Genomic DNA, 71,718 nt, shown 5'->3' with positions numbered 1-71,718 from the left:
AAGCCCCCAAATTTCCTTCAGCTACTTGATAGATCTTTAATAAGCCTCATCTCACTTCAATTGCGCACATGCTGGTTGGCCTGTAGTCAAATAATGCCATACTCAACAAATCAACAATAAAAAGGAGTACAAAGAAAAAAACCAAGGATCCATCCAAATATGCTTCTGTAAGTTTGTGCCCTATCTTTCCTTACGAAAACCCAACCTATGATATCATTTCAGATAACACGGATTATAATTAAAGAACTAGATTACCCGTCTGAACCGCCTCTGGAGGCAGAGCCAGCAGTCTCAGGCATCCCAATTTCTCCAACACAACGGCCTGCCTTAATTTCTTCCAGAATCTGAAAGAGGGGAGAAAAAACCAGTATCAAAGAACAGTATGACATCTACCTTCAGCCCTTCACTCTTTTTTACCAAAGTCCACTATTGTTATGAACAAAGCCACAATACCTTCGGCCACTTTCTGTAAAAGAACCAAACCCAACCGAGCACTATTGAGCAGAGGCCCATGATTCCGATGAGCCATAAAACCAAGTCGGAGGCATTTGCAAAAGCCCGCAGTAGGATACAAAATAGTGCATAAAGGAATGCCAGCACTAAAAGCATCAGCCATTTAAGGATTCCAGGCTCACAGCCGTCAATGGACCCCCTCTCTTTCAAGTATGAAGCATGGATTAACAGAATGAAATTGCTTAGTGATGCTATGAAGATTCCTATGAATATGGCCATCCATATTCCATCGACGCTCCCTTGTGGCTTTTGGGCGAGCAAGTATGCATACGAGAGAAAGATACCACCACTTACTACAAATAGCTTTTCCACAATAGTGTAGTAAGAACCCAGTAAACCCTGTAGTAAGATAAACAAGATTTAACTAATTGGACATAAAGTCAGCATAAATGAATTCCAAAAACATCTACATGAACATTACTGTTGCCAAGATATCTAAATAACCCAGATATGAGTAACTGGCTGGACTCCTTTGAGTAGGCTTTTTTTTTTGCTATTATGTTTCCGTTCTCTTTTTCTTTTTCTTTTTCTTTTCAAATAACTTTTTTTATTATTAATATACGACGAGTAGGGGCTTGTCACATCTGTTCTTTGAGAAAACAAATGTATCTAAATAGATTTTGACGGATTGGTGTGTTCGAATGGTAGCCAGAGCGGTAAAAAGAGAATGGGTTAAATCACCTTCATTGTCTTCTCGTTTTCTGCAGTATTGGCTGCCAACTGTCAGGCATGAACAAGGTGAAATAACCATTAGAAAAGAAAATAGAAGGAGAAGGTACAGAAGGAAATCGATATAATAAATCTGTATCACCATATATATGGCACCTGGGTACTGACCTTGCAGTTCTCCATCTGAGGAATGATATTCTCTAACACATCAAGCATTGAGGCAAGTGTCTTCAGGTGAAGTACCCAGAATTTCTCAATTTCATTACTATCATTTTCATGGGAATGGCTTCCCTCAGCTCTCATTAAATTGGTAGGCTCCTGCTATTCTCCAAAGAGGCAAGAAGCCACATTATCATTATGTTCAGTGTCCTATACAGTTCATGGGCATGCACCTAAAACAACTATACAAGCAGGAAACATTATGTGGCCAGTAACGAAGTCCAGCAGTCTTTAATTTGACATGGAACTATAAAAATTTTATTTGTTAAGGTAAATAAATGTATACAAGAATGGGACAAATTACCTCATCATATTTTTCACTGTCCTATCAAGGGTTTGGATTCAATTGCTTTTCGGGGTTAGCTGAGAAGAGGAGCGAATAGATTCGTTTTTTTCCCTATAATTTTGAGTTGCAGTTTTTTCAACTCAGATTTGAGCTCAGATCTGAAATTTCTAATATTTTGGGACCCAGTTTGATGCACCAATGGCTTGCTCATCTTCAATCTTGACAACTATGAGAACTTGGATGATTTTGGAATCATATGGGGAAAAGGGAAGCAGCGATGCTCAGCTCTGGTCTGATGTCTTTCAGCGTTCTGACGAGCTTCTCAAAGTAGCAGGTGGCGCAAGCACCCTCCGAATCCCCTTTCTCTGCGTGTTTTGATTCTTTTGAAATAGCTGTAAGATTTGAGATCATTGTTTCTATTTGATAGGTTATGTGTTCACTGATGACTCAATTATAAGGTGGTTTTGCTCGTGGAATGTTTCCAATGGTTTTGTGGTGAATACAATTACGGAGCTAGCCTCCAGGTCCAACAAGATGAATAGCGCTCTAGCAGTAGCTAGTTTTTCTTCCCCTTCTTGCTCCGCTATTTTTTTTCTCTCCCAAAAATAGACCACTCGATTAACTAGTTGACTCCGGGTATGTCCAGCGTCCAAATAATGTTGCTTCTTTCTTTTTTTTCTTTTGATACGGACGTTGCTTCCTCCTAACACGAAACGGCATAACACCTGCCCTGCCCCAAAGATTCCTCAAAACGAATTGGGAAAAGAAATCTAAGAATGAACACGACGGTGCTCGAAGATTACTTCGATGCATGAAGCGATGCGAAGACTCTCCTGGCACTAAGGGAAAAATACTGTACAACAGATTTACGTAAAAGGGATGTAGCTTCAGCTCTGCGAAGAAGTGCTCATACCATGCTCGGCGGTGTCACGGCACTTCTCTGAAGCAGCCCGCGTCCGGAGGCACAATATGCCGAGCCGTGAGCAGGGAGACAACCGCACCTGCGCCCAATGCTCTGCTCCGCTGCTTTTATAGAGTTTGGTAGTGCAGACTTTGGTATACTAGCGCGGGTGGGCGCGGCCCGCGCCGAGTGTAGACAGTTGGTAAAGCGTTCAATATATATTTTTATAGAGCTACTACTGCTACTCCTAGCCTAGGGGGGGTCCAAGGAGGACAAAGACAGTTTTTTGCTTGTTTCGCAACTCTTCTCCTCTTCTGCCTTCGGCTTCGGCTGGATGCTGGATTGCCCAACCTGTCTGTCTCTGTCGCGGGCGTCGCCGTCGCCGTGGCCGCCACGGTGGACCTGGACCGTTTGTTTCCTGGACGCGGCTGGCAGAACGTGTCCATGCCCGCTTAAGAGGCTGTTTGGTTGCCCCTCCTAAATTTTAGTCGTTGTCTTATTGGATGTTTGGACATATGCATGGAGTATTAAATATAGATTAATTATGAAACTAATTATATAGTTTGCGACTAATTTACGAGACGAATCTTTTGAGCCTAATTAGTCCATGATTTGATAATGTTTTGCTACCGTAAATATGTGCTAATGACGGATTAATTGGGCTTAAAAAATTCGTCTCGTGGAGTACTGACGGTTTATGTAATTTATTTTTTTATTAGTATTCAAACACCCCATGCAACATCCTCCCGACATACCTCCTAAATTTTAGTAGCTGGATCCAAACACCCTCTAAGTTTGTTTCGTAAAGTTCTCTTTTCAGCGGGTCGAGTCGAGGCTCGCGCGCGCAGGGGGCGATGGCGACGTCCCCGTCCGGCGTCTGCCACACCACTCCGGCTCCCGTCGCGAGCGGCGGTGGCGAGAAAAGGTTGTGTGCCATTATAAAAAGTTTGTAATTACCCATAAGCTATTAAAAAATTTGAGCGGTCACATGTGCCACTGGTAGGAACTTCTCTGCCCTCTACGTCATTCCGTCCAATTTTGTCTCTAACGGTGTTAAACTGCAGTGAAAAAAGTCTAAAATGTCCTTAAGCCTGAACACCATGCAAAAATTCGACATTCCTCTGATGCCACCGACCTCCGCCACAGAAAAAATATGTAAAGGAAGAAAGTTTCACATAGAGCAACACTGTATTTTTTTCTTACAAAAATATACTAGCAAGTGTTTTTCTAAAAAAACATAAAACAGTTTAAATAGCACGCAATCGCGGATTTTGTGTTGTGTTGTTAGCAGCAGGACATAAGATATAAATTCTTATATCATTCTAACACGAGAACCATGAGAGAATTATTTATGGACAGTGAAGTAACTTATATTTGATTATTACTGTTTTTTTAGTGTTCACACATGATTTTTCAGAATAATTAACCTTGCCGAAGAAAGAAAAAGCGAAAAACTTCACCCATGAACACTTCACTTGGCCAAAACTCTGCCCCACTATCATATTATTGCTGACTGTAGAGTTTACTAAAATAGTATAAATTCTCTCATTGACCATCTCAAAACCAATTTCGAACCCACAAGAAGAAAGCACGTCCCTCAGTGGACCACCGTGGTCGTTGCAGTGCTCTGGCCAACTGTCTATTGAACGACATGCGCTCATCAGACTCAGGCACGACATGCGTGGCGACCAACTGTCTATTGAACGATCTACACTCGCCCGGACAGTAGTGAGGGGCCCATATTGGAGCACCGGGTCAAAGCAGGATGTATGGATATATACCGGTGCTCCGAAGGCGGCTGGCTGAGGAAAACTCGCAGCCTCGTTACAAATTGCAAATCAGGAATCCGCCATTTTGTTGCTGCCTGCTTCGTTCGCCATGGCCGCATGCACCGAGCTTGCTTTCGAAAACACAAAAGCTTGAAATGTGATGGAACGTTACCACGATAGGACGGAGAAGAATAGACAGCAGGCGTTGCAGATCTGGCATTGTTGTAGTTCATTCCTCTCCGACAAGCCGGAGGGCCGGCCTACAACTACAAGCATCGTTATTGCTCCAGCTCCAGAGGCGTTGACCTGCGAGCGTCCAACGATGCAAGGCCAAGAGGCAGACGTTGGCTATTTAAGCCAGGCTGCACAGAATCACAAAGTGAGCAACTTGGTGACTCATCACGCCTTTACAGCATGAGCCACTCGTCAGTATTTATTTGGAAACAAATATATAATTCAAATGGACCTGGCCTGGCTTATCTTGGTAGTTGCGTACCAAACCAAACGCGGCCCACTGGGCTTTGGTTGATCTAGAGGTTAGAGCAAGTATAGTAACTCCCAGTTTGGTTAGATGAGACTAGACACTAGTGAGCTCTTTTTAGTCCCAATCCGCGCACCCCGCCCCCATCCCCATCTTTTCGCCCGCCCCTGCAGGCGCACCCCCGACCGCTAGCCCCCAGCACGCCGCACGCCATGTCCGTCGGCCACCGACTCGCCGCGCCCCATTCCCTGGTGCCCCCCTGACTCTCTGAACAACATGAAACACGTGCAACATGAAACACTTGAATACAACATACGTATGAAACTGATGAAACATCTAGAATACACACTAGTGTGAAAAACATATTCAACATTCAGATAGAACATTTGCAACTTGCAACATGAAAACACCTGCTGCACCTAACAAAAGACTGAAACAGATGAAACATTTTGGAACAAACTGTTGCAACATATGTGTGAAAACATATGCAACATCCAGATCAAAACGCTTGCAACATATGTCTGGAAACAGATGAAACTGTTTGAACAAACGCTTTCAACATGCCTCCGAAACACTTACAACATGTGCAACATCCATTGATCTATTTTCACAACATCCATATGAAACAATTGCAACATGCCTCTAAAACGTCTAAAACATTTGCAACATAGGGGGAGAGAGGCCTGGGCCGGTCGATTCTGGCCGATGGGGTGGGAGCCAGCGCCGAGCGGCTGCGCATGAGCACCACCCAGCACCAGCACTAGCGGCGCTCACGAGCACCACGACCACCAGCGCCACCGGCACCGGGCTTGGCTCGGCGGCGACGGTGGGGGATGGGGGCGGAAAGCGCCATGGCTACCGGGGTGGGAGGAGCTCGGTTGCTGGGGTTAGAGAGGGCGCCGCCGAGGTAGGGAGGGCGCTGCGCCGAGGTGGGGGTGAGCTGCCCACTCACCTGCAACACCGTCGCGCCACCTCTATGGATCTCACTCGTGCTCCATGGATCTCGCTGGGGTGGGGGAGAGGGACGCTAGATCTGCGGGCATTGGGGGCTCCCGATGAGGACGCCGGGGTAGGGGAGGACGCCGAGCGTTGGTGCGCTACGACAGTGGATGAGGAGCGCGGAAGGGGTAAGGATGGGGATGAGGAATCGAAGGGATTAGTTTTTTTTAATATACACGTAGGCGGGAGCAAGCGGCGGAGGTGAAAAATCCGTCCAACGTTTGTGCGGTCCACCGGAAGCACGACATGTAGCATTTCCAATCAACAAAAGAGGCGGAGGAACGATGCGTCTCTTTCTCATTCTCGATGACTCGATCTCTTACCTTGATGGACACGGGCATGGCCTAAGCTTCGGCATCTTCCCAGCAGCGCCTCCACTTCCTCCTCCGGCACCGCCATCAGGGGGCTAGGAGAAGAAAGGGTGAAGGCAGGCCCAGCAGCTAAGGAAAGCGATGATCCCGTGGAAGGAGATGGGGCGGGGGCGGGCTGAGCGGGAGCGGCAGGAGAGGACAAAGGAGAACCCGAGGGCCTCCAAAGCCATGGCGCGGCCGCAAAGGGTTGAGCGGGAGCGCGTCGATGGGATGGGACAAGTTGGAGGAGTGGTTGGTCGCCTGTGCAGGGACAGCCAGATGGGAACGGGAGGCAGTCGCTCTCGCCGCCTGTTGCTCTCCGTCGAGACTCGAGAGATGGACTGTACTGCTGAGGTGGACAGACGAAGCTCTGTCATAGAGCTTGGAGCAGCAAGTGGATGGTATGGGACAGGGCTGACGCCCGGCAGCAGAGCGTGTGCCCAAACGCCGGCTTTATTGTCATGCTGTGGTTCCAGCTGCCGACATACAACATCGATCTTTTTCTTACTTTTTTCACATTAATATTGAACCGTGACCATAGTTACTTTTAATATTGCGTATTTGTTTAATATAAAAACCACAAGGGATAATCTACATAGCAAGAGTAGGGAGCACTTTTGGTAGAGACCCAAATGACAACCATGTGTAATGTGCCACATTTAACTAATGTCTGACAACAAATTACCAAACATATATATTTCGCAACAAATTATCAAACATATATAAAATCTTAGCCTAGCTTGTTGAATATGAATCAACGAGCTAGGCTATGCAGCTATTATGTCAATTATTAGCACAAAAAAGGAAGATATAGATGTCTACGACTGAACAAAAGATGCAGTAGCTCCCTGCAAGAACTTGAGCATCGCCACTAGCCTAGTGCTACCATGCTACGCTGAGTCGCCGCCGCAGAAGTACCTGAAGACATCAACAATCGTCGGCCTCTTTGCGGCTTCGTCACGGAGGTACTGTCGGTAGCGCTCCACATCGTCCGCGACCCATTTCGCTGCGTCCTCATCTATAGGGTAGACATCCGCGGTGAGGATTTCGCGTGCACGTCTGACGATGTGGCGCGCGCGGCCGTCGTATCCCAGGCGCAGCTCCAGCTTGGCGTACAAGACGATCAGCACGGGGTTGCGCGGGCAGGCCGCCATGGCGACCTCCGCGACGGCCCGCGAGCGCGCGGCCGTCCCGTGCACAATCTCGAACCTGATGTAGCCGCACCAGAAGTCGGTGTCGCCTCGGCAGCCGCCGGCGCGCGACCGCCACTCCTCGTAGCACGCCCGGGCGGCGGCGATGTCTCCGTGACCTAGCTCCAGGACGATCCACGCGTGGAAGATGGTCTGCTGGTCGGCGCCGCTGGAGAGCGCGCCGAGGAAGAGGTCGCGCGCCTGCTTTATCGGCGTTCTGTCGCCGTCTTCCTCGTAGATTTCCAGCGCCGCCTCGTAACAGGCCAACGCCCAGCTGCGCGTGGGTTTGTCCTTGTCCCACTCCGGCTGCGCTAAGACTCGCGGCATCCGCTTGGTCGCTGACCTCGCCATCTCTCCTCAAAGCAAGAAGCCGCGTACAGGGAGAAGATGTGTTCAACTTCAGCCACCAAAGAACTGGAACTGGATCTAGGCGGTATAGGATAGGGCTGAAAGAATTGAGATGTAATAGGGTTTTATACATGTGATAGCTGCAACCACCAGCACGGCGAGAAATAGTCAGATCGCTGGAGAGCGTGAGAAATAGTCAGATCGCAGCGGACGTCGAGCGGGGCTTGCGCTAGCTCTAACTGAACACGAGTGCATGCGACGCTGGAGGATAACGATGCGGAGGACTCGGTGGCGGCTCACGTCGAACAATATTGCTTATTAACTAAACACTGAGTGCATGCAACCACCAGCCGTCAGTTACGTAGATCCGGATTTTTTTTTTCATTTTTAATCATTTTTAACTTAAATTTATTTTAAAAATAGCCCCTTTTTTTTAAACTCTTTTGGTCATGCCAACACGTCTCGCACGACAAAATCACGTTCTCACGTCACATGTGTTGGCGCGGCAAATCAGACACGCACAGCCATGTCATGTGCTCATGCGCTGGGTGTTATTAAGCTTATCTTCACTTTTGAGCATATCTGGAGGTTCCAAATTTGGACCAGCTACGTAAGCTGATTTTGTCTGAAAATTTGGACTTAACTTTGATTTTCCAGGGCTTAGGATTCTGTCCTATACCTTAACTCATCTATTAACATTTCAATGCATATTTAAATAATTTAACTTAAAACACTCTTAAAACTGCTTAAATGAACATACATTCTGTGTTTCTTGCATTAGATGCATCACTTTGAGCTTGTTTTGAACTGTTTTAAGTCTGTTTGCATTAAAACCTAATTTTGATTATGTGTTTTAATTTGTTAAGGAACTTTAGATTTCACTTGAGCATGTATGACCGGAAATACATTATAAAATTCTACTTTCCAAACCAAGAATCTAGATTTTTTTTAGATTTTTGGAAAGAATTTTTTGCTAAATAGCTTAACCGAAAACTTAAACATAGCATTAAGGAAAGAGTTTAAATTTAAAAATGTCAGTTTCACAAAAAATAGGTCGTGCTTGGTTTTTAGCATATTTAAAAATTTACAAGATTTTCAAATACCCTAATTAGGTTGAGGGGCGAGGGGGCTACAACCTCGACCGTGTGCCAAAACTTTTGGGAGCACGTATTTAGACCTAGCCCAATAGCCCCCGTAAGTAGCCCAACTCGCAGCCCCTCCCCAATAATAGCTACCAGTCACACCCCTCCCACTCGCCACGTCCTCATCCGACGTCCGGCGTCTACCCTTCCCAATTATTGTTGCTTGTTTGCAGCCTATCCCTTGTCCTTCTCCTCCACAACTTGTCCCATCTCCTTCTCCTCGACAAGTTAGCAAGCCGCCTCTTGCGGTCCTACCTACAGCCCGCCACCCCTGCCTTTGTCGGCTAGCAGCTGTCATTCTTCATGGCCTGGCCATGGCCAAACATGCACCTAGGCCAGCACTAGGGCCAGGTCACCGCCGCGGCCCTTCCTTGCCACCTAGCTAGCTGGCTGCAGAACAAGGGGCAAGGGATTGGAATCCTTGTGAGCAAGATTCCAAAGGAGATCCGCACATCCTACTCCCTATATGAACCTTCTGAGGTAGCAATACTATCCACAGCTACTAGTTAGGCCATTCTCAGTAAGGAGTTTCATGGTGTTGTTTCCAAGACTATCATGTCATATAGAATAAAATGGAACATGAATGAAACACCATTATCAATGGAAAGTTTCATTTTATGGTTTCATAGACATTTAATTTAATGACTCATAGAGAGTTGGTAATCGTGACAAGAGAGTTTCATCCCATGAAACTCAATTCTTCTATCTCTTCTTAGAAACATTGCCATGTCATAAAAAATGCCTATGTGGGAGCTTACTAAATACAAATAAAACTACCATACAAGGTTGGCCATTTGGACTAATAAAGTTTACTAGTATACAAGGTATAGTTCAAATGGATACAAGGTTTGCTTGGACTTAGGCAATGTGAAGATCAAAGTAATCAACACCCAAAGCAAGACACTTGAGCTGCTATAGAAGACACTAGAAGTCCAAGTCACAAGATGGAAAAAGCACAGATGTGTGAAAACATAAAGAAAAGAAGCCAAGCTCATGTAGATTGCATGCACCGGAAAAGTTCGGTATGACCTCAAATAGGGCACCAGAGAAAATGGTCCCCAACAATACTTCTATAGAGAAGAAATCAAAGCACCGGAAAACTCTGGCTTAACAAAGCTAGGCAACACCAGAAAATAAGTTTGCATCCAGAGAGGTTGTGGGGAAAATAGAGCATGTGAAATCTCTATTGTACATCACCAGAGAAAGGGTCTTATCTGGTGAAGATCCAAAGGAGAACCCAAGGGCACAAACAAGCCACTAGAATCTTCCGGTGAGGTCACCGAAGAAAGCATCGGAGAAACGGCAACCGTTAGTCGGTAGATCCAATGGTTGAATTCAAACAGCTAGTACATGTGGCACCACTAGAATTTTCTGGTCGTAGGCACCGGAATTTCTAGTGGGCCAGCAGAAAGTGCAGCATGCCACCGACGGGTAGTTTTTTGTTGTTTGGGGCTATATATACCCCCTTGGTTGGCTCTTTTGTAGAAGTTAGGGCTCAAGGAAGGTGCTAGTGAGTTGAGGCTCATCTCTAGTTGCTCTAGCCACCATAGTGCTTAAGGAATCACTCGGTGATTAGTGTTGGTGCTTTGTGCAATGCTTAGGCTAGTTAGATCACCGATAAATGCATTTGCTCTAGGTTTAGGCCTAGTGTTCAGTGAGGTTTTGCACAAACTCTTACTACTCGATGTTTGTGCGCACTATTATTGTACTCGGGTGGCTTGTAGTCTTGTTGAGATCACACCAACTGCGTTTGTTGTGTGGTCGCCACCAGTGTACTTGAGGGAATGAGGCCCACGACATTTCGGCCGAAAGCTCAATAGTGAAGACGGCGGGGAGAGGTCTCGGAGAAGGCAAAGCGGAGATTCATTTGCTTGTGGGGAAGCCCCGCTGGCTCTAAGGAAAATTGCGTTTGAATTTCCCACATTTGAAATTCAAAATTTTTAAAGACCTCGGATGGAGAAACAATCAAAAGAACTCGACGATATCTGCAACTTTGCAATTGAAAACTTTTTCGTTTGAATTCATTTATGGTGCCAAATACTCATTTTAAAAATAGATGAAGATAATATGAGGTGAAAGAATAACTCATATGGTCACAAGTAATTTATGGGTGGAATGGTTAGAGGAGATAATGACTTGTGACGACCTGCTTGTGGTTGCCTTGTTGGGCCTTCCCAGATTTGTTTTTGCTATCTTTTGGTGTTGTATTCCGAGCCACCTCTAAAAATTGATAACAAATTATAGAGGTGGAAAATTAGAAGCGGCTAGGCCCGCCGCCTCTATAGAGGCTTCCCAGCTGCCTCTAAAGATCCCAGCTATAGTAGTGCCAATCCACATGCTCTAACTTTTCTAGGCTACTTGGGTATAGTGGCTACATTTCTCTACCATTTTTTCTTCTATATTCCACATTTTCCATTAACGATCATGCATTAATAATTGATTTTGTTATTTTTTCAAATTAATATTATTATTGAACCGTGGTCGTACCATAGTTACTTTTAGTATTGTGTTTGTGTACGTCTTTAATGTAACAAGCACAAGGAATTATCTACATATCTTCTATACCTAAATAGGAGAACCCCACTACCTGATTTTTCTAGCTTCTTATGCAGCCACATCATCAACTTTCAACTATCCTTTAATTGCCACTTTGCCTCGCGCTCCTCACTTGTGCTTCAATTCCTACGGCCTTGCCTCATGGGCTCCTCACTCAACATCACACAGATATTTCTCTTGGTATTCCACTAGCCATGGTTCCTCCTTTTATGTTATATAGTGAATCCATTATTATATTATGCATGTCGGTTGCAAAGGTAACCCGAAGCATCCTCTCCATCCAGTCATGCACAATATTCGTTCACATCTTGGTGCACGAAAACTGAGCAGCCGTTTTCAAAAAAAAAAAAAAAAAACCTGAGCAGTCATTGCTATCCATCAGTACGTCTTCATCCGTCTGTCTCGCTTCAACCCAACAAGCACCATCTAAGTCATCCATTTATATTCACTAGCAAATATGCACGTGCGACACACACGTGTTTCTAAAAACTATTTCAAATGCAATGAAAATGTTAATCGAATTGTTAATACACAATAAAGGTAGCTTGATCGATTTTATTGGATCATCTAGAATAAGGTTCAAATTGTTTGCTCGTTAAGATGCCTCAGCTGCATATATCGTTGCACTTTGACTTGACACCTTTTTAAATGACTAGGCTCCCGAAAATAATCTCTGATCTCATCTATCCACTTCACCCAATCCACGGAAAAGCCCTAGGTTGAAGAGGGAGAGGGGCCGCAGTTACTCATACGCCATCACTAGCGATTACTTTCCGGACCAAGGAAGCACCGTGCCAGGAAGGACCAGGAGCCTCAAGGATTGCGTAAAATAAACATTTAAAAAAAAGATGGTGCACGTCAAGGTACCTAAAATAAACGTGACTTATGGCAGGTGGGATTATAGACGTACCGTGATACGTGCTTGAGATTGAATAGGAGTCTTACATCTTACATTTAAGATCACGGATGACAGAGGACTTATATAGCACGACGTGTAGATCTAACGGTTTTTATAGGAGAAGAGTAAGATCACGCATGACGGAAGACTCATATAGCATGGCGTATAGATCGAACGGTTATTATAGAGGGAGAGCCCCTCAAAATGATGATGTGACGATGATACGCTTGCAAAGTGGAGCGGCGGTAGTAAGGTCACGGGCACATGCAGCTAGCAGTACGCAGAGCGCCACGGCGGCGGCTTCTGTTATGTCTCCACGCAGTGGCGGACCCACTGTTGTGCCTGGGTATTCCCAGGCATACCCAACATTTTGGGAAAAAATAGTAGTTTGTAGATGTATATACATGTATAATACAGTTAAAGTCTCAAATTGATACTCTATGTTATTCTCTGCTTCTTATTTGATTCCAAACGCAAAGCAGCCCATAGGCCAGCCCACACCCAATGGCCCATTTGGCGTTTTCCACTCCCCATGGCCCACTCCCCAAGTTTCCCTCGTGGCTTCACCTCATCTCGACTCCTCCAGACACGAAGATGGGAGACAGAGCCCCGCCCTGCGCGGCAGCCGCGGCTGCGCCCCTGCCACTGACCCCGGCCGTCACGGCGGCGTGGCTCCGCCGGACGCGCGCCCCTGCCCCTTCCCTTGCCGGCCTGCCCTCGGTCGCCTCGGCGCGTCACCGGCGGGCGGCCTCGCCCGCTCGCCGCCTCGGCCGAGGCCGATGGCCTCCATGGCTGCATCCATCCTAACCAACTCCGGCAGCTCGAGCTCGTCCTCACCATCACCGATTTGATTTGTTCCTTTTAGAGAATCAGAGGAGCGCCCAGATCCGACGAGCGGCGGCGACGGTGCATCGATGGGCACGACGGGCCTCGTGGATGGGCTCGTCGATGGGTTTTCTTTTTTTCTATTAAAGGAGGCGGGCATTTTGACCGCCTCTGAAAATAGCCATTAACGGAAATTAAAAAAAAATGACGGAAAAATTCACTGTAGGGGCGGTTCTAGACTGAACCGCCTCTACAAACAGGTATTATAAAGACGGCTGGTACTACAGTCGTCCCTACAAATCAATTTTGTAGAGACGGCTGGTATTACCAGCCGCCCCTATAAATAGATTTGTAGGGGCGGCTGATAACACCAACCGCCTCTATAAATCAATTTGTAGGGGCGGTCTGGGAACCGCCCCTACAAATGCATAATTTGTAGAGACGGTCTGGTAGGGGCGGCTGGCCGAGCTGCCTCTACAAATCATCGCCGACTGCCCCTACAAATGCTTATTGTAGTAGTGGATCTATCCTCCCTGGCGTGCGGCTCTTCCTCCTCGCCTCCGACCAGCGACTCCCTCCTCGCGCGCGTGGCCGTTGTCTTCTTCGTCTCCGGTGATCCTCGGCCCCGCCGCTTCCCTCTCCCGCACCATGGGCGTGCTAGGGCATGAGGCGCGGCGGTCGTATCCCATGCATAGCTCTAGACAGGCGTACATGGCGAACACCTCGGGGTCGCGTGGGCAGGCCACCAACACGGCCTCCGCGACGGCCCGCGCTCGCATGCGCGTCCCGTGCTCAAACTTGAACCAGGCGTAGTGGCACCAGAAGTCGGCGTCGCCTACGCAGCCGCCGCCGCGGGAGCACCACTCCTCGAAGCACGCCCCGGGGTGGCGGCGGTGTCTCGGTGACTCAACTCTCCATGCCATACCACACGAGGAAGAGGACACTTCTAACGCATGGCCGGCAGTGCGTTAGGCCAGCCACACGGCCGCTCCGATCACTACGTGAAAAACGGTTTGCAGCAACGGGAGAAATTCTTTGTAGGGGCGGCTGGTGATGGAGCCACCCCTATAGTGGGGTGCTCAGGAGCCACGAGACCAATCGCCCCTACAAATGGAACAGTAGGGGCGACTGATGATACGAGCCGACTCACCAGCCGCCTCCAGTGTTGCTATTTGTAGGGGCGGCTGGTGATTGAGCCGCCTCTACAAATGCCCCACTTATAAATATCTATTATTTGTAGGGACGGCTCAATCACCAACCGCCTCTACAAATGACCCACGTATAAATAAACTGCAACCGGTACCGGAACGAGAACTGGAACTGCATGTCTCATGTCTAGAGCCGGTGTCACTATCAACCGTATGCTGTCGTCAGGAACTCAAGACGGCCCCGCCATGCCGGAACAGGCAAAGGCAGCTATGCTTCTAATCCGTGGAGGCCCGTGGGTGCCTCCTCTCCTCGTGTGGGCATTGGTTGCCCGACTGAAGGCTGCTGGACGCCACGATCCTCGGTCTACTATTGCTCAACAACTGCAGCGCTGGCCCTACCTCACCTCATTCCCATGACCAGTAGTATACCACTAGTGCCGCCCATGGTTTCAGCAAAACAACCGACACATGGCACAAAACCAGCGGCCACACCCTCTGTTGCAACACAAATGGCCATATAGATCGAAACCACACCTAGATCCGGCCTGCTTCCCTGTAACCATGCTACCCCTCTAGTGAACGCACGCATCTGTGCATGCAGCTATCCCCGTCTTGCCTTGGCACTTGTGCATGAAGACCAGCTCGCCATGGATCGCTGACGTGGACATCCTGAACGGCTAGATCGGAGGCCACATGGATCCATCTCCACCGTTCATGCGATTTGTGTTTTCTCTGAGCTGATGACACCTTGGCCCCACCTAACATCAGCATGCCCTCCCACCGTGTTCCAATATTTTAGACGAGGCCCTCTCTAGCTCTCGTACGCCGCACTCCTATCTCTCTTCTCGCGTACGCCAGAGCGGCGCCCCTTCTCCTTCTCCATCAGCACCACCAGCCCTCTTCCCCACCCCGAGCTGCGCCCTTCTCCTCCGGCTACAGCAGATCCACCTCCACCTCCGGCCGACCCCCTCCACCTTCGACGGCGCCCTACACCTCCACATCCACCTCCGGACGACACCTTCCACCTCCCCCTTCGGCCGGCCCTAGCGGCGCTTCTCCTCAGTGCCAGCAGCAGCAGATCCGGCGGCGGGCGTCTCTTTCGACCATGGCACGGCGGTGGTGGCGGCGGCGCCTCTTCTGGCAATGGCACGGCGGCAACGACGGGCACCCCTTCCGGCAACATCATGGCAGCGGCGGGTCTCGGATCTGGCTGTCGTGGCTCGGATCCGGCGAGGAGCGCCCAGATCCGATGAGCGGCGGTGGCGGTGCATCGATGGGCACGACGGGCCTCGTGGATGGGCTCGCCGGGCTCGTCGATGGGTTTTCTTTTTTTCTATTAAAGGAGGCGGGCATTTTGATCGCCTCTGAAAATAGCCATTAACGGAAATTTGAAAAAAAAATTGACGAAAATGCACTGTAGGGGCGGTTCTAGACTGAACCGCCTCTACAAATAGGTATTATAAGGACAACTGGTACTACAGTCATCCCTACAAATCAATTTTGTAGAGACGGCTGGTATTACCAGCCGCCCCTATAAATAGATTTGTAGGGGCGGCTGATAACACCAACCGCCTCTATAAATCAATTTGTAGGGGCTGTCTGGGAACCGCCCCTACAAATGCATGATTTGTAGAGACGGTATGGTAGGGGCGGCTGGTCGAGCCGCCTCTACAAACCATCGCTGGCCGCCCCTACAAATGCTTATTGTAGTAGTGGATCTAGCCTCCCTGGCGTGCGGCTCTTCCTCCTCGCCTCCGGCCAGCGGCTCCCTCCACCCTGCCCTCCTCGCGCGCGTGGCCGTTGTCTTCTTCGTCTCCGGTGATCCTCGGCCCCGCCGCTGCCCTCTCCCGCCACCACGAGCATGCTAGGGCTTCGCCGGAGCTCCACAGCCGAAGCTCTAGCGTGGCCGCGATGGCCACCTGCCCTCCCCTCCTCTCGCCAGAGCTCCGCCATGGCCATGGAGCTCCCCCACACTGACCTAGCCTGGCCGCCTCCACCGCCGCCAGGGCCCCTAACTGCCCTCTAGCCATCACCGCCGCCTGGCCGGCATTCGCCCTCCCAAACTCCTCTCTTCTAAGCCTACTGGAGTTGGGAAAGAAGGGAATGGGGCGGGCCGCGGGCACAGGCACGTGGGCGTAGGAGTTGGGGAAGACGACGACACCGGTAGCTGCTAGAGGGAGGAGAGAGAGTGTGTTGTGTTGGGGAAGATGGACAGTGCTAAGCGTTGGGCATGCGGTGCAGGCGCCGGGCGCTAGAGCGTGTGGCCGTGCAAAGGGCCAAAAAAATGGTTGTCCTATATTAAGTCATTACCTTTTTTAATAATGTATAATATGCTTAAAATTAATAATTTTAAAATAAACTCCTATGCCCTAAAAAATATGCAATTCTCATCTTCCAGGAGTCAAATAATTTTACATTTTACCAAATCTATACAAAAAATATTATCATTTATGCTACAAAATAAGTATTTAGTTTGAGACATAAATGTTAACACTATTTTCTATAAATTTAGCCAAACTCAAGAAATTTTGACTTGATTCAAATCTAGAACAGTGAAAATATTTCATACATGTTAACACTGCATTCTTTTTACGTACTAATTTTAAACCTTAAAAATAAATAAAAACATATTTTTATTATTTGAGCTATACTAGCAAACGTGTCCGTGCGTTACAACGGGAAATAAATACATCCTTATTTCATGGGACTTTGTATTAAAAATAAGAAAAATCATTTCTTTGTGTAAATATAATTGTACAGTTTGTTCACTAATACAACATTGATTCCACGTAAAATTACCTAACACAATAGCACTATGTATTTTCTGCTTTGAATTTTACATGAACTAAAACAGGGTTCGTGTAAAACTAACATTGGGCCTATCCTCATGTCACGGCATAGCTGCCATCGCCACACAGACCCATTGCTCCCTTCCATCTGCCATGGTTTCGATATGTTGTCGCGTGAGTTCTATCTCCGCCACACCACACCTCCAAAAATACAAAAGAAAAAAAAAATCCCAACACCCAATCTCAGTAGCCATAGCCAGCTGCAGAGGCACTGACACCAAAACACAACATATCATTGTGATCGTGTCCATGCACGCAGACAAGTTGTGTTTTTGTGGGACCATAGGAGACCAATAAATTGCGTATCACATTCAAATTCAAATTACTCCAGGCAGGGTTTCCCTTGCGCTAGGCGATCTTTTTCCTATGCCTGGACCTGAACAGCTTTGCCTGGACCTGGCAGGATCTCCAGGCTCCAACCAGATGAGTTGCAGGCAGCCTCCAGGCACCTCGTCGCCTAGGCAGCTCGGTTCCAAGGTTGGAACCAAACAGCCCCTAGATGTAGGATTTCACCTAAAGATTGTGGCCTTATTAGTTCAATGGTCAGCATTTGTCGGTCTAAATATTTTTGTGCTACTGTAGACTATCAACACTTCTAGAGGATGAGACAAAAAAAATTGAAAATTGTCATAATAACACATTGAGGTTATTAGCACAATACATCAAATAAAATAAGTTCACAAGTGAAAAATGATTTAAAACTTATCTATTTTCATATCTAAAATATTATAGCCATGTTCGTTTCGCTAAAATTTGGCTGCTACTGATGCTTATACTGATTTGTTGTGATAGAAAAATAATTTTCGTTCACTGAAAAGTACTGCTGAAGTAGTGCTGAAAAATAGGGTGTGTGTAACACCCTAAAATTTGTCTCTTTTGAAAATAGGTATAAAACGATTTATTTCTGAATTTTGTGCTCATAAAATATAGGAAAATAAAAATTTTCATTTAATTAAAATTCATCATAAGGTTTAGCAACATGTTTGTGCATACATGCCCTTGCATTTGATGTATTTGATTGAGTGGTTTTGATTAAAGATTTAAAATGGTTAAAATTGCTTTTTGCAAATGAAATTAAAAATGGCTTTGAAATAAAAGCAAATTAGAAAATAAAAGAATTTAAAAAGTTATTCTCGAAAAACTTACCCAAAATTTGCTCATTTATGTTTGAATTAAAAAGTGTATTTTAAATCATATTTATACTTGATTCGGTTCAGATTTGAATTTGTTTTGAATTACGAAAAGAAAAAGAATTTTAAAAAAAGAAATGGAATGACTTCCCCTCTCCCTATCTGGCCCAAGGCCCACCCCGGCCTCCCTCTCTCTCAGTTCAGCTCTTCCTCCCTTTGGCCCAGCGCGCCGGCCCAGTGCCCTCCCCGCGCGCTGTTTCCTCTTGGGCCGACGGCCACGGCCTAGCCAAAGTGAAGCCGCGCAGTCACCGGCCCAGCGCGGACGCCGCTGTTTCCCTTCACCTCTTCCTCTGTCGCCGACCACCCGGACCCGCCTGTCAGCTTCGCCCCTTACCTCCAGCCGTACGCGACGCGGTCTCTTCCTTCGCCGCCGCGCCGAGAGTCCATGTCTGTCCCGTCCGTCAGGCCTCTCTCCCACCTTTCGTTGCCGCTCTGGACTCCAGCCGCAGAGAGTCTCACGCCGCCCCGCCTCGCTCGCTTGCCGTGCGCCCCACGCGAAGCGCCCCATAAAACAGAGCCTAGGTGCCGCGCGCCGCCCTATCTTCTTTTCCCATCTACCCATTTCCGCCTTGCTCTAGCTAGCTCTGCCGCTCGTTTTGGATCTCTCCGAGCTTGGAGTGTAGCCGCCGTAGCCGCGCTAGTGGTTCTCACAGCTGTCCACGACTGTTGCTGAGCTCCACCTAGAGGTGAAAGAAGCTGCCGGAGCCGTTTCCTTGTTCCTTCTCGTTCTCTGTTTTAGCCCATCGCCGCCGAACACTACAGGAAGGATCGTCGTCCGCTGCCGAACCCTGCTTCAAGGTGATGAAGCCCCAATACTCTCTTTCTCTCTCTTTCGGTCTCTGTTGCTCTCACAATGCCGCCGTACATGGCGCCACCGGAAGTGAGCCGTGCATGTGTTGCCATGGTTCAAGTTGCTAGCTAGCGCTAGCATGATGACATCATCTCCAACGTCATGCTCTATTTGTGGCCGTTTTCCTTTACAAAAACAAATCCAAAAATACAATAGAAATACATAGATACTTACGATCATCCTGAGCCGTCCATCTGGAGATCTATGGCCCAGATTAGAAGATACCCTTTCGCTAGTATTTTTATTAAAAAGCCCCTCTATTTTCAGCAAATTAACACGCGGTGCAAAGCGTAATCACAGATTACGTTTTCTTCTTCGGAAAGCGTAGTTTCGTTGGTTTAATCTAAAATACGTTTTCACTTATTTACAGATTTGCCACTGATTTTGTTTTAGCCATAACTTCTCCGTTTTAACTCTGATTTGACCCGTTCAAATTGCGTTGGATTCGTAATTTTCATAATCTACATGTTCATGCTACTGTTAAGTAGATTTTCAACTTTTAAAATTCGTGATTAGATTTAATCTATTATTTTATTAAAGAAAATCTTGTTTATTTCATATCTTCTACGTTTTAACTCCGTTTTGACCCATTCAAGTTGCATTAGATTCATAGCAACGAGATCTACACGTTAGTAACAGTGGTTACCATGTCACTTTCTAGAATTTCATGGTTTAAACTCTAATTTGAATAATAATTATGCAACAGGATTTTATAGATAAAATATGATTTGTTTTACTTTAGTTTTATAATTCGAATCTAAATTTGATTTAATTCAATTTATATAAGCTTCTATATAGTTAAAATAAATGAAGCCTATAGTTTTCTTTTCCGCGTATAAAGCAAATCTTTCGGTAGTTGTATCTTTCCAATCGAAGCTCCGATTAGCGTGCCTCTCGTGTCTGTGTGTTCGTAGCGATGCGTAGAATCGTATTTCAAACTCTTTTTCTTATTTTTCTATGATTGGTGATTGTTCTAATTTAGATTTATTGTTTGCTTCATGTATGATTGTATGGATGCTTGTGTGGTGCTTTATGATTACGTCCAGTCGGTGAGATATACGTGGTGATCAAGAAGAAGAAGAAGAGCGTTGAAGATTAAAGCTTACCGAAGGATCGGTGTTTTAAAGGCAAGTATAGCATGGGACCATCCTTGTTACCTATTCACCTTTAATCATTTAATTCATATTACATGTGTCTACCTTGACTACCACTAAGGATATCCTAGTCTTTTGTACTTGTACCTTGACTCCTATACGGGATTGCATTGGGTAGTATGATGCTAGTGCTCAACTACAACCATGATCTTGTAACTTGACTAATGGATTATGCAATAAACATCAAAAGATGCTTTTTAGCAACATGGAACAAGGGGGCTAGAGCATTGGGCTGTTTTATGGTGTTCTAGATTCCTCTCCCTAAGAACTTATCTGTAAGTGATCATCTAGGACTTACAGTACAGCTATGAGGGCTACATGGCTCTGGCTTTAGCTCAGTATGAGGACCTTTTCTAGCTTGTCAGTGGTTACCTTTATGGTGCAAGAGGGGTGTGTTCCGGGTTGGGTATAGTGCGGCCTCTGTCCGTCAATGTATAGGTTGCGCGTTATTGTGCCTGTCGGAAGGGGAGCTCTACATTCGCAGGCCATAGAAACCTAGCGGCCCTAACTTGTTAGACGAACCTTTGAAAGGCTTCATAGTGAACCCTGCCGATCTTCCTTGGTAGTGGGTCAAGAGGCTGATCACCTCGGACAAAAGGGTAAATCACGACTCACAGTGAAAGTGTACAACCTCTGCAGAGTGTAAAACCGGTATATCAGCCGTGCTCACGGTCACGAGCGGCCTTGGAACCCTTACGGAATAGATGATCCCTAATGGTTAATGATGATGAACACAGATGACACTGATGATGAAGATGCTTATTAATGATTATTGTTTATGCTATTCATTATTCATGTTTACCTGATCATGTGTTTATGGGCTTGTAATAAACTTGTTGCTACCCAATTGCTAAAAGATGACTCATTAAAAGTTAATCGCAGTAAACCAGTGTCAGTCTTTTGAGCCTCATGAACCCCATGTTATATTTATTGAGTATGACGTGTACTTACGCTTACTTTATTTTCAATTATTTGGATAAAAATCCTGGATGGGTACCAGATTGCTAGAGTTTGGAGGAATTAGACGTGTGATCAACCAGTCAGTTGTCCCTGTGGATTTGGAGTCTTCGCCTGAAGATCGGAGTTGTCTTTCAGCTGTCTATACTCTTATGTTATATTCTTTATACTAATACGCTATGTATTTAAGCATTGTCCTTTGATATTACCCTTATTTGTAGCTATATGTGCGATTTGATTTCCTGGACTCATATACGGTGCGTATCTGGTTTTGTTCTTAAAACTGGGTGCTACAGCGTGTATTTTTTTATCTACTCTCAAGCATAGATATGCTTCAGGTAATGACCAAGTAAAGGCAAGTTCACAAATTTAGTCATTAGAAGTGGCTCGTGTCGACGTGCACGCGATCTACTATTAAGAATAATCAATCCTAGATATGGGAGCATTCGTACGTACGTATTAGTTCAAGCTCGAACATATATATATATATATATATATATATATATATATATATATATATATATATATATATATATATATATGTTCAGTTCTTCCAACATAAAAAAATCTAGCCAACTAATAAAGCTGCACTTGGTTTGCTACCGCATGATGTTGGTGTCCCATATATTGAGCATACCGGAGCGGTGACAATCAAGACACTAGTTAAAAAAAATTCTTATCTCGGCCCATTTCATATTTTCACCTCTTTGGTTAGTCATTGCTCTGCCTTTTCGAGAGAAAGGTGATGCCACGTGTCACAATAAAAAAATGTCAATCCACGTATAGGACATAACGTTATCTTTACTTTTTTAGTTTTTCATCATGATTGAAATATTTTGTTGAGCAAGCAATCTGCAATAGCTAGCTATTTCGATAATTTGTAATAACACGTTGAACGTTTTGAATCTCAACTGCCATTGTTGACTTTTTCTTAAAAGTTGCAACATATATATATTAATGTGCATCTTAGCCTGTTCGTTTGGCTGTGGCTTGTCGTAAATGATCGTAAATTTCCAGCCGGAACAATATTTTTCTCTCACACAAACCAGCCAGCAGTACTTCTTTACGAACCAGTAACGAAACGAACCAGCCAACCGAACACTTATTTGTTGCGTTAACCATCATTGCTCAAATGTACTTCATAATAGAAACTAAGCAAAGCGTGGATGGGTAGCTGAGGTGTACCCCTAAACCAATTAGGGGCTAGCTAGTTTTTTTTCGTATGTGACATACCATTAACAACAAGATGCTTGTGTGGTAACTTTATTAATATAAAGATTTGATTGTACGATTTTTTAAATTTATTTATTTATAGGGATAGAGTGTGCGAGCAATGTATTTATGCATGCAGACCAGGTGAATGTTATGTGTGAGCATCCACGAATGTATTTTGTTTTGAAAAAATAATTCCAAACTAAGACCCAAAATTGTCAAACATAAAGATGAAGTTTGAAACATTTCATGAAATGAGTATTTTGATGAAATGAGGACTAACAAAAAGAAATATGAAACGAGGAAACATCCATATCAATTTCCGTTGGCCCAATCTTCTTAGCCAGCCCATCTAGTCAAGGCCTCAAGCATTTCTAGCCTAACTAAAGCCCATGCGACCAAAACATTCCACCCAATTACTAGGTGAAAGGCCATACACATATATAGCAGCCCAGAAAAACGAGTCACTGCACTAGTTTTCAACAATATGGGATCAATATATGTCCTTCAACTAGGAAGAGGTCTAGCTAGGGCCTTGTTGTCAAGACCTATTAGAGCATGTACATCTGTTACTCATTGAATTATATGTGCTAAGATAGTTGTCTATTTTATCCGTTGGCACCTTCTCTATGAAGAGCTTTATTAAGCACTAAAAATGTTAATTAAAATATTTGACTTTTGAAATCTTTACCACACGGAAGAGGCCACCATATATAAATAAGCCGCGCGTCCCTATATGATGGTAGCTACACCAAATCATAAACCTACATGTCGGCACACAAGTGGATATTTATTGAGGAAGAAATTAAAGGTGGCAATGCTGAGTGCATTTTTTTATGACAATAGGAAAAAAAAACTTTTGACATCAGCCTGTTGTTCTTTTTCCAAGAGGAATCGGCATCTGCTATTATGGGCCAACTCTACAAAAACACCAACATATGCAATGGCGGCCCATGCCCGGCCCCTTGCTGCTCGTGCTGCAGTCATGCATGAAACTTAGGTCCTGTTTGGTTGGGCCGTGACTTTGGGAAAAGCTGTTGTACGTGGGCTGTGGGCTATGAAAAAGCAGCTGTGGGAAAAGCATAAGGCCGCCTGGTTAAAGGTGCTATCAAACTGTAGGCTGTGTAAGAAATACCTGTAATGCCCCTGAAGGACTTGGGACGTGTTTATATGGAAATTGCTCGTAACAAAATAATTTGTTCACTAATTCACATAAAAATGACTAGTTAAGCACGATAAAAATAATTTTCTGAGTTTTTCATCCTCAACAAAGTGATTGGTCCACATAAATAGAACAATATCCATCAAAGGGCTTAGACAACGATGCCATCCCTCAACATAACTAGCCTCCTCTCGCACTAACCAAAGTATCTGCTATCTTAGTGCCATTTGTATGTTGTACCAAGTAATCCTCATCAGCATCACATCTCTTGAACTTCTTATCACGCAAATTGCTGTCACGGATAAAATTATGCAATACAAGACAAGCCGTAATGATATGCTTCTGGGTACGAGGCGAGAAACTTGAACTCCATAAAGATTGAATATTCCTTTTTCAAGACATCTAACTTGTTCTTCAATTGTTTTTTGGTTCGCCTATCTCCGGATTTTTCTGCAAACTTGGAAACTTCTTCCAACCGGTAGCAGTGAAAATTCCCAAAGACCTATTTTCAGCTTCTATTTCTTCTTTGCAGGCATCAAATAAATGCCTCAAAAAACCATCACCCTAATCTTCCTTGTCACCCATTTTTGAACCAAACAAAAAAAAATCAATCAATTTGCAGGCAACAACAACTAATCATACATTCTTCAACGCAGCAAATAATCGTACATTCTTCATCCAAACTTGTAACCCATTCTATTTGGAACAGAGGGATCTATTTGGAATAGAGGGGTAGACGGACGTACCTTTCAGGATCGATGTCTGCTGGGGATGAGTCGGTGGAGGAGCAGGGCGACCTGGAGCGCCCTTGGCAGGGGCTGGCGGGACGAGCAGCTGGAGATGCAGGTCGCTAGGGCGGGTGGGCGGATTCAAAGAAGAACGGGCGGCAGGGCAGGAATGGCGCCGGCCTAGGGCAAGGCCGCTGGGGGGGGCGGGCCGCCGGAGAGCACCGACGGCGGGGTGGCGGCGACCAGCGAACCCTAGCCGAGGGTCGCGGCCCACTCGAGGAAAAGGAAGGGGCGACGGGAAAGAGCGGACGTGAGTCGAACATAACAGGGCAAATCGTTATTTTTCCTTCATAACCAGTGGCAGGTGGGTAATTTGTGGGCTCAAAAGCCAGTGAAAGCAGGGGGCGAGGTGCTCTTAAATTGGTACTACAGTGAAAACTGCTTTTGGGCAAAAGCTCATATGGCTTTTGGGCCCTTTGGTTGGCTTTTGGCTTTTGCAAAAGTAAAAGCAGGTTGGAAAGCCCAACCAAAATGACTCTTAGTAGTTAGAGCAACTCCAAGAGATTAACCAAAAACAATTTCCAAATTTGCTGATTTAACTATTTTCTAAAATAGAAACATCTAAAAATAATTAGACTACTCCGACAGACTTTGTAAAAATTTGGCTTTCTCAATATTCAAAATCGCCACATCACTAGGTAACAGGCTCCACCGGTTGGCACATTTCGTCGAACGGGCAGCACGCACTGACCTCACATTGGCAGCCACTCTCGTTCGCCTCGTACGAACCAAGCTAAGCGCTACTTCTGCCGGGGGGGGGGGGGGGGGGAACTCGAGCCCCCTACCGTGGCTGAGCCTGTGGAGCCCCCCTCAGCCCCCCCCCCCTCCCTAAATTTTTCTGCCATTGGAGGATGGAAAGGAGGAGTTTGAATGTTGAGCTGAGATTGAAGACGATGCTGGAGCGTTGAGCTGAGCTTGATGCCTTTGTCTCCGTGTGAACTTAAGCCCCCCCTAGATTTTCATTCTAGATCCGCCACTGCTTCTACCTCACATTGAGCTCGTTTCCTCTACCTGCTCACACGCACACGAACCAAACTAAGCTAGCTGCGGCTCAGCTTAGCCAGCTCGCCGAAGTCATGGAGGCCGGTGCTTGCGTCGGCCACCAAGTGACGCGCGGTGGAGGAGGACACCGCGGTGGCCACGGACAGTCGGGCGCGGTCCAGGCCGCAGCAGTTGGAGCTCTTGTGCCAGCTCACGTCCATCAGTCGCCTCTCGTCCCTTCGTCAACAGTCCGGCGTCGGCCACCATAGCGAATGAAGACGACAGCATGAAGACCATCGACGGGGAGATGACGGACCTGCTAGCTGCTGCAGCTGCACTCGGTCGGCCTCAGCGAGCTCCACGACGCTGCTGCGGGGCCTCAGTTGCACGTCACACTCGCGTTCACCGAGGCCGACCCAGTGCTCCGACCGTGGCCGGGGCAGCCCCCGTGGGCCGTGAGACACCAAGGAGGACGTCCGTGCGACACCCTAGAGAGGAGACTGCCTTGAGGTGGCGTGCAGGAAGGACGAGCGTTGCGTGGGAATCGTGCGCGGAGGCGGATGGCAAGCCAGGGAGGCTCGCTTTCTTTAGCCACCGAGAAGTGCGGAATGGCTGGTTGGCTAATTTGGAATCCTAGAATAGCTGGTGGAGGCTAATTTCTTCCCCATAAACTCTAAATTAGACTCTAAAGTAGAAATGACAACTCTGCTGGAGTTGCTCTTAATTAGAAATAGATAAAATGTTAAAGCTAAAAAGAAATGCATGTGCGGTGCCATGCATGAAGGCTATCGAACAAGATAGCAACAAAGAGCCCCTGCCCCGACGACAAAAAAAGATCATGGAGGGACTGAAGTGGAGCGCCTTGAGGCCAAGGAAAATATAAAGAGCACTAACAAGCAAAAGATGAATAATGTCCTCAACATCAAGGACAAGAACATTGCTTTCACAAACATCATTGAGGTTTTGCACTTTCTTAATTATTTTGTATAATTCTTGTCGTAGCTATATTTTCTCTCACTTATATGCTTACATGGCAGCTAGCTATCATTTAAGATCTGTTTGCGCTGTGTGATTGAGGTTTTGCACTTTCTTAATTATTTTGTATAATTCTTGTCGTAGCTATATTTTCTCTCACTTATATGCTTACATGGCAGCTAGCTATCATTTAAGATCCGTTTGCGCTGTGTGCTATAACCAAAGGGCAGAGCTAGGATTTGAGCATAGGGGGGCTGTTCAAGCCAACGACAACCATACATGATGAAATATATATACAACGGGAGCGTAGATAATAACCAACAAACATTTATTTTATTATACAGAAGAAGGTTAAAAACCAAAATACTAAATATTACAAAGCAAATGGGAACAAAATATAATTACGCCTTGGTGTATAACCTCCATACGGTCAATCTAATTCTTGGATAAAAAAGAAATCACAGTAATAACCACTATTACACAAATGATTTTTTCGAGACGATGCCCTTTTATTAACCGAGGCTATCATAAAATCCAACCGTCTTGTAAAATGCCCGACAATTAATGGAGACGCTTGTTTTATTTACCAAGCACCAAAAAATAACCGCCTCGCAAAATTAATTTACGGAGATGATCGTTTTATTTAGGGAGATGGTTAGGAAATACCCGCCTCCAAAATATACTCTCTAACAAGCCCCCCTGCTGGCAACGCCGCCCGCCCGAGCCATCCGCACCCGATCCGACGGCCAAAACACTGTTGACAGAGGCTCCCAAAACAACCGGTTATGGGTTAGCAGTTCTCATTCCAATACTTCCAATATACTCTCTAACAAGCTGGCCTTATCGTTTCAGAAACGCGGCGACATCCCCACTCGCACCTCCCGACTCCCGTGCACCCTTCGCACACACCGGTACTGGTAAAACTGGCTGGTAAGTCCTGCCAGCTTGAAGAGCACCGAAAACCCACCCCCAAACCTGAAATCCCGGACCTCGAAATCCTAACCACTAGCCCCGCTCAGGGTTGTCCGGATTTCGCCGTCGGCAAACATACGGATTTGAGAGAGGTAGAGAGACTGAGAAAGAAGCGAGGAAGGCAGGCCGCGTGACTCCGTCAGAAGATCAGGCCGCGCATCAGCACTGACAGGTCAACGCACGCGCTACCTGAAAGAAGTGATTACCTCTGGATACATGGTAGTATGCTGATGCTTTCTCTTTACACTGAAGTGGTTACTGCTGAGCAAGAAAACAAGCCAAGTGAGAAATGGATCAGAGCCTGCACGCACAAGTGATGAAGGGCAAACACTTCGTTGCTAGCTGTGTAGGCAGCAGGATCGAATTGCAAACACATCAAAAATTTCAGTGGGCTACACTTACCAGGCAGGGGACAAAAACTCAAAGATCACTGTTAGGATAGCTGAGCAGGGGATGGGGAAAAGGAGGACAGAATTAGGAAGGAGAAGCAGAGCATGGGATTGAGTTCAGACGAATGATTATAGATTGGTCTGTTTCGGTTCATACATCTCCCCCTTCTGTGAGCGTATGGTTCCCCATATATACATCCGGTTTACCGGTGGCCTGTTCCAGCAGCACAGCTGCTTCTAGACCTAGGAATCAAGCCCATTGAGGCCCAGTAGTACGAGTACTTGGAAGCTTAACACGCTCACTCTTCCTCTGTGCTGATGTCGAACGATGCACCGCTGATGGGCCGTCTTCAGGCGCTGCCGGTACAGTAGGAGCTGCCCTGACACTCCCTCCCCCTTTAGGACCTGCTTGACCCCAAGCAGGAGCATTGGGGAACCGTTGCTTGAGAGGCTCGAGATCTTCCCATGTAGCTAATGATGGATGAAGGCCAGACCATTTGATGAGGCCCTGCAGAACCACAGCAGAGGAATCGCTAGAAGAAACACGGCGCTGAAGGACTTGTTCAGGAACCTGGAATCCAGTCAGCGAGGGTGGAAGTTCAGCCACTTGATGCTTAACTGGTAATGCTTGCTTCAATTGTGATACATGGAAAGCTGGATGGATTTGTGAAGTTGGTGGAAGAAGGAGTCGGTATGCTACTGAACCAACTCGAGCTGCAACCTGGAAAGGACCAAAGAACTTGAACGACAGCTTTTGATTTGCACGAGGGGCCACAGAAGACTGGACATACGGTTGCAACTTGAGATAGACCCAATCACCAATCTGAAAAGTTCTTTCCGATCTCTTTTTGTCAGCTTGTTCTTTCATACGACGCTGAGCACGTAACAGATGTTGCTTGATCAAGTTTTGCATGACCAGTTTGTCTTCCAGCCAGTCAGTGAGCTCAACAGATGGGCATGCATCAATAGCATCAATGCCAAAATATCGAGGAGAATAGCCATAGAGGACTTCAAATGGTGAACGATCCAGGGCCGAGTGCCAACTAGAGTTATACCAAAACTCAGCAAGATGAAGCCACTCAAACCATTTGACTGGAGTAGCATGAACAAAACAGCGAAGAAAAGTTTCCATACATTGATTCACGCGCTCTGTTTGGCCATCCGTTTGCGGATGGTAGGCGGAGCTCATCTTCAGCTGGACATCCGCGAGCTTGAACAATTCTTGCCATAGAGTACTTAGAAATATTTTGTCACGGTCGGAAATGATGGAAGATGGTAAACCGTGAAGGCGGTAGACTTGCTGCATAAAGAGCTTAGCCACGCCCAGTGCTGTGAATGGATGCTTAAGGGCAAGAAAATGACTGAATTTGGAGAAGCGATCCACTATGACCAAGATACAATTGTACCCATGAGACTGTGGAAGGCCTTCAACAAAGTCCATGGAGATAGACTGCCATGCAGAGGACGGTACAGGGAGTGGTTGCAGCAGGCCTGGATAGCGAGACCGATCAGGTTTTGACTGCTGGCAAGTAGGACAAGTGGTGACGAAGTTATGCACATCAGATTTCAGTCCGGTCTAGGCAAACAATTGACGAACGCGACGACATGTAACCGAAACTCCTGAATGGCCACCAACTGCTGATGTATGCAGAGCCTGTATCACTTGAACTTGCAGCTTCTTGTTGTTACCAAGCCAGATGCGGTCTTTGTAGCGGAGAAGCCCATTCTGAAGGGTGAAATTGGGCACTGCAGAAAGGGTCCACAGCCAATTGTGCTATATAAAGCTGTGCTTGAGGATCAGAAGAGTAGCCGGCCACAATTTCAGCACACCATTGTGGAATGGCAGAAGAAACGGCAAAACAAGACTCTGGGACATGTGGTCGGCGAGATAAAGCATCAGCTACACGATTGTCAGCCCCTTTCTTGTAGATAATGCGATATTGTAACCCAAGAAGCTTGGTAAAAACTTTCTGCTGCCAAACTGTATTCAAGCGCTGTTCATTGAGATGTATCAAGCTCTTCTGATATGTAAAAATGAGGAACTCAGCAAGCTGTAAATAGGATCTCCATTGCTCTACTGCCAATAAGATGGCCATGTACTCCTTCTCATATGTGGACAGACCTTGAGTACGTGGACCCAACGGTTTACTGATGAATGCCAAGGGATGTCCCTGCTGCAAAAGAACAGCACCGACACCATTGTTAGAGGCATCCGTTTCAATCATAAATGGTTTAGTAAAGTCTGGAATAGCCAGGACTGGGGCCGAGCTCATGGCTTGCTTCAAGGTATCAAAAGCTAGCTGATGATCAGATGTCCAAACAAAATAGGTGCCCTTTTTCAGCAAGTTAGTCAATGGCTTGGCAATGACAGCAAAGTGTCGGATAAACTTCCTGTAAAAACCAGCCAAACCCAGGAAACTGTGAAGTTCACTCACATTAGAGGGGGTTGGCCATGTAACAATGGCTGCCACCTTAGCAGGATCTGTGGCAATGCCCTCGGAGCTAATAATGTGGCCAAGATATGACAGCTTTTGTTGAGCAAAGCAACACTTAGATAACTTGATGTGCCAATGCTCTGACTGTAAAAGTTCAAACACCTTTCTGAGATCAATCAAATGCTGCTCATAAGTTGGACTGAAAACTAAAATGTCATCAAAGAAGACTATCACACATTTGCGAAGAAGGGGTGCCAAAGTCAAATTCATGGCCTGCTGGAAAGTGTTTGGAGCTCCAGTGAGACCAAACGCATGACCTTAAACTCAAAGTGGCCGGAGTGAGTGGAAAATGTTGTCTTATGTTCCTCACCCTCCTTGAGTCTGACTTGATGATAGCCAGCATACAGATCCAAGATAGAAAACCAGCGAGCTCCAGACAATTCATCCATGAGTTGGTCAAAAACAGGAATAGGAAAAGTGCCCTTGACTGTAAGATCATTTAAGTATCGATAGTCAACACAAAAACGCCAAGATCCATCCTTCTTTCGCACCAACAGCACTGGAGATGAAAAGGCAGAGCTGCTGGGCTGGATGAGACCTTGCTGAAGCATTTGGGAGACTTGGGCTTCTATTTCATCTTTAAGTGCTGGTGGATATCGATAGGGCCTGATGTTGACTGGTCGAGCTCCTTGAACCAATGGAATGGAATGGTCATATGGCCGGATTGGAGGAAGCGCAGAAGGTGGCTCACACACTGATGTAAAATCCTACAGGAGCTGTACTATATCAGCAGGTAACTGGGATGCCTCACTAATAGGTGGAATCCCTGACTGAACTAACAACAGCTGAAAAACCATGTTAGAAGATTGCAATTCAGGGGAACCATGCAATACCACAGTGGAAGTGCCCATACGAATCTGCATCCACTTGTTCCTCCAATCCACCCTCATCGGACTGAACTTCTCTAGCCAATCCATTCCAACAACAATATCATAAGTGCTTAATGGCAGGAGTTTCAGGGAATGAGTGAAAGAATGAGCAGCCATAGACCAACAATAGTTCTCAGCAATAGCAGAACACTGTAAAATATCACCATTGGCAACCTGGACTCTATAACTGGCTGGACTCAAGGCAACCGACTACAGCTTATCAGCAACATGAGTACTGAGAAAGGAAGTAGTACTGCCGGAATCAATAAGAACAACAATGGGTATATCCTGAATGAAGCCAACAAACTACATTGTGCGAGGACCAGCCACTCCAGAAATAGATTCTTGCGAAATGACAAGGAACATGTGCTCTTTGGCTGGTGACACATCATCAGGTTCAGTACTGGCATCAGTGAGGGCAAAGAGTTCCAGTACCTCTTGCATGGCATGTAGTCGAACAGTGGCTGCACACTTGTGATCACACGACCATTTCTCGGCACACTTATCACAGAGACCGCGGGCTCGATGGTAATTGTGGAGCGCTCGGAGCTTGTCTTCAGCTGTCTTGGCATTGGTCGGTGTAGTGAAGCCAGCATCATCAGGTTTGGAATTGCGATCGCCTGCTCCCGGTGGAGGAGGGAGAGGGTACGCAGTCCTGAATGACGGTCGGTGATAAGAAGCTTGATCACGCCGACCGTCCTTGCGCTTGGAAGGATCGGTCACCTCTTCCTATAACAGAGCCAAGGTATACGCAGTATCCAAATTTTGGGGTCGCTGAACCACAATAACAGAACGAATATCGTCACGCAAACCATCAACGAAACGAGTCGTATAGTATATCATGTCAATGTTTGGGTTATAGGCTTTGAGCTGATCGATCAATTCAGAGAAATGTTCGACATAATCGAGGACAGTGGACTCTTGGTGAATATGGAACATACGACGGATTAGAATTTGGTGTTGATCACGGCCAAAGCGCTCATGCAGCATGCGGCAAAAAGTGGGCCAATCAAGTGATTTCAGGTGGGGTTCGATAGATTGGATCCACCGAGCGGCAGTATCCTTGAATTGTTGTTTGGCGATTTTAAGCCAGAGGTGGGACTCAACTTGGTACATATCAAAGTAATCCTCAGCATTGGAAATCCACAGCCGAACGTTCTCGCCGTGGAAGGTGGGAAAGGGAAACTTAGGTAAGCGACCGGGCGGCCAGGTATGGGGTCAGGAGGTTTGTTACGCGCGGTATACAGATCATAAGCAGTACCATGGAATTAAGGGATGGAGTTCGTACCATTGGCCGGGGAATGAGTGAGGGTGGTGACAACCCCGAACTCATTCTCCCGTGGGGGTGTGTCGACGCCGTGCCCGCTGGGCCGAGCAGCCATTTCGACAGCAGATGGGCGCTTGTCGGTCTGCTCAACACCTGGTGGATACGCAATCAGGCCCGGAGCAGAAGAAGATTGCTCGACAATGGACCGATCCCATGCCTTGTTCAGCTTCAGAACCTTTAGGCGCATATCGTCGAGCACTCCTGTAGAATCCTAGCGCCACTCCTCTAGGCCGCCCGTTACCTTCTCGATGATCTTCAGACGACCGTCGTGGCGGTGCTTGGACTCATTGAGGATGTTGTCGATGCAGGCCTCCGAGTCAGCGATGCGGCCGTCGAGGCGAGTCTCCGATTCGATGATGCGTTGCTCCACCGAGTGCTCGGGATCTGCAAAACGCCGATCTAAGATCTGCGTCTGCTCCTTGAAAAGGCGCTGGAGCTCCGCCATCAGCTGTTGGCCTTCGGGACTCATGTGAAAGGTCCTTGTTTGGTTTTGGTAATTGAGTAACAACTTAGGTGGACTAATTGTGTTTATGTGAGATACACAGGTGATTAGTCCACAGGTACATGTGTGTGAGCAACATATGCCATGAAGGTGAAAATGGCTTTGAGATGTTGCAAAGCTCACACATGTGATGTTGAAGGAGCTTAATGCACATGAGACATGGCATTGAGTCATGTGATCAAGGTGGAGAAGATCAAGACAAGACTTGGCTTGATGGACCGGTTGCAAGCGTGAAGGGCAAGTCAAAGGCTTTGGAGTGATGGACCGCGTGGCGGTGAAGCTTGAGCAAGACTTGGCGCCGATGGACGAAGGCAATGGTGAAAAGCAAGTGAAGTCAAGATCGATGAACCAATGTGATCACGTGATGATATAAAGTGGATCATATCATTGTTGATCATGTTGGTGCATGTGTTGCATCGACATTGAAGGAGATGGGATGAAATGCGCAAGGCAAAGGTATAACCTAGGGCATTTCATTTCACCGGTCATAGGTGTGTAGAGAAGTTTATGACCGGATTTAGGATAGATGGCCGTACTATCAAGAGGAGCAAACTTGTTTGCATATCGGTCATCTAGTGCCATTTGAGAGATCTAACTTTGCATCGTCGCTAGGATTGAGTGGCGTGATAAGTTGAGTGGCTAACCCTTTGGGAAATGTTTGTGAAAAGCTAACACACATGCACATGGTGATGTACACTTGGTGGTGTTGGCACATTTACAAAGGAGGTGGTGTTTGCAGGGTAGAGATGGGTTTGGGTCCCTCTCGGCGGGATTCGGCGCTTTCGGGAAAATGGGTTGCCTATTTTCTATTGCGTCGGATGCAAATTCTTGTGGTTGGCACATTGGATCAAGGGTGAAGAAGATAGAGGAGAAAGGAATTCGGTCTCACTGTTTAACAGTGACCGGACGCTGAGTCCGAAACGACCGGACGCTGAAGTGGTGCGTCCGGTCAGGCTGTCGGTCAGACACAGTGCTTAGGGTTAAGCACCGGATGCTGGGCTGTGTCCGGTCGAGTTGACCGGACGCGTCCGGTCATGCTCGAGAGCTTACTAGAAACGACCGGACGCTGAGGGTCCAGCGTCCGGTCAGTTGAAGTGCTGCGTCCGGTCGGCAGATGACCGTTGGGATCGGAAGATGACCGTTGAACGCAGGGGACACGTGGCGAGTATCGCGTGACCGGACGCTGAGGTCCAGCGTCCGGTCGATCGGACCGGAGCGTCCGGTCGGCCCGAGTTTTGCCCAGTGAAGGGGTAACGGCTCTATTTGCCCATGGGGTTATAAATAGAGGCCATGGCCGGCCTTGGGCCGGTAGCTGAGCACACTAGAGCCTTGGTGGCTTATATGGTAGTGCTTGGGAGCCCTCCATCTCACACATACATGATAGTGATCATCCGATAGTGTGAGAGAGCGATTCTAGTGCGATTGCATCGTGAGGTTGCATCGAGTGGCACTAGGTGGTCGTGTTGCAAGCCGATGGTGCTTGTTACTCTTGGAGGTTGCCACCTCCTAGACGGCTTGGTGGTGGTCTCCGTCGAAGCCCGCAAGAAGCTTGTGCGGTGCTCCGGAGAAGATCTTGTGAGGGGTACTTGTGCTCGCCCCGCGGGAGCCGCGAAGAGCAACTCTAGTAAAGCGTGTCATTGAGCTACCCTCACTAAGGGGTGGGTTCTTGCGGCGCCCGACGTGCGGGCTTAGCGGGTGATGCTAATTAGCCGCCGAACCACCAAGTGAGCGGTCGACACAACGGGGACTAGCGTGTTGGCAAACACGTGAACCTCGGGAGAAAAATCATCATGTCAACCTTGTTCTTCCCGTTGGTTTGCATCCCCATTACACAAGCTTGCAATTACTTTTATATATATTAAGCTTGTGTAGTTGCTCTTGTAATTAGATAGCTTGTGTAGCTTGCTAATTACCTTCTAGCTTGTGTAGCATAGAAGTAGCTCCCTTGCGTGGCTAATTTGGTTTTAGTAACCTTGTTAGTCACATTGCTTAGTTTGTGTAGCTAAGTATTTGCGCTCTCTAATTAGGCATTAGTTGCCTTGTTATTGAGCATTGCTAGTGAGCTTAGTTAGCTTTGTGCTTTTGCTTACTAGCATGTGTAGGAGCTTCCTCATTGCATAAAGTACTAGTGGCATAGGTTTGTGTGACCTTGCACCTAGAATTGATTAGGAGAGCTCTAGCTAGCCCGGCACCTTTGTTGCATAATTGTTATCTTTGCAAGGTGCTAGTGAACATACATTGAGGGGTATAGTCTTGGCTAGACCGATAGTTTTAATTCCGCAATTATATCGGTTAGCCGACGCGATTAATTTTAGAAAAGACTATTCACCCCCCCTCTAGTCCGCCATCTCGACCCTTCATCATGGCTCCCAACTTCCTGGTGGATTGGGTGTAGTGGAGGTGAGGTGGTGGTGGAGGTGGGGGTGGTGGTGGGGAACTCGCCAGATCGAAGAGATTCTCCACAAATCGTCGAACGGGCCGTCGGAATTACAGCAGTTCGCCGGGGCGCAGCAGCTCACTGACCACCGGAAAACTCGAACCAACCGACAGCGTTTGTTCAGGCGATCGATGGCAGTGAATCTCAGGCGATCGGGATCGACTCGTCTCTGATACCATGTTTGTTAGGATAGCTGAGCAGGGGATGGGGAAAAGGAGGACAGAATTAGGAAGGAGAAGCAGAGCATGGGATTGAGTTCAGACGAATGATTATAGATTGGTCTGTTTCGGTTCATACATCTCCCCCTTCTGTGAGCGTATGGTTCCCCATATATACATCCGGTTTACCGGTGGCCTGTTCCAGCAGCACAGCTGCTTCTAGACCTAGGAATCAAGCCCATTGAGGCCCAGTAGTACGAGTACTTGGAAGCTTAACACGCTCACTCTTCCTCTGTGCTGATGTCGAACGATGCACCGCTGATGGGCCGTCTTCAGGCGCTGCCGGTACAGTAGGAGCTGCCCTGACAATCACCCAGGTCCGTCATCATCATGGTAATATGTTACATCCTCCATGAACTCTACATGGAGATGCATAGTATCACTCGATCGTTGGCATCCCACCTACGACTGGAGTATCTTTTACATCCCTTTTCACCTTTTTCTCTTCGGTAGTACAGCAAGCACTGTACAGTAAATACTCGCACATTCATCATGAGTTGTTCAACTAAAGTAATTATTATTATGCCGACCCCAGGTGGAAAATGGTCTAAAATTATAAGCTCCTCAGATGACGGAGGCGACGGCGCCCGCTCCCCAGTGTGTTGCCCTGTGTCCGCTCTGTGGGCTGGCCACCAGGAGCAGGCCCAGGAAGGTGATGACCTCCCCGAGCAGGGGATCGAGGCCATCCAAGCTGCTACACGCATGGGCAACAAGAAGCTGGCCAAGGTGTTGGCCGCCGTGGCAGAGGAGGCTGACGTAGCAGTCCAAGTTGATTAATGAGTTGTCGTTTAGTGCCAGCGCTGACCGGTGAAGTTAGGTTTCTCCTTCATGTGTGTTGTTGATCCGGTGAAGTTGAGCCGTAAGCTAGATGCAAGCCATGGTGGTACTGTAGGTGGGCTGTCATCCTGAATCTGAAAAGAAAAAAGGGAGACAGCACAGAGTGTCACCAATGCATTTGTTTTTATGTAAATTCAACTATTCTGAACAAAAGTCACAGTACCTGCAGCACCTCTATGTAGAACACCCAAACCCAAATGGACAGAATTACAATGTATCCTACAGTTCCAAGGGACCACAGGACTGCTTTGGGGGTGTGTGCGCAGAAACGTAGTATCACACATAATCCTGCGCTAAGGAATAGAAACGCCAGAAGCACGAGCCATTTGAAGATGTGGAATCCAACACCATCAATGGACTCACTGTCTCTCAAGTATGACGCAAGAGCTGTCAGAAGACAGCTGATGAAGAACAATATGACGCTTCCGATGATAATGCCTTGCATCCCATGGTCCTCAAAGGTCTCTTTTGCATTTGCAGCAAGAGGGTATGACAATGACAAAATGACGAGACTGCCACAGAACACAAGCAGCTTCTCCGCAATAGTGTAGAAGGAACTAAGTAAACCCTGAGTCAAAAAAAAAAGAAGAAGAAAAAGAAAGTTGCATAAAAATTTTTGATGGCTTAGATATCTGATCACATTTTGATAGCTCTAGCCCATTTGAATGGAAACCAAAGGGGTAAAAGAGAATAGGATAAATCACCTTCTTCCTGTTCGCAAAAGAATTATTATTTACTTGAATGCTGGCCAACCGCTGTCAGGAATCAACAACACAAAACATCATCAGATAGGGAAATAGAAAAATAGGAGGGAAAAGAGAAACTACATAAGATTTTCACCTCAGGTGCAACCTGAGGAAGCCTATTCCGTAAATCCCTAGTTTCATAGTTGTGACCAAAATGGCTGCCCTCATTTCTCACACCACTGATAAGCCCCTGCAGAACACCAAAAAGGCAAGAAGCCACGATGTCAACGTGTTCATGTTTATTAGGAAAAGAAAAATGATAGCATACCATACTGCTAGCAGAGTTAAATGATGATGGGCACTGCAGATCATCGTCCTGATGAAACAAAAATAACACATGTTAGCATACTGCAGCTCACCACCTCATAGACACCCTCTTCATCATAATAAGATTAATCCATCAGAATTTTCTGAACATGCTAAGAGAATTGGTTTTTCATAAGCCTTGGGAAATGAATGACATGCTTATGTAGTGCCACATGGGTCTAGTCAGACAATTAATTATAAAATGGATTGAATTACAAAAAGGATCCTTAATCCATTCTTGTATGTACAGTTTTTCCATGCATAAAACAACTATACAAGCAGTAAAACATTCTATGGCCAGTGACTATGTTTAGCCAGTTTAACAATCAGTAAGCAATCACAAGAATTAAAAATATACCAAGCCGGTCAAAGGCTGAAGAAAAAATATACCACTGCATATAAATATGCATTCACAAAGCCGGTCACGAAAAAGAAAAAGGTATAAAACTGTGAGATAAATATCCCCAAACAACGTAGCAGACTGAGCTAAAATGAATGCCACATTCACAATTGTGAATTGTCAGACTGAAGCTGAAGTGGAAATTGCATCAACCATTCAGACTCTCATATACCTCTTCATTTATGAAATCTGGTGGGTAAAGAACATTCCCTTATTACTGCTCATTGCTTTATTAGTTTACCTGTGGGTGTTATGCTACTCCTACTTTTGTCAATAACACAAAAGGTTTGCGCATCTTTGTATTAAGATCGAGAAATAGAGAAAGTTACAACGACGCGTCACAAACATGGCACACTAGGGGGGGTTAGTGTTATACAATCGGCTCTGCCCTCCCTAGCATAAGGAGATCATGGGCTATTACTCACTAATCAAACTACCTAACCATCATCGGCGGTCAGACGTGCTTGCCTCGGTCACTCTCCTTGTGGGTCCGGGAAGAGCTGTCGAATATTGTTGAGTTGACAAGGCACTCTATATAAGACGCCACTCTCATTGGTGTAAGCAATCATGAGAAATTGAAATCATAGTTCATATACCTACTTTCACTATATGTTAGTACAGATTTAGCCCCAAAGTCAGATTCTAATCCAAAGGACCTGAAACTTCTGTACTGAGCATAGGTTGCTCGGTGATTTCACCAGTTTTTGGATTTTCCTGGAGTACTGAGGTCTAACCAGGTAAGGAATAAGTTTTATTATAAAATCCAGGAGCTAACTTGAGAAGCCCAGATTTTGTGAGCAAATTTAGATTTACATAGTAAGAAAAGAATTGGGAAACGTTTTCGATCTACCGTTCTTCCTCCGATTTGACTAGCACAGGTTTTTGGTCATTGAATCAACCCCAAAACTTGTTAAAATCAATGAGAGTAGCATGGCACAGAATTAATTAGGTGGAGAAATTAACTAAGCCAGCTGACCCACAAAATACCATTGGGTACCCACTTGCATCCTTGGAGCAGGATTAGGTGGCAGGGGGGGAAATGATCAAGAGTCATGTGGGGAGCATGCATATGAATATAGGGGTAGAAACAGCTGCAAGATCTGATTTTAAGAGAATGTTACACAAAGGAAACAGCAAATGGAGAATCTCAGTTGATGAACAAAACTAAGATGGCCCACCAAGTCCTTGTTTTTAATGATACTGTAAACACAGCCATATACAACAATTTGAGGATTTTCCAATAAATCCAACCGAAGCATCCTTGCACACCTTGCATTGGTCAGGACCCTACTGTTCCAACCAGAGGCATAATTACCAATCTTACTGGTGGTTCTTCTGCATGCATAAGCATTCCTGGGTCTGGGTTCAGTACCACCTTTGCAACCAGACTATACCATCGGGGCTTCTGATTTTGGTCCTTAGTATGTGGTTGCACCACAAACTAGAGCCGATTTCACTGAACATTGCAGTAGAGACGGATATGGGATTTGTAAAGTGAGGGAGAGGATCCATTTGCTCAATCTTTTAGCAAAGGCCCCAAGCTTGAATTTCCAAACTTTAATGGCGAAGATCCAGTAGGTTGGATAAGCAAGCTGAAAAATGTTTTGAACTGGGTGAAGTGCTGAAATTTCTCTTTCAAGAAGAGAAGCACTCAGCACTCGCTAAGGGGTCAGCATGCTTGCACACACACTCGAAATCTCCAATGGCACTGATTCTGTAGGATGCGAGGAATGAATGCTTCTGAGAGAAACTATATCACTGTTGAGACCTTCAAATAAATGCAACAGAATAATAAGCTGCCGGTTTACACTGACAGGTTTGAAGAGCTTATGGAATTGATAAAAGGAAAACAACCCAGTACTGCTTGAAGATTACTTTTTTGTGTATGTGTATTTTAATATGATCTCAATGTGTACACCAAGAGCCCTCTGAAAATATGAAATCTCATGAACCCAGGACAATAGTAAAAGCATATTGCTCATGCAAGGAATTGTGAGAAAGTTATTACAGAAGAAACAAGTATACGACAAAGGGTACGAATTCAAATTAAATTATCAGGCCAGTTGTTCTAAGAAACAGTCTTATGTTTGACTGAAAAAAAAACAAAAAAAAGCGTCAGTCTTATGCTCTAAATATGGAAATTAGTATGAAATCAGCCCATGGAAATACTGTTACCACTGCTGCTGGGAAGGAAATGGGAAAATGCTTCAATGACATGAACCCTGGACAACTGGGCACAACAGGATTGTGCAAGTTCACTAAGCAAATCCATTTTACTACTGAACATTACCAAGAAACTGGTTGAGCAACATATAGCACACCACACATAAGCCAAGAGCTACACTACTGAGCATCAACATATACCTTGAATCTAAAGATTGTTTAAAGCATCAACACATAAGCCAAGAGCTACAGACCCTGAGAAGATTAAAGCAGTTAAAAATGGACAGCTCTATATAATGCAACTGAACTGAAGGGGATTTTTTTGTTAGTAGGCTATTACAGCCAAGTTCATTAGAAATTTTGGTGTGATCTGCTCATCTGCATGCATTTAAGAAAGAATAGATTATGACAGGGACCAGAACAGCTATGATATTTCCAAGTATTAAGAAATTATTGTCAAATGCCCTAATCCTGGCATCAGAAAAAAAAATCAGCCTCTCACTCTACAAAATAGAAACAGATGCAAGTGACAGAACGCTGAGGGCTATATTGATGGCTTTGCCTGAGGAATTGTGCGGAGTTCGTCTCTCCCCCGCGTCGCTCCCCCACGCAGGGCGACACGGGCGGACCCCTAAGCCGCCACCGCTCTCCCACCCCTCTCCTCCTCTCCCGCCGCGCTGCCACCAGAGCTGGCTGCCGGCATGGCCGTCCGGCCGGCTAGGAAGGTGGCGGCGGGGCTCTCCCTCCCTCGTGTGGGCGGCGCGCGCCGCAGAGGGCCGGCAGTCCTTCACCTCGCAAGCTGCGTGGAGCTTCGGTGGGAATGGTTGCCGCGGCTGTGGCGGCGTCGGCTCATGCCTGCACAGGTGCAGGGGATGGTGGCGGAGCCTTCCTTCTTCTCCTTCGCTCATCCCCTCCTCCATCAAGACGACGGCGGTGCCGCCGGCCGGGGCCGCAAGTCTGGTTCCCGGGCAGCCGGACCCGGACCCTAGGCGGCCGGATCTGCCTTGGCGGCCAGTAGCAGGTGCAGTGGCGTCCGGCGGCGGATGGGACGGCGGTGGCGGTTGTCGGGGCTCGTGGAGGCGCTGGGAGCGGCGCTCTCTTCTCTGCCTGCCTCTCCCCGCACGGCCTTGGCTGCTGCTGCGGCAACCAGCCGGGGCTGCTACGGCGGCGACCGAGCCTCTTCTAGGGCTGGTTGTGGCCGGGGCGGCATCCTGCCGGCCAGGCTGCCCACGGACGGTCTGGCGGCCTGGGCGACGGTGACAGCAACGGCGACAGACCGGCTCTAGGCGGTGCCGCGGTTGTGGTCAAGTTGGAGGTGGCGGCGGCGGTAGGGGTCGCCCAGTTCGGGGCCTGGGGTCCGGACCCGATGACCTCAGGGCAGGGGGCGGCGCCCGAGATGGTGGCAGCACAAGCCCTGTGGCTGTTGGCGGCTTTGTCGGCAGCGACATTGGCGGGTGCCTGAGCCAACGACGACGATGGTCAATGGCGGTCTCGGCGTGCGGCGGTGTGATGCGAGCGGCAGAGTCGGGTCTGGCTCTACGTGGCCCGGTCAGAGGGGGTGGCGGTCGACGCAGCTGTGCTGCTGCAGTGTGCAGCCGGCGCGTCGATGCCCCTCTGAAGGGGCTTCCGTTGGGCGGCGGGACAGCGGTGTTAGCGGTGTAGGCTGGCAGGGGGTTTGGCTTCGTGACTCGGCGCTTGTGCTAGAGGGTTCATGAGCGAAAGCCTTGGCGACGGCGACGCCGTTGGGCATCGTTTCCCTATTGAGGGCGTCATGTTTAACCCTCTAGTATATCTTCCAAGGGTGAAAACCCGATCCACTATGGACGTGCGACGGTGGCGTCATCGGCGTTGCTCCCTTCCTGAAGGCGTCGCATTTGGATTATCGTCGTGTTTTCGATGCGAGATGACGGATCGCGCTTGGAAGTCAGAGCTACTCTTCGTTCGAGCTTGGCAACGATGACCGGTGGTGATCGTTAGCTTCGGACCCGTCGGGGAGTGACTAGTGGGTGGCCTGCCATGGGAAGTCGGAGCTGCTGACAGCTTGGCTTCCATGCTCGGCAACGATGACCCATGGCGGTGTGTCGTGTTTGTGCTCAAGCGCGTCGCGTGAGGTGGTTAGTCCCTCAGGTGTCTTTTGGCATCTTGTTTGGCTAACCTTCTTGTACATAATATTCTTTAGTCTTAATTGAGCGGCAGAGCTCCTGCCTTTGTTTCAAAAAAATATATTGATGGCTTTGTTCCAATTGGCAGGCCTGGAGGCCAATATATTTCCCAAGAAAGTCCATTGATCCCAGGGCAGCTGCATTGTCAACTTACGATAAAGAAGCTTTGAAGAAATTGAAGTACATATATCACAACAAAGGCTGACACATATATCCATGTGAAAAGTGTAGGCACAGATCAATGACATTCAGTACAAGGTACTGTGAAGATTCAGTACAAAAAGGGTTTGAAACTAAGGCAGCATCAAAATCTAGCTCAATTTAAGAACAAGATGCAAGGTGTTAACAGAACCACATGCTGTAGTAGAGACATCCAAAGGTTAGTGGCAAGAAAAATTCCAGGATGGGACAAGTGTCCGAAAGGGCGAGGCCAGGCATTGAAAGGTCTGATGCAAAGTGAATCCGAATCCTGCTCAAAAACTGACGTGGAGCCTATATCAACAGTTCAGATTCCCCAATCAATACCTTCACTGCTTTATCCATAAAATCGTGCTGGTTCAACTGAAAAAAAAAGACTAGGTGCACAAAATTTCCCCCCATGTTCCCAGGGGGAAAAAACAAATCCAGATTCTTACTTCCATTTGCAGACAATAACCTCACTCGGTAACAATACAAAGACAAGATGGCGATTCAGTGACAGACCTTCACATCCAGGACCAGCTCATTCCCCGGCGCATCCTCCCCGTCCGCGCCTTGTCCTCCTCCTCCCCCGCCGCCGAGCTTACTTCCATTTCCATCCGGAAAGACGGAGATGGCCATCGGGGGTCGCCGGGAGCCCGGGAGAACGGGGGGCAGACCGGCGGCGGCGCGGGTCTGGAGTTGGGAGGCGGAGGAGGGTGCGCAGCGGCGGAGGGGACGCGGGGATGGAGCAAAATGGCTTCAGCAGCACGCAACCCAACGTTTCCCCCAAATTTTGACAGTATGAATTCTGTATTCCATCAGAAAAAATGGATTTTTGGAGGGAAGAAGGTTCTGCGGAGGTTCTCCGGCTGCACCTGCACCTGCACCAGGGTCCCTACTGCAGTCCGGCGGGCTCCCCAGCCAAGTGTAGCAACAGTGAACGATGACTAGTCTGGCCTCCGGCCAGTTAGCCCTTCTAGTAGGTGATTATTATAATATTTTATCTCTCTCTTTTTTTCCTTTAGATTAGATAATTTTTTTCTTGTACTAGTAATCATTTGTAGGCGAATACTTACAGAATATTCGTCGAGATACATTTGTCAACTATTTGTTCACTCTAATTCATTAATCAAGCACACTACCTCACTGAAAAGATAAAGATATTGTATATTGGCACTGTTTTTTTTAACGCACAATCGATACTACGCATGCCTCGAGATGACTAGAATTTGCAGGCAATCCCATGTGAATGGGTGTAAATGTGGCATAGTTGGGACTCTGGATCTCTTGTGAATGGTGATTACCGAGGGAATTGCACCTCACGGGTAACATGTCACTATGCAATGGCATTGGGCTCTCACACTGACGTCTGGAATTAGCCGTAGGTACACAAATCCATAATTCATGGAATGAAATCATGATTGTTCGAACAGAATTCCGTTAATAACTATTTTATATTTTCTTGGATAATATTGAAATCCCATTATAGGAACACATTATTTTAATTTTTTTTCAAAATGTTATTTGATACCAAAAAAATGTGTTTGATTTATTTAAAATTATAGTTATGGCATGTTACCGTGCAAGAAAAAACATATAGACATGAATACCAAAAGTCCACATGTTCTTTTTGAACCTCAAAATAATTAAAAGGTAAAAAAATATGCAAGTAAAAAACCTGTATTTTAAAGTAGAAAGTTATTATTATGTATGTGACATCAACAAAAGTAGTTAATCATTTTTTTCGAATTGATAACTATCGTTTTATATGCCCAACGCAGCAGTACCACAATGGCACAACAGGACAATTTATGCCTCCCAGAGGCAAAAATCATCTCTGAGACTCTCAGTAGTCTAGCACTGAGCAGCTTTGCAATACACATGAACACTCACAAGTTCACCAACATCATTCTACCACTGGCCCACTGGGTGACTACCGCAAGGCTAGAATTAGCAACGACCACATGACCATTAACGCACGCTGGTCAGGACATGAACACAGTGAACTCACCAAGAATTCAGAAGTCAAATGATATGATGGAATATACTATGCAACGAACAAACAACTCAAAGATGACTAAACCAGGTGCTGATCATGATCATATCACTTCAAAAATGGTCCATGTAATACTATGATATTCCACTAGTTTTGCATGATTGCATCCCACCTCTCCTACCAAGTTCACCATCCCTACACACTCTGGTTTGTGCGTTCATGGGCCGTGGGCGTCACTGTGTGTGTTTGTAAGATCCATCATTTACATTGTACATGAATCCATAACCATAAGATAAAGTACACTACTAAGCATCTTAGGCCAGCCCCAACGCAGTGCCTTCGTCAGTGGCTTTTGGCATGTTCGCTGGTTGGTTTCTGGGTTAATAAGCCCGGCTGGTACTGGTTTGTTGTGAGAGAAAAACACTGTTGACTGACTGATAAGACCTGACTAAAACCAACAAGCGAACATGCTGTTTGTGAGGCCAATTAGGCTCGGATGCCAAGAGTGTGTAAAAGTTAGGTGCGGTGTCAGTGTGACTTACAGAAGCTCCTACTGCCTCGGGGGAAAGACGATCGCCGTGTTCGGCTGGGGCTGGCTGGCTGGCTGGGCTGGCCAGCCCCCTCACATGGATATTGTTCCAGTGAACCAACCAACAGTACTTCTCTCTCACATAAATGAACCAGCAACGATACAAACCAACCAACCAAAATCGTCCGCAAGAGAGAGCGGGAGAAAAATGGTGTTAACTTTTGTCAGCTTTTACAGACTTTGGTGTATGTGCTTGGAGTGGAGTAGTAGTAGTCCTAGCTATCCTATGCCTAGCTGGAGTAGAATATTTTTCTGAAGCCATACTCTTGTAGTTCTGTGTTGGTGAATGGTGAAGCCCTTTCTCCTACTAAAATTTAGTATCCGTCGAATAGGATGTTTCACACTAATTTATAGTATTAAATGTAGTCTAATTATAAAACTAATTGTATAGATTGAGACTAATTTATGAAACGAATCTATTAAGTCTAATTAGGCTCATATTTAGTCTTTCTAATTAGTATCTGAATATCCGATGTGACATCTACTAAATTTTAGTTCGTGGATCAAACACCCTTTGCTCTCCTATATGGGGACAAAATTATATTAAGATCTTGTATAGTTCCTCCCCTAAAGTTTAGTCCCTATCACATTGAATGTTTAAATACATGCATGAAGTATTAAATATAGACTATAAAATAACTAATTGTACAGATTGCGACTACTTTGCAAGATAAAATTTTTAAGCCTAATTAGACCATGATTTGACAATATGGTGCTACATTAAATTTACAGCAAACATGTGCTAATGACGGATTAATTAGGTTTAATAAATCCATCTCGCGGATTCCTGATTTGTTTTATTATTACTATTCGAACACTCCTATATAACACCCCAATGTGACACCCGCTATGAAACCTGTAAAATTTAGGGCCTGTTTAGTTCCCAAAATTTTTTACGCAGTACCCATCACATCGAATTTTACGGCACATGCATGTAGTACTAAATGTAGACGAAAAAAAAACTAATTGCACAGTTGGGTGAGAAATCGCGAGACGAAACTTTCAAGCCTAATTAGTCCATAATTAGACACTAATTGTCAAATACAAACGAAAATGCTACAGTAGCCAAAACCCAAAAAAATTTGCATCTAAACGCGCCCTTAGCCTGTGAATTTAAACATCACTCGATTACCTCCGTCTCTGGAAAAGAAAAGGAGAGAAAGACTGGACTACTGACGTCGACAGGCGGAGGACCCTGGGTGGGGCCACAGGGGGCGGGAGCAGGAGTTTTATTTGAATAAATAGTTGGAGCACAAACCACATTCAACACGTGCACAACAGGCAACAGCCGCAGTTAACCTTAACCATAACCATAGTCTATAGCACAAATTAACCTATGCAACCCCCCACAAATAACTAGTCAAACAGTTTTTACTCTCAAGATCATTAGGGCTCTGTTTGGCAAAGCTCTAGAAGAGTTTCCAAGCTGAATTCCAGAGTTCTGCCAAATATTTTTTTTTACTTAGAAATACTAAAATAAACTAGAAGATTAGGAGCTGAAAAAAATAGTTTTCTTTTATCCACACAGAGTTATTATACATATAGATTTATCCTAGAGAATTATAGAGAAACATTTGTTATCAGAAATTCTATCACTAGATGTAGCTGAGTTGCCATCCATGTAGGATCGTTCGGAACAACAGATGGCGGCATGTTCGTACAACCGTTCGGAACAACAGATGGCGGCATAACCGATAGCATTTTCGTACAATCATCACATTGGTTCAAATTATATATATATTGAATACTCAATCTAATGACGGCACCAAGTTTTAGCTGCAAGCAACAGCCTCGATTCCCGGTTATTCATTCGTAGTCTGTAATTGCACGATCAGAATGATAATTGAGACAGATGGAGAATTCACGTGGCCTTCAAATTGTCTCGTCTCACTCGGTTACATCTTACAATTACAACGTGAACTGCTCCAGAATTCTTGTGCCTTGTACACCAGCAGCACCTCACCTCAGGAGCAAGCATTCTTTCTCGGCATTAGCCACAGGAAGGTGACACAAACCTCCCACCATCTACCAACTCACACCTAAACTACAACTCAAAACATAAACAGCAAACATGCCAGTGAATCGTACTGGCGAAGTGGCGAGCCAGCCTACGTGACACGGACGAAAGTGTGCCTGGATGCTCGCAAAAGTCCAGTCTCATCTTCACAGGCATCGTGATGCACTTGACGGTAGCTTCCTGTCCTCCGCAGCAACATATCCACAGCAGATGCAGGCAGCCAGTGTGAGAATTTACAAGCTCAGAAGTCCCACCGGTCGAGCTGCAGCCTAGCTTCGGCCATATCCTTCTGCGCCTTCCTTCGCCGATAGAAAATCGGACAATCCCGACTGCAATGATTTGATAGCACATGAGTAGGTTTTACACTTGTGACTGGAACTAAGTAATGAGAGATGTTGAATTGAGGGAAAAACAGCAAACCTTGTGCAGAGAACGTCCTGGTGCAGAGATCCTTGGCACTCCTGGCACTGTGTCCATAGCCTCCCAAAGAGCATTTCCAGGTCAGAAACTGCGGATGTAGAAATTTGATCTGTCAGTGGTGAGCTCTGGGGCATAGTGCTTCCAAACGTAGATGCATTCAAGAGTGTGAAGCACATACCATTTGCTACTGTTTTGCAGTATAACTCTGCTTCTCTTCCCTTGCAATGTGAGCAAAGTGTCTGACTGGCACCACTGCAGGATGAAATGCAGGACAAACGGTTAGGCGTTTATAGACACTGGTTGCATAGGTTATTGCACCTGCAGTGTAGTGCATGCATCACCTGATAACAGCTTTGCACCCAAGGCAAGTTAATTGCTTCTTTGCAAATTTCATTATCCCGCTATTTGAAGGAGTTGAGATTGAAACAGATCTGGTGTGGCTTCCATGAAGCAATTCTTTGCTGGCATTCTTCAGAATTGGCTCAAAGATCCTCAAAAGTGGCTGCCGATTGACAAGTGGTCAGTTACATATTTTTTTGGAAAGCAGAGGGAAGAAGCTCTGAATACCAGGTGAAGTATCAGACACAAACCTTGCTGATTTGGTTCTCAAGGTAGTATTGAGGATCAATGGGTATATTATTGTCCAAAACATAAATTGGATCTTCTGATTTCTCATATGCCTGCATGCAGAAAGACAAATGTATCAAACATACAACCACCATATGACAGATAATACCGTAGCACATGATGCAGATTTTTTTTTACCTTTGCCCCCTTTGCTGCTTTAATTATAACATAAGGAACACGATCACCAACAGTAGGTGCAGTAGCTGGATCTCTCTGCTCAAGAAAACCATGATTTTTCAGCAACACTAAGACACCGTATCATTAAGAATGGGTTGAATATCATCAAGATATGGTAATAACATCTAGGGTTCATACCTTTCGCATCCTCTCAGCAAGCTCCACATGAGCAGCTTTTACCGCATAATCTTCTCCCGTTTTTGTCAAACCCTGTGCATCTTAAACAGTCAAAAGAGTTGCAAGATAGAATAGAAAATTCATCTAAAACAGCTGAATTTGCCCACCTTTGTTATGACAAGAAGGGACAAGTCGACACGATTCATTAATAGATCAGATATGGTGTTTTTGACATATTGGACTGCACCAGGAACATCACGGTCCACCAGTATTTTATGAAGGCACTCAGTTACCAGGTTCTTTACCAATAAACAGTTGTCCCTTCTCACAGTTTCAATACCTGCACGCAACAGTACAAGGCATTTGAAAGCAAGAATAACTAACATGTGTGCTTCACCCAATGAAAATAATTTATATTTTACACAGCTAAAACAAAAATAAATACCTTTTGCATCCATTTTGTCAAATTTCTCAGGGTTCGTCCAGTACAAACCAGCATATCTCTTCTTGCTGATCAGAAGGTAAGGAAAATAGACCTTCTCAAACTCTAGCTTGATGGGCTGCAAGAAAGATATCATAAGCAACGTGTGAGTTGGAACTTAGATGAAAGGCAAACGAAAGGTTAGCTAGAAACGTTACAGATCATTTCAGAAACATTGTCATCCAGGTCAGTTGACTTAAGTTTTAAAAATATGTGCCACAGGAATATAACATGCAAAGATCAGATAACTCCTAGTGCCCATTTATAAGATATAAGTCAAGGAACTACCTAAGGCATCACAAAAATTACAGTTAGAAAAGGTAGTTGCTTTGTAACACAATAAAAGTTATGGGTAGTGTTTTGTTCTTCTAAAAGGAGTGTGGACAAATTTTTCACTCAATTTTGATCACACTGTTTCAAATTTCCTATATTTGGCCAGATAGGAAGAAAAGTACAGAGACAGATTAGAGCAGATAGCTGACCAGATAAGAATTGGAGTTAATAAAGCAAGAAACTACTAAGAGAGGCAGTAACCTTGCAGTTAGATGTTTAAGGGTTCAGGTTTTTTTCTTAAGAAAGGAGCATTCTCATAACAGGTTTCACTGTTCCAAATAAGTTTCAGTGAGGTCATGGTTGGAGCTTGATCGCAAAACTGTCATGGATGTTGTATCAATTACGACGATTCTACAATAAGGACACAAGCCAGTGTTCAACTCAAATGCTGTATAACTCGTTCCAAAGCCTCATGTTTGTAAGTGTTTCTCTGTTCACCTTGGTAAAGGTTCCACTAATATAATCTGCAGCTCCTCTTCCTAACTTCATTGCATCTTCAACCGTAGAAACACCAAACTGTACCATCACAGAATCAGTGTCCCCGTAAATTACCTGCTAAGTCACCAAATTTTCTGTATCAGTATCAGAAAATGAGTGAAAGGCATCTTCGAACCCAAAAAATAAGCAAGCAAGAAAGCTTGCTGATAAAAAACTGGCTACAGTGCTAATACCTAGACTTCCAAGATGAATAAGGTCTTGAGCAATGCTCGTGGTCCTTGAGTGCACGGTGAAGCTCTAATTCAGTGTCACTATGCTGATGTCTAGCTAATGGAATCAAATTTACGTGCGCCCAATGTATAGTGTCAATTTTTAGATAGTGGTTTGCATGGGTTGAACCTTTTATATATATTGGGTTGCTTTTCAGTAATCAGTTGACGTCCCTAGAACATCAGATATCATAGGGCAGCAATACTCATAGATCAATCATGAAGATATACAAGGTATGACATAGTACAAGGGCAAAAGCTTTTGTGAGATCAAGCAGAAAAAATTAACAGGGGATCTAACAGATTTGTATAAGAACAATGCAACACTACTTTACCTCTGCATTATGCTCATAACCTCCTACTGTTGTGAATTTATCTTCAACAAGCTTTTTTGTATGTTCAATCATCTGTCGTCCTGTGTGACCAAAATGCTTCAGTGCAAGAAACTCGGCATCGAAATTGCTAGCAAACCATACAATGAATTTCTTAATTATGTTAAACTAAGGCTTACCATAGCTGGTCACGCTTGAAGAAATCTCTAAGCAAGGTAACTGACCAACAGTTGCTCCAGTGAAACCATAAACTGAGTTTGCACTTATCTGAAACATAAGCAATTCAACGATGTCATTATTCAAGTAGCTCAAATTTGAACCGATGTTTTGATGGAATAAAGGGTGAAAAGATATGGAAGTACTTTCAGTGCAAGCTGACGGCCATCAAGAACAGCCCTTTCGAGTGGGTCCTTTGCTTCCTGAACAAATAATTGGCGATTTTAACATGGAACAAAGACTTAGCACTGCATGAATATCTAGCTTTTGCAAGAGTGGAAGATCTTTAATACTGCCTCCGTTCTAAATTATAGGTCGATTTGGATTTTCTAGGTACATAGCTAGCTATGCACCTAGATATACACTATCTCTAGACACAGTAAAAAACTATGTATCTAGAAAAGCCAAAAGGACTTACAATTTCTCTAGAAAAGCCAAAACAACTTACAATTTAGAATGGAGGGAGTACAATTTTCTTACAGATGCATTGAGAAAAATACCTTTAAATCTGCTTTTGCCCTTTTCCGAGCTGCTAATAATTCTTCAAGGATCTCAGGAAGTATACCCTGATATTGTGTTCATAATCTTGGTTAGAAAACACATCTTCTGTCCAGAACACCTATTATCAAGACAGGATGCAATTACCTTCTGTAGTTCTGGTTTCACAAATATTTCACCAGATGGGGTTTTATTGAGGCTTTCCGGAGGTAAGTTGAGTTTACGGGCGTCCTCAGGGGGCACCTTCAAAATTAAATAAAAACTAGTAAATTGTCATCCATTGTAGAGACCAAAGGTCCTTTTTAGAGCATGCAGCAATAATTATAACTATTTAAGCACCAGGAAGATTACCAAAGTACAGTAGCAAAGGTTATATGCCATCATGATGGATGGATACAGAGAAGCAAAGTCCAAAGTTGCGATGGGCTTCTCATAAAATCCAGCCCTTGCCTCCAAAACCTAAAAATTGCAGGGGACATAGATTACAGCAAATCCTTATAGTACAAAAGAAATAAAACTAAATTGTTCATTGCATGATCAATTCAGAAGGTTCGTTCGAGAGAAAAAATCAATTCAGGTGGTGGAAAAACTGATAAAAATTTCTTGCCTCCCAGATGGAAAGATTGCTGGCATACACAAAAGCATGTTTCTAGAGTGGAAAACCCTGCATATGTATTTCACTTCCAAATGCATCAAGAACAAATTTTGCAATAAGTGTGGATAGCTTAACTAGTCATCTAGATTTTTTTTAGCTTGGAATGACAAATAAATATACCCTCATTTCAAGGCAAGCAATGCAAAGATAGTTTCAGTGTACAGAGCAAACTAAAAAGTTTGTAATAGACAAATAGAAATATCCTAATAACTGCAATGGCTGTGGACATCAAATGACAAATGGGCTACAAGTGTGCAGATAATGTCCTTCAACTTACAGTTGCGCCCTCAAAGGTATCTTGCCCGGACCCTTGACCCTTGATATTTGGTATAACAAGGTTTTTCTGTTTTGCTTTCCTGAGCAGTTGCGAGAGGACCTATGGTACAAATGAAACTATTTTTAGGGTACTAGAATGTGATATTTTCAATAGCATGATTGTCTTGTTCTCACCTTAATACTCTGTCCCCTCGAAAGTAGAAACGAAATGGGAACACCAGTGACCCTTGCCATTTCCACATAATTGTAGATATACATCAATTTATCTAACAGTCTTTGAGGAAGATAAGCATCCTGTTTTTACAAAGGCAAAAGTCAAAACTGGTTTATGTAGGCTCCAAGAAAAATGCAACAAATCAGGTTACACATTTTTTCTCAAACATGTAAGAGAGAAATCAGCTGATACAGTGAAATCAATAATAGCACTGTTTCATGCTAGCTTGCAACTAGCTACTGGCAGACCTACTGGCCAGTAGGAAATTGAAAAGAAAACACACAAATATACTGTAACTATTTTCCAAAGCCCTAGTGTAGCCGAGAAATTTCCAAAATGCAAAATTGGTGCTCAAACATTGACATTGTACTTGTTAATGTTAAAAGTGATGCGTAGAGCAATACAAGTATTTATTTATTTGGACAAATTGGTCCAAATGCTTCTGGGGCGCCACTTATAAGCTCCATCAGTAATAATAGCAAAGTGGCCACAACTTACCAACATACTCTGTGTAAAACATCACCAGTTCAGTAACAATTAAAACAAAAGGGTATACTTAGTTGACCTTTAAGCAATAAACTGCAAGCCGCCTTCGTGTCTCTGAGTTTCCATTTTGAAGATCAGATATAATTGAATGATGAACATCTTCTTTCTGCTCAAAAAGTCAATAATTAGGAAAGAAAAGGAAAGGGTTCTCAAGAGGAGAGAATATTAGAATCAATCATTGTTAGTAAATAGTAGCAAAAACGATATGGATACAAAAAAATCCATCTACATAGGTAATTTTGCAAAGAACATCAATTTTCTAGAAGACTGAAGACATGCCATGCAATCAGCAACAGCAACAATAAGAACCACAGCAAAGTCTTTTATCCCAAGCCAAAACTAACACTGATCAAACACAAAAAAAATAGTTCAAACAGAAAGGCATCAAAATGATTACGAGTACAATGACTGACAGCAACATAGAGCACTTAAAATGTTTGAACTTACCTGCTCCCCAAGAAAGTGTGCCGATACAGAGTTCAATGAATAAGAACTCAGCTTGTAATCCCGTTGCATAGCCTGCATCACATCCAGGTAGTGAAGATAAAGAAACATATGAAATAATCTCATGAAAAAAGCAAACACTGATTTAAATGCCAAGCAAAAGTAGATCACAACCTGCAGGAGATCAAATTGCACTCTTCCTTCAATAGTAACATCCTTACTTTCACGCACACCATATTGCCTGGATAAGTACAACGACCTCATCATTATTTTCTTTTTACGTAAAAACTTGAAAAATCTTTCATTTTCATTTCTATTGTTACATGATGACTTTCATTTCCAATTGCAGCTTGCAATTCAAGAAAGTCCAAAGCATTAACATTCATTAAATAAGTGACAAAAATGGAAGGAATTGTAACACATTAACTGTAAAGAGTTGGGAACTGAGGATTGTAAAAACCCTGGACATGATGTAGATCTAGAGGACCCTAAAGCTCTCTATGGATCACAAATTTCAACCATGTTTGTGCTAAGACACAGAAATACAGTGGTATCAGGATGCAGGAAATATGACTAACCATAGAAACTGTGAATTAAATGTATGAAATATGAACACGCTACAGGTCATTATAGGGTACCATAACATCAAAAAAAAAAAGTGACTTTTCTCCTGCAAGACAAATGAACAAGATTTGTATGGCACCTAACTCAGAATCAGAATAATAGATGCATCGCTAGAATCAAATAAAGCACAAAAATGAAAGCATGAGATGCACATGCAAGCAGACAATAAAACTAAGCAGCATAGTGCTATTTTATTAAGACAATTGGATGATAAAGGCAAAGTAATATATATTAAATGCATATAGGAGAAAGGTACAAGAAGTGACCTCGAAGAAAAGGTCGTATCACGGACACGAACACGACTATTTCTGATTCGGCCAAGTATTGGAAACTCTGCTATCTTGAGAACCTCAGCCCTCTGCAAATGTGTGTTATCAAATTGTACTAAATATGGCTGATTGTCAAGTTGAGAATCTGCATACTCTACAGATGTTATTGCACCTCAATAAGATAGGGCATGTCAAATTTGCAAATATTGTATCCAATTATGATATCCGGATCCACTTCACGTATGAAATCCTGCAAATTATTTCCAAATAACAATCAGACTATCTTTCGGTCAAGTCCTTTGTCTACAATCAGAAACTGTATTTAACTTCTCTCCTTTTGAGGAATAAGTGCTATTTAACGTTTTTTTTCTTTTGACGGACAATGATATTTAGTTTTAGCAAAAAAAAACAAATGTTAACCACATATAGCAAGTGAAAAGGTAAACAGATACAAAATGTAGATACAAAAGGCAAAGAGAATGAAACCAACACTGGGACATGAAGAAAATATCATTTTTCAAAAGGGTATGAAGAAAATATCATGGATAAAGGCACTATAAAAAAAGATAAAGGCATCACGTTCAACCGAATTTGACAACTCCAAAGACAGCAGCACATACCCTCCATGCAAGTAGAATATCTCTCTCTGTATCAAATGACATAACATCGACTCCCACAATGGGAGAGCATGATTTAAGAGTCATGACATTCCGTACAAAAGGTTGGCCTTCTCCTTGATGTGTAACCAAGTTAGCTATCTATTTAAATTCAAAGGGGTAAGTCAATAAATTGTAAACATAAAGACCTGTATTGAACCAAATGGTACCGAGTATCAGATACATGAATAATGAACTCAACCTGAATAACAGGATCATGAGTTGGTTCTGGGAAATGACCTTTGCGACCAGCACATTCAATATCAAAACTTAATATGCGAAACGGGGCCATCTTAGAATATTCTCCTTCAGCAGCATGGCTTACCAGATCTGAGTATCTGTTAGTTGTGTTAAGAATAGACATAACTGAACAACACTACAGTTTAGTAAATAGATGAAGCATTCAATTAAGTATAGAAGGATACAGGCAATCTAGCTCTAGCTGACAATAGGACATGACACGGGCTGCTTTCCTGTATTTCCCAGCAGGAAGTTCAATCCAGTTGCCACCAACAATATTGCAATCAATCATGAATCGAAGGGCAAAAAGAATGTTGCTTTCATATGTCAGGAAACTCTTTGAACCAAGGCCTTCAATCGTTATGCCCCTTTCCAGGATACCTATAATGTGCAAACATATGCCATTTAAGCCAGCAAAGAGGAAAAAAAAAGTGACTAGTAACTTGGATGATCAGAGGAATAAAGTAAAGATCAGAAAATCACATGATAATACATTGACATAGAACAAAAAAATGTCCTGTAGGTTATCCATTAAATAAAGAAAAGATAGTGAGGTCAATCTAGAAAACTTAGCAATAATAGCTGTATTGTGTCTTAAGGGTGCCACTAACCACGACAGCTAGCAACCATGGTTGGCAAAGCGACTACTATCTTCAGGAAAGGCTGAGATTGCTGCGTTTGGTAATGCATAATTGTCTGCTTCTGCACAAGCTCAACTCTCTTCACGAACCTTGGAACATTGCTGCTTCTATTTGACTCCTTCATCCTCCCCTGTAGTACAGTTTGAAGAAACCATAAGGAAACTATGTACTGCCAAAGTACTATGTTTCCTTAGAAGCTCAGTTTAAGGTATGATTGTAAGTACAAACCTCTAGTGTTTGGTGAAAGCGCGATATATCATCAGGACCCATCCCTGAAGGACAGCCAATATAGAAATATGGCTCAAATCCATGCACCTGACAGCATATGCTGTGACCTACAAATGTTACAGGGATAGAATCAGAGGTCAGCAAAACCCATATGGCAATAATAATTCTTTACTGAGAGATAATAGAGTACTCGAGATATTACCTTCTCTGGTAACACCAAAAATCCTGAGTATGGCTGCAGAACCAGATGAGTTGGGAAGCAATTCTTTGTGGCTCTCACCAATAACATAATCTATTTCCAACTGCTGAAAAGCTAGAATATCCAATACAAACAGAAGAGTAGCAAATGTAAGATGAAGCCAAATATCCTGAATATATGTTCATACAAGTTCAAACTAAAACAAAACTAGGTGACTATCTATTTAATTAGCAAGAAACATTGAATCTGAATGAGCATTGAGCATGTACAAGAGGACTATTAAGCAAGTCCTGAGTTTAAACTTTTAAAGCTCATAACTCATAAGTGCAAAAGTGTATAAACATATATAAATATAACTGTGTGTTTGATAGAAAATAGGTTCACTTCATAAATTAATTCAGAAGCACCAACATTTGGATATAATATCCATCTCAGATTGGCAAGTCCTGATTTTATGGTCTCTATCATGATTGATTATAATATCCATCTCAGATTGGCAAGTGATCCAAGCAGAATTTTGAGCTAGGACTATGAAATTGTATAAGACAAAAATTAGAGGTCCATGAGATACTTCTAGGAAGTAGGGAGGCAGGTGTTGTACTCATCTTTAAAAGTTAAAACCCTTAACCCTTGATTTGGAATTTACATCTATGATTCATCGATTGCAGCTAGTTGCATCACTCATAATTAGAAAAACAGTCACAGTTTTCAAGCACCAAACACTGAGAAGGTGCCTTTCTTCTGTCCTAAACTACCCAGGGATCAAAAAATGGCGAACAAATGAACAATAACTTCACTAGTAAACCTCATATACAAACGCACATACTAGTCCAACATGATAATTGCTCGTTTTCGGCCCAAAGGACCATGGTCCTCCAAAATTCCTGAACACTATAAATCCCAAGAGAAACCACATATCTGCACAAAATTTTGCTGAGCCCCGGACCGCATTAAGGCAACTTGACTAACACAGCATTTCCCAAAATATTAGAACCCTATCCAAATGACAGTTGGTTGACAGCAAATCAGTCTCAATCCGCCAAAGCAATACGGAATCCGAACCCCAACTCACTCCCCACGCAGCCTGCTAGACCCCAACCAACCCATCTCGGGACACTGAATCCATCAAGACCGGGATCAGGAGGGTGAGCGCCGGGAGAGAAAAGGGAGACCGGGTCGTACCGACGGCGCGGGAGCACCCGGCGGCGAGGTTGGCGGGGAGTGCGGGCCGCTTCCACCGCGCGAGGCGGGACGCGAGGGCCTCGTCGCGCTGGAGCATCAGCAGCGCCGCCTCGTCCTCCGCCAGGATGGACTCATCCAGGAACACGTCCTCGTCCATCATGTCCTCCTCCTCCGCGGCGACCGCGCCCGCCGCGGGAGGAGGCGGCTGCGGCGTGCCGGGGCTGGGGTTGGCCCTCTTCGCCGCCGCCCCGGAGGGAGCGGGCGGCGGGGGGCCCCGCCGCTTGCCGCCGCGCCCGCCTGAGCTCATCGCCGGATTGGGGGACAGGGGTGGGACCGGGAGGGGGAGGGGGAGGCGGGAAGTGCGGGGACTGAAATTGGGGTTCCCGCCATTGCTGGGGAGTTAGGGTTTAATACGAGAGGGGAGGAGAAACAGACATACGCCTCCCCTACATTGGTTACGTCAATTATGCGGACGTTAACTTGGTCGTATTTCATTGGCAGTACAGTGGAACAGGACCCACTCTAGTTTCAAGGAACCTGGTCTGTGTTTGGTTGAACGGTAATGCTTGGTAAGATGTCCGGTCGTCCGGACACCCACATTTGTGGGCCTCGCCCGCTTGAATGGCGTATTATCAATGGTACGGTCGCTCGTGTTGCTAAAACATTAAAAAATAGATAAAAAAATGTCTGATCACTTCCTCTCGTTGTTGTGGCCGCACCCATTCTTCAATTGCCACCACGCGCCGCACTCTGCCTCACTGTCGCCGTCTTTTCCCGTCGCTCGCTCCCTCCCACGATGCGCCCGCACGCGTGCGACGGTGGCTCCCCATTCCCAGGCCATGCACTGTCCTACATCGCGTTGCGCGCCTCATCTCCTCCCCACCCACACACACACACTACCGCGTCCGTCCCCCCACTCCGTCACTACCGCGTTCATGGATTAATTGTGTTTATTTGAGATACACAGGTGATTAATCCACGGGTATATGTGTGTGAGCAACATATGCCATGAAGGTGGAAAAATGGCTCGAAGATGTTGCAAGGCTCACACATGTGATGATGAAGGAGCTCATTGCACATGAGACATGACATTGAGTCATGTGATCAAGGTGGAGAAGATCAAGACATGACCTGGCTTGATGGACCGGTTGTAAGCTTGAAAGGCAAGTTGAAGGTTTTGGAGCGATGGACCGCGTGGCGGTGAAGCTTGAGCAAGACTTGGCGCCGATGAACGAAGGCAATGGTGAAAAGCAAGTGAAGTCAAGATCGATGAACCAATATGATCACATGATGATATGAAGTGGATCATATCATTGTTGATCGTGTTGGTGCATGTGTTGCATCGATATTGGAGGAGATAGAATGGAATGCGCAAGGCAAATTTATAACCTAGGGTATTTCATTTCATCGGTCATAGGTGTGTAGAGAAGTTGATGGCCGGATTTAGGATAGATGGTCGTACTATCAAGAGGGGCAAACTTGTTTGCATATCTAAAGATCTAACTTTGCATCGTTGCTAGGATCGAGTGACGTGGCAAGTTGAGTGGCTAATCCTTTGAAAAATGTTTGTGAAAAGCTAACATACATACACATGGTGGTGTACACTTGGTGGTATTGGCACATTTGCAAAGGAGGAGTTGGAGTTGAAACGGATCAACTCGGTGAAGAAACGAAGGCGAAAGGAGGTCACTGTGAGTGACCGAACGCTGGCCTCGGCAGGACCGGCGCGTCCGGTCAGTGGCAACAGTTGGGCGCATGTTGATTGACCGGACTCTGGTCCTAGTGGTGACTAGACTCGACGATGGTGCATTCGGTCAGTGCTGACATACGCTGACGCAGTGGCGCGGACGTAGCGTTGACACGTGGCAGGCGGTGAAGGACCGGACTCAGGTGTTGCGTCCGATCGTGACTCACTTGACGCGTCCGGTCACAAAATAGAGGCTCGAGGAGCTCTCTAGAAACGACCGGACTCCGGCCTCAGCGCGTCCGGTCGTTGGACCTAGGCGCGTCCGGTCACAGGTGACATACGATGACGTAGGTGATGCTGGAGTTGGCGCGTGAGCGCAGAACTGATCGGAAGCTGGTCTGCGTCCGGTCGTGCAGCACCGGACGCGTCTGGTCGCAAAACAGAGGCTCAGGGAGCTCTCTGGAAACGACCAGACTCAGGCGTAGTAGCGTCCGGTCATCCTCACAGTGCGTCCGGTCGTAGCTTAACCGTTGAGATCGGGCGCTCAGTATTTGAAGCCAGGGATGATGTGGCAGCCATCCGTTGACCGAACACTGCAGGGTGTGTTCAGTCGATTCGACCGGCACGTCCGGACGCTATGATTTTTACCCAGTGAAGGGGTAACGGCTATTTTAGCCTGTGGGGCTATAAATAGAAGTGTTGGTCGGCCTTTGGCCGAGAGCTTAGAAGAGCTTAGCACACTAGAGCCTTGGTGGCTTATGTGGTGGTGCTTGGGAGCCCTCTAACTTACTCTAGCTTGATAGTGTTCATACGATTGAGTGAGTGAGCGATTCTAGTGTGATTGCATCGTGAGGTTGCATCGAGTGGCACTAGGTGGTCGTCTTGCAAGCCGGTGGTGCTTGTTACTCTTGGAGGTTGCCACCTCCTAGACGGCTTGGTGGTGGTCTCCATCGAAGCCCGTAAGAAGCTAGTGCGGTGCTCCAGAGAAGAGCTTTGTGAGGGGCATTGTGCTCGCCCCGTGGGAGCCACGAAGAGCAACTCTAGTTGAGCGTGTCATTGAGCTACCCTCACTTTTAGGGTAGGTTCTTGCGGTGCCCGACGTGCGGGCTTGGCGGATGATGCCAATTAGCCGCCGAACCACCAAGTGAGCGGTTGACACAACAGTGACGTAGCGTGTTGGCAAGCACGTGAACCTTGGGAGAAAATCACCGTGTCAACATTGTTCTTCCCGTTGATTTGCAATCCCCTTACACAAGCTTGTAATTACTTTCATATACATTGTGCTTGTGTAGTTGCTCTTGTAATTAGTTAGCTTGTGTAGCTCACTAGTTACCTTCTTGCTTGTGTAGCATAGAAGTAGCTCCCTTGCGTGGCTAATTTAGTTTGTGTAACCTTATTAGTCATATTGCTTAGTTTGTGTAACTAAGTATTTGTGCTCTCTAATTTGGCATTGGTTGTCTTGTTATTGAGCATTGCTTACTAGAATTGTGTAGGAGCTCCCCGGTATGTAAAATACTAGTGGCATATGTTTGTGTGACATTGCTCCTATAATTGGATAGGTGAGCTCTAGCTAGCCCAGCACCTTTGTTGCCTATTTAGGATCTTTATAAGGTGCTTGTGAACTTCGTTAGAAGGGGTGGTCTTGGCTAGACCAATTGTTTTAATTCCGCATTTGTTTCGGTTAACCGGCGTGATTAAATTTAGAAAAGGACTATTCACCCCCCCTCTAGTCGTCATCTCGACCCTACAAGTGGTATCAGAGCAAGGTCTCTCATTTGTGGTCTTTATTGACCCGAGTGGATGGCGAACTTTGGGCTAGATGTTGTTTGTAACACACACATTTTTTATGGCACACACTATGCACGGTGAAAACGTCATATGCTTGATCATTTTCGTGATTTGGGTCCTAAGGCATGGTGGATCATTGTTGTTGATTTTTCTCATGATGCTTTGGATAAGGACAACCTAACCCAAACACAAGAGGATTGCTTACAACTTGATACACGTGCTCTTTAATATCTAACGTGTGCATTACATGATGATGTTTTTAGACGTGTGTAGGATTTGGAGAGTGCTCATGATATGTGGATGGCACTCCAAGCCTTCTACGGTGACTCCTCCACAAGTGATGATGGCAAATTCAAGAAGGAGGATGATCACAAGGTGGAGGCACATGAGTGTGTTGAGCATAACCACAATTTTGTGATTGTGGAATAGTGTTTCACCTCATGGTAAAGTGATGATGATGATGATGCTACCACAAAATTACTTGACAAGATTGATGGTGATGCCTCAAGTGATGTACATGATGATCCTACTCCATGCACACTTGATGATGATGGTTCATGCTCAGGCCATGATTGTGATGCTACTACAAGCCCATCCACTACACCACATTGTTTCATGTCACAAGGTGACACTAAGGTTTCAAATGCTAATGTGATTGATCATGTTGATTCATATGATGAGCTTGTTAGTAGACTTGCTAGCATGACCATGTCTTTAGAAAATGAGAAAGCTAAAACATTGAAATTGGACAATGAAAACACATTTATAAAGAACTCATGTGAAGAACATAAGAAATTATTTGATGTTCTTAAATCTTCACATGGTGAGCTAAAATTGACTCATGAGACACTACTTGCATCTTATGAAGAATTATTAGAACAACATGCTTCTCTCATTAAAGTGTTTTCAAAGAAACGTAAAAATAGTGAGAACTCATCACATGGGTCAATTGATCAATCACGAATTGTTGCTAACCCTTGTGATGTAGGCAAGAAACATGTATCCACCTCTTGTGATGATTTATTAGATATGTCATGCTCTTCACATATAGATGCTTGTTCTACTTCTATGTCTTGTGAGACTAACCTTTTGAAGAAGAACAATGAGCTCAAAAATGAAGTAAAGAATTTGAGCAACAAGTTAGAGAGGTGCTACAACTCAAAAGTCACCTTTGAGCACATATTAAAGACTCAAAGAAACTATGGTGACAAGTGTGGTCTTGGCTTCAAGAAGAAGATGACAAAGGGTGAAAAAAGAGAGAAAGAAAGATGAAGAAGCTACAACAAAGAAAGCTCTCCCATACCATGTGCTACCGGTGTCATGAAGTTGGACATCTCGCAAATGGTTGCCCTAACATTGAGAAGCTCAAGAAGATAAAAGAAAAAGAGAGGCTCAAACATGTGAAGTGCTTCAAGTGTCGTACTTGTTGTCATCTTACCTCAGTGTGCCCAACCAAGCAATTGGTGAAACAACTAGAAGAGCCTCAACCAAATCCATAAGGTGAGCAAGAGAAGACACCCCAAGAGCAAGTCAAGATCTATCATGAAGATGGTGGTGACTTGATGATGAAGAAGAAGAAAATAAGAAGGGGTGGAAAGATAAGGCATCTAATGCAAACTCAAGATGCCAAGATGATGAGCAAGACACAAGATGAAAAGAAAGTCTATGCTCACATCAAGTGCTTCAAGTATGGAAATACGGGACACTTTGCCTCTAAGTGTCCTACCAAGCTTGAGAAGAAGGCTCAAGCAATCCATGAGAGGCAAGGCAATGGGAAGCACCATATGAGCAAGGAAGAGAAGGTTCAATCAAAGAGAAAGTGCTACTCATGCCGGGAAAGGGACACATGGCACATTCATGTCCCCTAGGTAACATTTCTAAGCCTATTTCAATTATTGATAATAATGTGCTTAGGAAGAATGGCAATAGTACCTCATTGGTTGCAATTGGTAAACATCCCGCTACTCATACTAAGGTTATGCCTAAGTATGTTGTTCCTAACTTGAGAGGACCCAAACTTGTTTGGATACCATCAAAAAGTGGATGATTGATTGTAGGTGCCATCAGCATTGGAGACTTGATTCAATTGATTTCATATTGATCATCATATGTTGAGTCAAGATATAAAGCCTAGTGCACTTCCAAACCCAATGCCATGATAATTGAGTGAAGTCCAAATGTGCTACATCATACGAGTGCTATAATTCAAGTTGTTGGTGATTCATTGGATATATTTGATGGCTTGCAAAAAATTGAGTTGAAGCTTGCTAGTTGGATGATCATGAGCTAACCAAGCTGCTAGATAACTTAGTGAAGCACATCTCCACTAAATTTCATGGTATTTGGATTTGTACTTTGAGAGATGCATTTTTCTTTGAAGAGTACAGAATCTGTCAGAAAAGTGACAATTATTGGATTTATTTGAAGTCACTTCGATTGAAAGGTCCTCAAATTGAAACATGTTTATGAGCAATTGAGGCACCTAAGTTTGGTTTTGAGATGATCTAAAAGCATGACAAGCAAAGAGTACAAGGCCATTTGATTGTGGAAGTGTACTTGGCACATATTTGGTACTCAAATTGGAAGATCAAGATCAAACTTAAGATGAAGATAAAGTTTAAGTTCTAGATATTATTGGAGATCATTTGGTAGAAAGAAAAGGACTTAAACAAGTAGAAAGAAAAGGACTTAAAGAAGGAATAAAGTTACTCATCAAGATAAGTCCATCACTTGGATCAGTCAACAAATTCATTTCAAGTGAGTGTCAAGAATGGTTCTTGGAGAGAGGTCACTGCTCCCTAGTGTAGGGGCTTGACGCCTATGTGTAGGTAAACCAAGTATGGTGCTTGAAAGGCTAATATGGAAGTGGTGATCTGAGAAACATTTGAGATGCTTAGTTGAAGCAATCAAAAGGGTTGATCAAGAAAAGCAAGCAACACCTAAAAGGAAGCTAGTCATGACAATTCAAGTTGTATTCCAAATAGTTCTCTCATGCAAGCATTGATCAAAAGATAAAGCAAGCTAATCACAACAAGATAGTGCACTTAATCATATTAGTGGTTCTCAAATCATATGGGTAAAGAATGGATTTCATTATTCATGATTGGTCTTCACCAAGCTTATAATTGGACTTTACATTGCTATTGGAGTAATGAATTAGAATCTATGTGACTATCCTCTACTCCAACATAGCAAAGGTATCATTTGTAATGTGCATGATCATTTTATTCCTTACTAGTATGCGATTAGTGTATATAGTACATGCTTCATAGGATCATGCATAACAAATGAAATGTTTAAATTCATAGCCTACCACTATTGCTTGAATGGTTAGTTGATCTAGTGGTTAGTATATGAATTTGTTTATGAGCTAGTGAACCCAAGTACTTGATTTAATTTGGATTGCCAACAAATGACAAGTACAACCTCGATAAGATAACCTCCAAATGAGTGTGAAGAAGCTTAGAGAGGGTTCAAACCGGACTTAGAAGCTTAGGCAAATCAATTTAGTTCAAGTCAACTTAGAAGCTCATGATAAGTAACAAGAGTACAAGCACAAGACAACAATTCAAATGGATATCTAGTTTGTTTGTTTCAAGTGGTATCTAGATTCAAGTATTTCATCAAGAATTCACAAGTGATGTCTAGATCAACTCACAAGTAATATCCTATAAGTGGTACTCATGAAGATAGCAAAGGTTCAAGAAATGGTTTTTATTGATAAATCCAACAAGTGGTTCCATGGTAGCAAATTCTTTCAAAATGGTATCACATCTACACGTGGTATCAATCTTGCAAGATGATGGTTCCACAAGTCATCCTCAACTTTAAGTGATCATCAAATGAAGAATGCATCCCTCACCTACAAGAGCTCAAGTTTATCAAATGGATGACCCATGCTATGACATAGGGGGAGGTGTCCCACCAATTGGTATCAAGGTCAAAGATTCTATGAGTAGTATCTCAAGAAGCTATACAAGTGGTGTTATTCCAATAATCAAGTGATGTCCTTCAAAAATGCAAGATTCAAGCCTCAACCATCTACCACAAATGCAAACCCTTGCATCAATGAGAAGCACACCTTTTATGGAAATTGAAGACAAAGGGGAAGAGATTGTACAAAGATATGAAAGCTTTGGGAGACATTGAAGAAAAGAAGTAGAGGTTGGACATGGACATGGACAAAGAGGGAGCAATATTGAAGAAAAGAGATGGATCATAATTCTTGGACAAGAGAAGCACACAAGTAGGGGGAGCAAGCTCATGAACTTTGATTTGTTGCATTTGTTATGTGCATAGTCATGTGCTTGCTTGCATTGCATAAGCTTTTAAATTCAATATGCATGCTTGTGTGGTGTATGCTAATTGTCATGTGCTTGTTTGCATTGCATAAGCTTTTAAATTCAATATGCATGCTTATGTGGTATATGCTAGTTGAAGAATTTGATTGATGAAATGAAAACTAGCATGCATAGGTTGATAGCTAGACACTTGGTATGTTTTTCAAGTAATGCTAATACCTTGCTTTTAATGTTGATCTCACGAGGTATCTAGTGATTTTATTTTTAAGTGATATCTAGCTAACTATGGTGCTAAGGATGAACTTAAAGGTGCAACTCCGATTGGTATCACGCTTCAAAGGTTTATTCTATACACCTTAGCATCATTTGGTAGTAATTTCTCTCCCACAATTCCAATCTATGCATATGTACGAGCATAAACCAAACACTCTAGCACATATGTAGGGAGAGCTAATACTACCATTTCGGGTTTGTGGTACTTCTCCAAAATCATTTACACATGGTAAAATTGCTTGGGCAAGCAACATGAATCCAAAAGAGCTTAATTTCCATATCTTTGTAGAGTTGTCATCAATTATCAAAAAGGAGGAGATTGAAAGGTCCTTGTGTGGTTTTAGTAATTGAGTGACAACCTAGGTGGACTAATTGTGTTTATGTGAGATACACAGGTGATTAGTCCATAGGTACATGTGTGTGAGCAACATATGCCATGAAGGTAGAAATAGCTCGGAGATGTTGCAAAGCTCACACATGTGATGATGAAGGAGCTCATTGCACATGAGACATGACATTGAGTCATGTGATCAAGGTGGAGAAGATCAAGACATGACTTGGCTTGATGGACCAGTTGCAAGCGTGAAGGGCAAGTTGAAGGCTTTGGAGCGATGGATCGCGTGGCGGTGAAGCTTGAGCAAGACTTGGCGCCGATGGACGATGGCAACGGTGAAAAGCAAGTTAAGTCAAGATCGATGAACCAATATGATCATGTAATGATATGAAGTGGATCATATCATTGTTGATTGTGTTGGTGCATGTGTTGCATCGACATTGGAGAAGATGGAATGGAATGTGCAAGGCAAAGGTATAACTCAGGCGTAGCAGCGTCCGGTCATCCTCACGGTGCGTATGGTCATAGCTTAACCATTGAGATCAGGCACTCAGTATTTGAAGCCAGGGATGACATGGTAGCCATACGTTGAGCGGATGCTGGCAGGGTGCGTCCAGTCGATTCGACCGGCGCGTCCGGTCGCTACAATTTTTACCCAATGAAGGGGTAACGACTATTTTAGCCCGTGGGGTTATAAATAGAAGTGTTGGTTGGCCTTTGGCCGGGAGCTTAGAAGAGCTTAGCACACTAGAGCCTTGGTGTCTTATGTGGTTGTGCTTGGTGTCGTAGAACCGACCAATTTATAAGAGCACAAGTACAATGGCAGCCCGCAAGTGGTCGCACTGTCATACTTGAGCCCATATAAACCCGGTAGTCTGTCGAGTACCGTGATGGGTCTCGATAAACGATCCACATACAACCAAGATTGTACATGATTCAACATACATGTCACATATTACATAAAATTCACAATTACAACCCATTCATCAGAGTACGAAATAGAGTTATTACAAACCAAGTTCGATAGATAATAGCGGAAGCAAATTAAAGTTCAAAACTAGCAGTTGCCAACTTAGTTCAAATATAGTGCCAACACATGATCACAATCCACAAAAACATAATAAAGGGATTATTAAAGATGCCTGCCCAAGGCTCACTCCTCATCCACGGCGGGATAGAAGTAGTTCTTGTAATAACCATGATAGACGGCACCATCTACAACAATGAGAATAAAACCCTGAGTACGAGAAGGTACTCAACTAGACTTACCCATCATAAACTAGAAATAAAATAACTCCAAGGATTATGCAAGGCTTTATAAGTGGAGGTTGCTTGACAATATTTTGCATAAAAAGCGATTAATTCGGTTACACAGTTGTACTTTGGTCATCAAATTAATTATAGCTATTCATCTCTAGATTAGCAACTAGCCTATGCCAAACATGTGGTATATTATTTGATAACATAAAATAGTAACCATAGCAGGTGTAGTAATTCCATGTTTATCCGAACCATCACATTACATAATACAATTACTACGATGTTGGTACTAGCCAAGTTTCTCACTATCTGGGAGAGACGGCGATTCGAATATATTTCAACCAGCTGGGAATTTATTCCTAACACAAACCCAGACATACCTGTGCCAAGGTAGTCTTAGGTCACCTTTGGTACAACGCAGGTACACATTTCACAGGTTCACCCAGCACTGCACAATTAGGGATGACCAGTTGCTAGGACGATTCGGACTACCCTACCCTTGGGCTCACATCTAGCTCCCCGCACATCCTTACTACCATCTAGAGTGCGCACTCTTACAGAGTGGGCCTGGCCTAAGTGGAGCTACTCAGCTTCATGGTCGGAATGAGTTATTCGGCCAGCTAAGTGATAGGCATGCCTTCAATCTTATCAAACAGTGCCAACAACGGTATGGTCCTTAATCGGCATAGATGGAATCGTATGAGTCAACCTACACATAGACTCCACCCGACCTCCATTTAGACAGAATCGCATGAGTCAACCTACACATAGACTCCGCCCGGCCTCCATTTACATTACCCCATGGTTCTTTTCTACGATAACAAATATAGCCAACCGTGCTTCGGTATTCACCTATATCTCGCAGGTGACAGGAAATCACCCGACTTCTACCGGTCTAAGCATGGCTAAGCATATATTCAATCCTCGACCTACATAGGGTTAAAGGTATATGTATCTAGACAAGGTAGTTCCATGCATCAAGTGTTTCTAGTCAACTCTTATAACCTAATGTATCAATCAAGTTTACTATAAGCTTAATATTTTTCCTAGCTAGAGCATGTCAACACAAGACCAACAAAATTGGAATCACAATTTTATCACTTTTCTAGCTCAAGATATATAATTTACAAGATTGTAAACATTTAAAAAATATTTATCTAAATACATTTTAATCATCATGAAAAATACCAGAAACTGTACATTTCATATTTTTATAAAACAATACACTTCATGAGGAACATAACAAAATTTGGTTCACCAAAAATGGACATCTACAACTCAACTTATAATTTTTCAAAGTTAGTACAAAAATCTGTGAAAGAATTAATAGAAACCCTAAACTGTTCTCACTAACAGAGGGGACCCATAGGTCAGCGGGGTCCACTGGTCAGTGACCCAAAATAGAGCACGGTGGTTTGACCGGCGCTATCTCGCCGACGACGAGCACTCCGACGAAACCGACTACACCAACATGACCTACTCACAAAGCCACATCGATTGACCTAGGTGGCGGCGACGCAATGCTGCGGTACGCTGGCCGTTACGGGCCACAACAAGGCCAGGCGAGGAGAGCACAAGCTCCATGGTGACGATGCGGATCTAACAAGGCAACTGAGACTAGGCAGGATGCTCCGACGAGTCTCGTTCACGTGTGCGGTGGCGCGGCGGTGAGAGCGCGGCGGCACTGTGCGTCGTGTTCCGCGCTGGTGAGACATCCAATCGCGGTAACATCATGCCACTAGCTAGTCTACACCCTAACCAAGCTCTAATGCTAAGAATCGAAAGCAATGCACATGTGTGCCAAGCAGCAGCGAGCTCGCCATGGAGGCGGCCATAGGAGCCGAGCTCTCCGGCGAGGACGGGAATGGCGATTTCGCCCTCACCGTAGCTCGTCTGGCACTGCAACCACGTCGAGGATGTAGAGGGGAATGCGGCACTACTGTCTACGAGATGGAGGTGGCAATGGTGTGGAGGAGCGGGCCCTAGGCAACAGTAGAGTGGTGCGGGTGCTCGGCGGCACTTGGCTCTTCCACGGCGGACGCGAGAGAGAGCGGTGGAGAGGGGGTGAGTGAGCGCGAGTGAGTGGGATGGACATCGCGGGCTCTTAGGTATCAAGCGCCAGCGCGCTACATCGAGGGCCTAATGCCGACCAGCGGCGGCCATGTGGTGGCCATGCGGCGTCATGTCTCTGCCAGCGGTCGGCCATGACACGGCGCGACACGACGTTCATCGGCGCGCGATGACGAGCCTGACAACGAGTTTTCAAGCCATTCAATCTCCTAAACGGTGGTGAATTAGTGCACATAGATAAAACAAAAATTGTAGACCTATATACCAGCTACAAAAATGCTTAAGAAACCATCTGCTAATTCGCCATGGTTTTGTAGTTAAATCATCACCATGTTGGGTAAGTCAACACTGTCAGTTCACAGGACTTAGCAAAATTTCCTAAGTGCTAAAAACAGTAAAATGTTGATTCTTGTGAGCTAAATTCAAGCATGTTAGGAGCTGAACTAGCCTATGACCCAAAAATAAAAGTTGTTGCTTTCATCAAATACTACATTGCTTTAGTGAACACATCCATGCAAAGTCTCTATGACATAGTTCAACCTAGGTCAAACATACTACTTTCAAATGATGGCTTACACCATATCTATGTCTTAGAGACCAAACTAGCCTTAGTCATGAATACCAAAGTTGTTCCTAGTGACATTATAAACATGTTTAATGTATTCCTAAGGTCATACAAGCATTTCATACATTGGTTACACATAACACTTCCTAGGTCAACATGCATATCATCACTTAGAAGCTTAATTAGATAAAGTGATCTACATGAACAATGTTCCATTAGTCATACTAAGTGTAGCTAAGGTGCTTTAGTGACCCACATCAACCAATTACACTTATTCACACATAATCATAAGCATACTCCTATAGAAACATAAAATAACAAGGCATGTTTCATATGTTTCAATCATATGTTTCACATGTAAAAGCTTATATATGAATACTTAATGCTTATGCTCATGCAATGCAAGTCAAATTATGCAAGCCTAACACCTAGGGTGTTACAGCCCCTCCCCCTTACAGAAATCTCGTCCCGAGATTTGTAAGACCTACCATTCTTTGACAAAGGCGGGATAAACCTCACGTAAATAATCCTCTCGTTTCCACATGGCATCTTGTTCACTGTGATTATTCCACACCACCTTGTAGAACTTAATGACCTTACTCCGTGTTACTCTTTCCATCTCTTCCAACACTCGGATTGGTTTTTTTCATAGGTCAAATCTGATTGGAGCTCAATGTTGGTGGGTGCAATGGCTTCCTTAGGTATGCGAAGACATCTCTTCAACTGAGAAACATGGAAGACATTGAATATGGCACTCATCTTCAGAGGAAGTTGTAACTTGTAAGCGACATTTCCTTTCTGTTCAGTAATCATGTATGGCCCTACATACCTAGGTGCAAGCTTTCTTTTCACTCCAAATCTCTGTACTCCTTTCATGGGTGACACTTTTAAGTATACATAGTCTCCCACTTCAAAAGTCAGTTGTCTTCTTTTATCTGCATAACTCTTTTGTCTTGACTGAGCTGCTTTCATATGCTGTTGGATAATGCGCACCTGCTCTTCAGCTTCAGTGACAAAGTCAATACCAAAGTATCTTCTTTCATCGGGCTCAATCCAATTCAATGGAGTTCTACATTTTCTACCATACAAGGCTTCAAAAGGAGCCATCTTGATGCTTGCTTGATAGCTATTGTTGTAGGAGAACTCAGCTAAAGGTAGCCATTTCTCCCATGAACCCTTGGAAGATATAACACAAGCTCTCAGCAAATCTTCTAAGATCTGGTTCACTCGCTCAGTCTATCCAGAAGTTTGTGGATGGTATGCTGAACTTCTGATTAGTTTAGTCCCCAAGGCCTGGTGCAAGTGTTCCAAAAAACGAGCTATAAACTATGGTCCTCGATCTGAGATTATAGTTCTAGGTACCCCATGTAGTCTCACGATCTGAGAAATGTACAACTCAGCGTACCTCCTAGCTATATACCATGTGTTCACCGGTATAAAATGTGCTGACTTGGTGAGATGATCTACAATGACCCATATGGAATCATGACCTTACTGTGTCAACGGAAGACCTGTAATAAAGTCCATGCTTATTTCTTCCCATTTCCAGCCTAGAATAGGCAATGGCTGAAGTAATCCAGCAGATTTCAAATGAACAGCCTTTACTCTACTGTAATTGTCACACCTAGCGACATAGGCAGCAATTTCCTTCTTCATCTTGGTCCACCAAAAATGGGTTTTCAAATCTTGATATATTTTGCTACTACCCAGATTGATAGACAACTTGGACGAATGAGCTTCATCTAAAATTTGATTTTTAAGCTCACGGTCTTTCGGTACCACAAGTCGGTCCTCAAACCATAGCACACCTCTTTCATCTAATCTAAAATGCTTGGTTTCTTATTCTTGCATCTTTCTCTTGATGTGAAATATACCTACGTTTGTCTTCTGCAGTTCTATGATTTTGCTCTCAAGTGAACAACTGATAGTGATATTGTGTAGCACAACATGATGTAACAAATTAAATCCATCCTCCAACAATGCTTCCAAAGTGTTGCAATGAGATTTCCAACTAAGTGCATCTGCTACAACATTGGCTTTCCCTGGATGGTAGTGCACTTCTAAATTGTAGTCCTTAATCAGCTCTAACCATCTTCGTTGTCTCATGTTCAACTCAGGTTGAGTGAAGATATATTTGAGACTTTTGTGGTCCATATATATATGACATACATTGCCCAATAAATAATGTCTCCATATCTTTAATGCATGAACAACTGCTGCAAGCTCTAAATCATGCGTAGGGTAATTGGCTTCATGTTTCCTCAACTGTTGTCGGTGTTTCGAGTAAACACCAACTAGTAAATTTGTATTTGTTGCGCGTTAGGCCCGGATGGTGTGCTAA

At 44.6% G+C, this 71,718-nt stretch overlaps 3 protein-coding genes across 3 annotated transcripts; all 3 read right to left on the bottom strand.

The window, feature by feature from the left end:
* Positions 1–170: 170 nt before the first annotated feature.
* LOC136485654 (uncharacterized) lies at positions 171–1,463 on the bottom strand. Its single transcript, XM_066482500.1, has 4 exons — positions 1,351–1,463; positions 1,195–1,233; positions 454–852; positions 171–344 (listed from the first exon to the last, which is right to left on the bottom strand). Exons 1-4 carry the CDS (start codon positions 1,396–1,398, stop codon positions 252–254), a joined length of 579 nt encoding a protein of 192 aa, XP_066338597.1. The 5' UTR covers positions 1,399–1,463; the 3' UTR covers positions 171–251.
* A 34,247-nt stretch (positions 1,464–35,710) lies between these two features.
* On the bottom strand, positions 35,711–43,382 carry LOC136490011 (uncharacterized). The gene is made up of 6 exons (XM_066486522.1): positions 42,938–43,382; positions 37,473–37,520; positions 37,299–37,394; positions 37,163–37,213; positions 36,622–37,026; positions 35,711–36,532 (listed from the first exon to the last, which is right to left on the bottom strand). Exons 1-6 carry the CDS (start codon positions 43,052–43,054, stop codon positions 36,410–36,412), a joined length of 840 nt encoding a protein of 279 aa, XP_066342619.1. The 5' UTR covers positions 43,055–43,382; the 3' UTR covers positions 35,711–36,409.
* Positions 43,383–46,700: 3,318 nt separating this feature from the next.
* LOC136490010 (DNA polymerase delta catalytic subunit) lies at positions 46,701–57,462 on the bottom strand. The gene is made up of 30 exons (XM_066486521.1): positions 57,100–57,462; positions 55,921–56,031; positions 55,719–55,825; positions 55,461–55,620; positions 55,035–55,230; positions 54,812–54,947; positions 54,574–54,711; positions 54,126–54,203; positions 53,951–54,042; positions 53,235–53,301; positions 53,064–53,135; positions 52,636–52,722; positions 52,031–52,150; positions 51,858–51,956; positions 51,277–51,384; positions 51,073–51,168; positions 50,928–50,993; positions 50,574–50,630; positions 50,391–50,478; positions 50,215–50,294; positions 49,611–49,724; positions 48,804–48,918; positions 48,526–48,698; positions 48,380–48,451; positions 48,203–48,277; positions 48,028–48,117; positions 47,779–47,939; positions 47,616–47,689; positions 47,438–47,525; positions 46,701–47,346 (listed from the first exon to the last, which is right to left on the bottom strand). The coding sequence occupies exons 1-30, from the start codon at positions 57,404–57,406 to the stop codon at positions 47,259–47,261; spliced, it is 3,315 nt and encodes a 1,104-aa protein (XP_066342618.1). The 5' UTR covers positions 57,407–57,462; the 3' UTR covers positions 46,701–47,258.
* Positions 57,463–71,718: the final 14,256 nt, after the last annotated feature.

This window comes from Miscanthus floridulus, chromosome 10 (assembly GCF_019320115.1).
Source record: "Miscanthus floridulus cultivar M001 chromosome 10, ASM1932011v1, whole genome shotgun sequence".
In the NCBI taxonomy this organism is placed as follows: domain Eukaryota; kingdom Viridiplantae; phylum Streptophyta; class Magnoliopsida; order Poales; family Poaceae; genus Miscanthus; species Miscanthus floridulus.
Note: the sequence above shows the minus strand (reverse complement) of the source record. Positions and strands in the feature narration are given on the sequence as shown.

What these genes read in the sequence shown, in the direction of transcription:
- LOC136485654 (XM_066482500.1), bottom strand. Translation starts at nt 1,398, where the DNA reads ATGCTTGATGTGTTAGAGAATATCATTCCTCAGATGGAGAACTGCAAG. An exon ending in CTCAGATGGAGAACTGCAAG is followed by an intron (nt 1,234 to 1,350) that starts GTCAGTACCCAG and finishes CATGCCTGACAG; the next exon opens with TTGGCAGCCAATACTGCAGA. An exon ending in AAAACGAGAAGACAATGAAG is followed by an intron (nt 853 to 1,194) that starts GTGATTTAACCC and finishes ATCTTACTACAG; the next exon opens with GGTTTACTGGGTTCTTACTA.
- LOC136490011 (XM_066486522.1), bottom strand. Translation starts at nt 43,054, where the DNA reads ATGGCCATCTCCGTCTTTCCGGATGGAAATGGAAGTAAGCTCGGCGGC. An exon ending in TTAACTCTGCTAGCAGTATG is followed by an intron (nt 37,395 to 37,472) that starts GTATGCTATCAT and finishes GGTGTTCTGCAG; the next exon opens with GGGCTTATCAGTGGTGTGAG. An exon ending in TCTACATAGAGGTGCTGCAG is followed by an intron (nt 36,533 to 36,621) that starts GTACTGTGACTT and finishes TTTTCTTTTCAG; the next exon opens with ATTCAGGATGACAGCCCACC.
- LOC136490010 (XM_066486521.1), bottom strand. Translation starts at nt 57,406, where the DNA reads ATGAGCTCAGGCGGGCGCGGCGGCAAGCGGCGGGGCCCCCCGCCGCCC. An exon ending in CACACTTTCTTGGGGAGCAG is followed by an intron (nt 52,723 to 53,063) that starts GTAAGTTCAAAC and finishes CTTTTTGAGCAG; the next exon opens with AAAGAAGATGTTCATCATTC. An exon ending in TGACAAAATGGATGCAAAAG is followed by an intron (nt 48,699 to 48,803) that starts GTATTTATTTTT and finishes TGTTGCGTGCAG; the next exon opens with GTATTGAAACTGTGAGAAGG.